Below are 63,293 nucleotides of genomic sequence, written 5' to 3' on the forward strand. Positions count from 1 at the left end.
TAATTAAAGATGCTGACTCTTCACATTGTGCCTTTTGTCATTCCATAATGTGCTTCTAGGGCTTGTCTCTGTCACATTCCTGTGGTTAGCCTCTGCAGCAGCACAGCATGCATCAGCTATCACCTCTCCAGGGGCTTTGACTTAACCCCTCCAACATTTAACTCTTCCATTCCTGTAAGCAAATTTTTATAATTTCATTTTCTTTCTGCCTTCGCTCACCCATGAATGATGAATGCTATTTTCTTTCTTAGGATGAGAGTTAAGATACCTTTAATGTCCAGAGTTATGGCTTTTAACACAGCCGGAAGTTTTGATCTCTTTCCCTCTATGTATTGATTCTTGGTTTTAAGTAAAAAAAGCCTTTGGCTGTTTTTTTTCCTATGTGACTACTTCTTCGTCAACTTCCAGGGGGCATAATATAGGGTGTTTGGCCTTGGCCCTGGCCCATTTTCTTGGACCTTTGTCTATTCTGTGATGGATACAGTTTGCTGGTTCAACAGCTGGGGCATTTATCAATTTGTTCCTAAAGTGAGTTATACAGTTTGATTGAAGTAACACATTGACTACAATCACAAAGATGAAACCTTTATCCCTTCACACAGGGGTTCTCCTGTTCCCGAGGACCAGGCAGCTGCCAAGTGGGGGGCAACTTCAGGACCCAGAGAACTGTCTCCTTTCCTTGCAGCCTGCTGCTTTTTATTCAAACACCTTGGTCAGGTTTAAGCCAGTTTACAAATTGGCCAAGGGCTGAACCCTGACCGTTGTGTGAGGTTTAAACGTAACACTTGTGTTTATGTGCATGCCTGGCACCTGCTGAGGCCCTGCCAGCATGAAGGACCCAAGCATGCAACAGACCTTGCAGTTGTCACCTGGGAGTGTTGCAGCAGCACCCCAAAGCCTTGGTGAAGCCCTGCCAGCATGGTGGACCCCACCACCCAGGAGAGCTGTGTGCTTGCTGCCTGAACCTGTGAGGGTAATGGGTGCACAAGATCTCCAGCCAGCTGGGTAATCACGTGTCTGCTGTCCCAAAGCATAACCTTCACTGGCATTGAAACTGTTCCCCATGCCAGCACATGGGACCAGGCAGGCACACATCCTTTTCCTTGCTATCCTTCTTCCCTTCTCACCAGGATCCTGACAACTACACCAAATGTAATGCACTGGCGTGAGGGCTTGTTATGGATCCCAATAAAAAAGGCACTCAGAGCCCACAACGTAGTAATTAAAATAGCCTTTACTGGACATGATACAAGAAAGGGTATGGCATTAGATAATCCTACACCCCTTCAGATGCTGCAAACACCAAGTTATACATCACTGCACAGCTATCTAGTCAGGCCACAGCACCCTGTACAGATCCCATGCATGCTGAGGTTCACCAGCACCCTAGTCTTCAGGGCTTTTATAGGATTTTCCTAGGAAAATCCTATACTTTACGCATCATTTTGCTGTCAAGCAAAAGGCTGTTAACATGAGAACATGCTGTTTCTAAGACAAAGACACGGTGGTGGCATAACCACCAGGGACCCAGTGGAAGTCACCTATGGGCTCCTCAGTCAGGATTGGCCCAATAAGTTTATCTTGCAGCCAAGTGATACGTGCAGCAGAGCACAGATCTGCTCCCACCTACTCAGATCAGCTGTCAGGTGAACAGTGTTTCTGTGAAGACCTCCTAATTCATAATTGCTCCTTCTATTTCTCTCTTGTTACTTCAGAATAAAAAAGCAGGTCAGCTGTTTAGGCAGTAGGGGTCTGGGTTCTCCCCATCCCTTCCCCCCCATTGCTCCCCCTTCTCTCCTGTTCTGCTGTGACAGAGGGCACATGCTTCAAACACAGCACATGAGGCCAGCTCCAGTGAGAACATTCTGCAGCTGTGTCAATATTTGAGTTTGGATAGGCACCAAAGAGAGAACAGTAGGAAGCACTGCAGCTTCAAATATGAGCCCCCTCACATGCCTGTGCTTCAAGCACTCAGAGAAGACTTAGCTCACGTGCTCCCTAACTATAGAGAAAATAATTAATTAAAAATTAAGACATCCAAAGGTTTATTAACTGAATTCACCTTCCATCTTTACACCACATCAAAGTTTCATGGATCTCACTCTAGCATCTTGTCTTAAAACTGGTCATAAAAGTTTATGGGAAAAAAAAAAAAGTAGAAACCACAAAGAGCAGCTTTTCGGGGTGTCACATAACTGCATTCATAGCACCCCAAAAGGGAACTGTGCTACTTATGATTTCCTGGTGCCTCTATATTTTCCTCTTGTGCAGGGGGCATATGAAACCCAGAGAATTTAAAGCCACTAAGCAAGACTGAACAAAAAAATTTGGGGAATTGCAGATGTTTGAGAGGCATAAGACAGAGAGCAAGAATAGCTAAAACTGAGGATTCAGCAAATGACAGTGGTGTTCCTGTAACACGTGAAAAGAGAGTGCAGAGCATGCAAGTCTGAAAGACCTCTGTTAGGTCTGGTATTGTCAGTCTCTTCCTAGGAGGTCAAGCTCACATAGCATTGGGAAATGTGCCCTTCCTTCCTGCAACAGGACTAATTTACATCAGCATGCCTCAGCTGGCAAACAGGCACTGAAGAAGATGGAGCAGAGGGGATATTGGGGTGTAGTTACGGTGGTGCAGGGGCAGGAAAGAAGTGGAAGAGAGGAAGCAAGAATGTGAGAAGAGAAACAAGGGGAAAAAATTAATGAACCCAACTTGAATGTGGAGAGGAAATGGAAAATCTTCTGAGCAGGGATGAACTATTCAACCTTTATGTGGAGAGGTGAGGAGCCTTTCAGCTGGGGACAGTGAAAATTGCACCGTGAGACACAAAACTATCCTTTTCATGTCCTCACACAAACTGTCCAGTCACTGTAAGTGCAGGCAGCTGACAGCAAGCAAGCCAGGTGACAGCTGAGAAGGAACACTCAGCCCTAGCTCCAAGGCAGGAGTTTGCTTCTGCTAATTGTGAAAAATGCTCTTCATATTACAAGACACCTTGTAAACACTTGGGAAGCTGCTTACCAGGACTGTCTGGCACCAGCACGACCTTCAAATGATCAGAAGTGTTGCTTAGCTCCAAGAGTAAAAGCCCAGGAAAGTGCTTGAATAGTAACAAGTAATTAAAAAACTTGAAAGGAAGGCACTGTTCAAAGTCGCTGCTTTGAGACTTTTCCTGAATCCCTGCAGTGCACTGTCACTGACTGACAATGTAACACAGGCAGAACAGAAGCACTGCTCATTAACGCTGTGTCTTCTCTAAGAAGTTATTCCCATCAGCAGCCAATGCCTTCCCTGCACCAGGCCCAGCATGCAGCATGTGTAGGCTCATAGCTTCAAGGAGCAGCTACTGCAAAGCCCCACGTTTACACAGGCAGCTACCTTCAAGACTGCTAATTCTGCCTGGGGCTGAGCCACAGGGCCTTGTTGGTAACACAGAGATGAGAGAGATAGGTTTTGTTTTGTTTTTTTATCTCATTTAATAAGTATAGAAGAAGATCAGCCAGGGCATGTTGGGACAGCCAGGTATCTGTCTTGACCTCTACCACTTCTGCCACTGCTCCAAAGCCCATCCCCTCCTGGATGATGACCATGTCACTCAGTGAGGCCTCAGCCTACATCATAATCCATTTGTCCTCATGCTCAAAGGATGATTTTGATTATGTCCTTTGCTGATGGACACATGCCCTTTCTCTCATGTGCCCCAGGACCTGGTAAGACTCTTGAGACTGGTAAGCAGCAATGCAGGGCTGCTGGCTGTGATCAGCACCTCAGCCTCACTTGCTGGCCTCAGCACCTACACCATGAGCAGGGTGGGCTCTGTGACAATCCCCTCCTGCTGGCTCTTCCTCTGTGGCGAATTTCTTGCTGCCTGGGGTAGGTCCACAGCAACTGAGGACACCACAATGGCGAGTTCCTCAGAGTCCTTTCCCACCTTGTGGGTGAGCACATGGTGTGCAAGTCTCTGGGGAAGGGTGTAGCCCATGCCACAGAGCTCGCATTTGCAGGGCTTGCCAGCCAGGTGGGATTTCTGATGGCACCACAGCTTAGTGGCCAGGGTGTAGGACTCGCTGCACTGCTCGCAGCTGAAAGTGCACTCCCTCATGTGCAGGCACATGTGGTTGCACAAGGAGCTGGGGTTGGCCAGGTGATACCCACATATCACACTGGCACCCCTTGGGACCAGCTGGGCATGCAGAGAGAGAGCCAGTGCACAAAGGCCTTGCCACACTGCTGGCAGGACAAGGGGTGCCGGCTGGTGTGCAGAACCTGGTGCTCCTGCAAGTCTCATTTGAGGCAGCAAGCCTTGTCACACTGGGTGCACTGGAATGGTCACACAGCCCTGTGGGCCAACACGTGGGCCTTGAAGCTCCCCTCTGAACTATAGCTCTTGCCACACTCTGTGTGCAGGAAGGGCTTGTGGCCAGGGTGGACAAAGAGGTGCTTCTTGGGGTGGCACAGCCACAGGAAGGCTTTATCATACCACCTGTGCTTGATCATCTCCTTTTGGGACGGGGCTTTTAGTGGGGGGCCTGGGCTGCCAGAATAATCCTCCACCAGCTCCGTATACTACTCCTGCCACTCAGGCCCCTCCAGTGAGCCCTTTCCCCCATGCTCTGGGGATGCCAGTCTGAAGTTTTTGAAAGCTTTCCTCTCCTTTTAACAAACCTCTACAGTCTCTCCTTCTGTTGGACTGGGCTTCTGGGGTTCCTGCCCAGTTGCCCTGACACCACAGTCCTGCAGGCACTTCTGGAGTGGGCTGGCCAGAGCACGCACCTTGGCTTGCCAACCAAGGGAGCACTGAATCAAACCCTCCTTGAGGGAGACAACACAACCAGGTTTCCAGGACTTGCTGCCTTCTGTCCCATTTCCACTTTTTCTGCTGCAGATCTGGGATCCACACCCTTATCCAATTTTTCTTTGCACCTGCCACTGGTTGTAATTGTTGAGATGGGCTCAACATGCTGATTCTCAGTCTCCAGCACCCTGGCGTGGCATGGCTTATGTTTGGAAGCTTCTGGCAGCCTGTGGAGATGTTTGGCGGACAGCTTGCTAACAGGGTCATTGAGGACTGTGGTTTCATCAGCTACCACCCTAGAGACCTCGGGATCCCCTGCACAAACACAAAGGCACGATGGGTGAATTAACGCTGGCTGTTATGTGATATGAGTGCTACTGGATAAGAGGAGGATGAACGATGGAGATGGATACTCTGCTATGCAATAATCCTGGGGCCCTGCCATGAGAACCATTACTTTTATTATCTTTTTTCCTTTTAAACTGGGGAAGAGGGACAAATCTCTGATTTCTCACCACAGACAGTACCCGTGCAGCATTCCTAGTGTTTCACGAGCAGTATTTTTAGGAGGTATCGTTATGACTGGCACAAAACAGGGCGACACGCTCTTTTCTCGACTGGTAGCTCCTAAAAGCGACGCAAGGTCCGGACCGCCGTCCCGCAGGGGCTGCAGGGCGCACACATGCCGGGGACGGCCGAAGGCGCAAACCCGACGCTCGGGAAGGCCGGGCCGCTCATCCCACCCACTCTGGACCGCGGCACGCACCTACGAGGGGTTCTGCCTGCGGGGGCGGCCCAGGACCCCCGCGCCTCCGCAGCCGCCCCTCGGCCCCGGGCGCTCCGTACCGCCGGAACGCTGCGAGGGAGCAGCGGACGCGCCCGGACGGCGGCCGGCAGCGGGCGGGGCGGGGCGGGATCTCCCGGCGGCGAGGCCGCGCTTCCGGCGGGCGGCGGTGTTCGGCGGGCGGCGGCGGCAGGTACGTACCGGCACCAGCGGGGCGGCCTGGGGTGCCCGGGGAGCGCGGCCAGGCCCTGCGTGCAGCAGCGGGGCCCGGCGGCCTGTCCTGGTGCTGCCGAGCCGGGGGAGCGGCCCGGCGGCGGGGCTGGGGCTGGGGCTGAGCGGGCCGGGGCTGGGCCCGGAGCCCCGAGCGCTCCGCCGGGGTGTTGCCGGGCTCGCCCTGTGTGGGGGTGCGGCTCGGCTCGCCCGCGGTGCGCGGCTGGTGAAGCACCGTGGGGACCTGGGCGGGGAGAGCCAGGGCCGGCAGCCCACGGGATCCTGGTCCCGCTGATCGGTGCTGGCGGTGCAGGCGCCGCCGGAGCGGGGCCGCCGGGCCGTGCTGCTGGCTGCTCCGGACCTCGGCGGCTGCGGCGGAGCTGGCTGCCATTAACCCAGGTGCCCAGCAGCAGGGGCTGGTTCTTGTCCTGCCTTCAGGCAGTGGGCGGGTACTAGGGGACCTTTGTTTTAACACTGTAAATAGCAAATCTGAGCCTCGTAAGCAATCTTGAGGTTGGCTCAAGGGTCTCGCAGGAGAGGAGTCGAAGGGAACGGGAGAGAACAGATGTGTGATGGAGGGGGTGAACAGGAGAGGTGCAGCCCGCGCAGGGCTGTGTGTGCCCCACTGCCTCCCTCACATGGGAATCCTGGGTGGGTCCTGCACGGCACTGAGAGCAGCCTCTGTACTGCGCAGCAGCTCCGGAGAGAACACTTGGAGAGTTGGGCGCTTTTGCCCTCAGACGCTGCAGAGAACCTGTAAGGGGAGGATTACTGCTCGCTAGGGTGGATTTCCAGCGGGCACGGAGGTGGCCTTCAGCAAACGGATTGAGGTGACTGGGGAAGGAAAGCTGCACAATTAAAAAGCTATTGGAATAATGACGGACCAAAGAACTTCCCTGAGCAATAGTGTTTCTGTCCTGCGTTAACTGCTCATGGTGAGCCATGACAAGATCTGGCCCTTGTCCTCTACGTTCTTTCAGGGTAGTACCAGAGTAGTGATGCTCTCGGTGGTATCATCAGTCTTGATGTGAGGGAATACGGGGGGTGGGCTTTGTGGGTGAGTCTTGCTTCTGGAGTTCATTCATGCACGTGAGTACTCTGAAGGTCTGCTGCTGAGTAACTGCTCCCTTTTCTTGCCATGTGCTTGTTTTTAACACTGTAGCAAAGTGCAAGGACTTGATTGATGTGTACAGAAAAAGAGACAAATGGGCAATTACAAATGTGCAAATAAGCCGAAGCTGGGAGGAGGTGTGGATGGCAACAGAGTTGGAAAAATAATCCCGGAACTGGGACTGCGTTGCATCTGACCATTGCTTGTTCAGCTGGCATGGAAAAAGAGGCCACTTTGCTTTTGTAATTCTTTATTGTATGTTCAGCTCCAGGGTGTGGTGATATATGCATGGACATATTTTGAAGTGTAATTCGCTTCTGAACTAATACTACATCTGGAAGAAAAACAGGAAAAGGAAATTACCAACCAGGTGTATCTTAGAAAGAAGTGGTAGAAAAATAGCGAAACTGAAATTGCAGGAAAAAATAGTTTGCAAAAACAGCAGCTACCAAGATTTCCTAGATTTAAGTGAATGGTCTTCCCTGGCTAAATTCTGGATCTTATATAAGGAATCTTCAGCTCAGAATTTGTGTGAAAATTGTATTTTAATGGGCTGAGTTCTCTCCTTTAGCAGAATGTGCTGTTCTCCATCACGTCTCTCTTATCTAGGAAAGTTAATTTTTATTAAACAGCAAGTGTTCAGGTGCAGTGTAGTTGCAGAAAACATATTTAAATACTTGGGGAAAAAAAGGAAGCTGTTGACTCTTTAGAGCCTGGCAGTAAGTAAGTGGTTCTGCTACCATGTGTGATTCTTTAGTTTTTAAATGTTTGGCTAGAGTTTTTGTTTTTTAAATCCAGGTATGTATTTTTTCTTATCTTATTACTTGCTATATGGAGTTTACCGCTTGCATCTTGTCATGGCATTTATGTAAAACAGGTGCAGTTTTTAAACTGAGTTAAATCTGTTGAAATGCTCTTTTAGTGTTAAAAAGCATGAAATGTTTTTAACAAACACTTCACCCATTTTAACAACCATGTCACCATGATACATATGGACTTTCTGCTTAATGACAGATCCTTATGGATCGTTTTTGAGTACACAGAGAAACATCTCATGCAGCTGCATTGTTGGGAAGTGAAATGTGTATCCTTATACGAAGAGCCTCAATTTCTTACAGTTTCTTCAGTTTTTTACATCCTAACTCCAGTTCTCTCCTTCTCAGAGCCTGCTAGTTCCCAAGCATTTAGAGGATTATATGTCCTAAACTTCTGTATATTCTGTTATCTGATGTGAGACCCCGTGCTTTTGCCTTTTGCATGTTGGGAAAGGGCTGGAGAAAATTCTGCAAAACCTTCTGGGACTCTCTGGGTGCTACAGTCTGGTTCACAAGAAGGACCTGAAATCTAAGAGGTCTTCTGGTCTGGATCCTCTTTCCATTAACACCATGGAGCACTAACCTAGAGCCAAGCAATGGAGCAGGCTGTGAAAACCACATGAAGGTATCTGGAGAGCCTTGTCTGTTTCCAAGGGGTAAGGCAAGGGCACTATCCACTGGGCTCTTTTTCCAGTGTGGCTCCTACTAATAACTTCCTTCTTCCACATGGTGCCACACTAAGATTAATTTTATGCCTCAGGGGAAATCCCCCAGTGCTGTTTAATAACCAGCTCTTCTGTCTCTGGACGAGTGCTGCGAGTTGACTGTGAAGCCAAGTGGTGATCTGTGTAGGAACAAGGTGACTTGCTGGCCCTATGGCAGTACCATCACTGCTCTGTAGGGGGATTTGGATTTGGTCCCCAGACGTTTCATGAGCTGGCTTTGGGGAAATTGTTGCTACCGGGCATGCCCAAGAATCTCCCATGAAAGGCATCTCAGTGGATGGCAGCAGTCGAACGTGGGTCCTCTGTCCCCACCAGGGCTGGAAAGTCCCTGAGAGCTGTGAATGCTGAGAGGCTGCCCTAGGGAGCCATGGATGCTTCCTCAGCATGGAGTACTGGCTTTTGGGGCTGCTGAGCTCCTGTGGGAAATGCTTTAAGCTCGCTGAGTCATAGGAGTCAGTGCCTGCCGTTACCATAGAAATCAGATCAGCTGCTAGGGGTGGGGAGTCCTTGTCCTTTGGCTCCACTGCTTCGTGGTTCCAGCATGAGCTCATGGTGCTAGGGAACCTGATTTCTTGCTCCTTGGCCTGTCAAGATCAGAGGAGGTCAGGCAGCTCTTGCAGCCCTTGCCAGAGGGCAGGGAATAATTTTGCTTGGGTCTTTGCATGGCTGCAGTGGTGGGACCCTGTGTGTCTGATGTGCCTTGCTGCCTGTATATGTCATGCTCTTTCATATTTTGGGAAACATTGCATTTGATTAGTAATAGCTTCCAGTCCTTTGGGGGCCCCAGAGAGGTGAAAACTGGTAAACTGGTGAGTAGCAGATAAGGGAGGACAGGAAGTAAGTGGTAAGCTTGGAATGATCTGGATGGAGAGGAAAAACACTGAATCTCCAATTTCCTGTGCTCTCAAAATGCATCCCCAAGCTTGGTGACAAGTATAGACCTGAACGTGGATGTGACACCTTCCAGAGCTCAGTCTCTCACAGGTTTTGTCCTCTGTGCTCAGTCCCAGTAACTGTTTCATTGTTTTCTCTGGATGAATATACACATTCAAGCTCTAGGGATGGACGATGCAAAACATCATTGCCCCATCTCCATTCTGCTAAAGAAAATAGCTTTACTGTGAATATACTTTTCACACTAAGATGTTGTGCCTCCTCAGATCATCTTTGAACCCTTTGCTTTCCTCATAATGCAAAATAAGCACAAGCATCTCTGTGAAACAGTGTTACAGAGACTCTAGCTGATGCAAGGTGTCACTTTGTTTTTCTACAGTTCCTCTTGGCTTGCTGCCTGCTGACCACTGAATTATTGTCCATGTGGTCTGTGTGAGCAATCCAGATCTACAAAGCTGTCATTTTTAATGTTTCCTTGTTTACTTCCAGGACACCGAATTCAGAGGATAACAGCTGTTTCCCAAGCATTGTCCCTAAGAGTTGGTACTCTTAGGAGATCCTGTATGCTGTGCTAGCTCAGTCCCAGGTTTAATGTATCTTCTGCTTCAGATGAGAGTGAGAAATATTTGCAAACAACAGCAAATGCACTGAGCTGTCTGTTTCTTGGACTCTCTTAATTCTTTGGTCTCCTCAGTATTATGGCGTGCTTGGTGAAAAATATTCAGGCAGTATGGCTTTCAATGAAAGAGATGATTCCTTGCTGCTAGCTGTTATGTAGAAGGAAGGATTTACTGGGTGATGCTGAAAGGAGATGAGGGTTGTATGTGTTTTTCTTCCTGTCTTACTAGCTCAGCCTAAAAAATTCCTGGTTTAGGGAGCTGTTCACTTCTCTGTTCAGATCCCAGCACGCTGAAGCACCCACTTCAGTGTTGTTGAGAGCTCTGGCTCTCCATTATGGGGAGAAGGAGGGGGGGTGATTCTTGGGAAAGCTTCCAGGACTGGGCCAACTGTGGAAACAGCCGGGCTTTGTGCCAGCCGTTCAGAGGGAGGGGGAGCTCAGAGCTGTACAGGGAGTGTATCAGGCAGGGGCTGGTGCAGCCTGTCGCCTTCCGTGGCGTCCTGGTGCTGCTTCTGTTTCAGGAGAGAGAAACTCTTCTGTCCAGAGCTGTGGTGAGCAGAGGCTTGTTGAGAGGGTTGATACAGCTCTTGATGGCCTCTGGTAGCTATTGACATGAAAGAATCTGACATGTCGTCCCTGGGCTTGGAGAAGGAGGAGGAGTTCCTGCTTGCATTAAGGGGGAGGGGAAGCATAATCTCTGGATAAGTAAAGATAAGGGAGTATTGGGGAAAAATCAGTGAGAAGAGGAAGCGCCTCTGTGGGGAGGTAAATTTGTGATCTCTGTGTCTCACCTAACAATCTGTGCAGTCCTAGTTCTAGACACTGCAAAATAAAGTGTGGTACTTGGGAACCATGGCTACAGACCCACTCTCGGAGCTTCAGGATGATCTGAACTTGGATGATACCAACCAGTCCCTCAGCCAGCTCAAACTGGCCTCCATAGATGATAAGAATTGGCCAGCAGATGAAGCCCCTGCTTTTCCCAAACCAGGTAAGTATCCTGCTTGTTTGAGATCTGGGTTTTGGCTGAAGAGCAGTTGTTTGTCCTGCAGCTTTGTGGTCATATCTACATATATAGAGAGCCTCAGTTCCATTTAAAAGCTTTATAGACACATTAAACTTGCACCACGCCCAAGTGAATCAGGCTCAGTATTGAACAGCACTAAAAAGTGCAGAGCCAGCTGGTGTAAACATGCTCTTGTCAGTCCTGTGCCTGGCTACGTTTTGGTGCTGACAGTACAGATGTGCTGTAAATCCTTGAGTGTCCTCCACTATGGCCTCTTGCAGGAGAGTTAGGCCTTCAGCACTGGACTGGTCTCAAACATCCGTCTGGGAGGTGGGGCTGGAAATCTGAGTTGTTGCTCTGAAATCCTGTGCTGGCCAAAGAGGTCAGGAAAATTAGCTCAGGGACATAAAGGATGGCCATCCATCAAGGGACTATGTTAAGATCCTCCTTTTCTGAAAAGCCATGATGGTGTCCTTGGGTTTTGTCTTTGTGAATAATTGTGATGTATCTGAGCAGTTGTTTGAGAGAGTGTGCATTCTGAGGGATGCATATGGACCTCGTAGGACTGATGGGACTCTTTTGAAGTCGTTGCTGCTCTTGTCCCCTCAGAATTTCAAAAGTGCGTTTTCAAGGTGTACAGTTGCGTACATTCGTCCCTCTCATGTAGAAGTGCCATTTTTTCTTATACCTCTATCTCTTTGTACTTGCCAGTGTGCTCCAGATCTCTTCTTCTGATTGCTTGTTTCTTGTACTTTGTGCAGACGACTCCAAAGGCTCCCCTGAGCCTGTCACTCACCTGCAGTGGGACGATCCCTACTATGATATCGCCAGGCACCACATTGTGGAAGTAGCAGGTAGGAGCCTTTCTGTTTTCTCCTTTGATGTCTTTGCAGCTGGGCTGAGGAAGGGCTTTTCTAATAGGGCTCTGGGGACATCTGCTGTTTGCCAGGCCCAAGTGGCAATGACAGGTGCCACTGTGAAGAGAAGGAGCACCAAAATTCTTGAATGTTTGTGATATGTGTAATTTTCCATTGACTTCAGCTAAACTTGAGTTCCTTTTTGGCTCTTGCTGTCTTGATTATTTTATTAGCAGGACTCAGTTGCTTTTGCTGAATTGTTTTAGATATGGCCCTTTACTACATCCTGAGCACAAAAGTGGTTTTTGCATGAAAATGCCAGAGAAATTGCCTACGTAAGCAATACAGCTGTAAGGTCCTCAGCTGACTGAGTAATCCTCAGTAGGTGGCTTCTCTCGTATTTGAATGGCCAGAGCTTGCCATCCTGTCTAGAAATAACATGTACAGAAATCTGAAATAGGGGGAATAGGCCTGTGTTCCACTTCAAGGAAACACCTGTTCATTGAGGGTCACAAGCATTTGCATTTTCTTTGTGTTTTCTTGTCTTACACTAACCCTTGGTGATATACTGCTGGGACGTCCATAAGAAAGAGTTTTGGGGGTATTCTTTAGGTTCCTGTGGTGAGCCTGAGTGAAGGGTAAGGCCAGTTTGTCTTGTGTTCCTTGCTTTTTTTTTTTTTTTTTAAAAAAAAGCAGCTCTTCAACCTGTTGTGACTTGATTCACACTTCCTGCTTGGCTATCTATAGCCACCTCCTACCCCTCCTAGTGCCACCTCCTAGCCTTCCTATTGCCATCTCTGCCCCACGTGTGAATTTTCAAGGAAGCAGAGGCACAAGCTGGAGTCCTCCTGATTCAGGGTTGTTCTGCAGCAGAGTTTGGCCACAAAGGAAAGAGTCTCAGGTACTTACTTTGATAAGAGGTGTCTTGATATCATTCTTATCTGGGCAGTTTTCTCAAATGAGCTTTCTTTTTCCTGATCTCTCACGTTCCATCTTTTGTGGAACAAAATAATAATGGCAGACTCAAAACCTTGTTGTTTTGTCTTCTGCTCAGTTTGACTGACCAGATTTGCCAGAAGTGTTTTCATTTGCGAATGTGTTACTAAGCTTCTTTTCCCTCGGGCTGCAGTTTCAGGGCTGGGGTTTATAGAGGTCTGTACTCTGGTCTCCCTGCTGCTGAAACTGGAAAGGGACAGATGTATGGACTCCACCATTTCAGTGGTAATGACCAGAATATTTGGAATGCAAATGGCAGAGGTAATTGGTGTTTGAGGACTCTGGCACAGGGTGAGTTAAATGATACAGTTGTTGGCTTTAGACTAAGCTTCAGACAAAGTGCTTAGCAAAATTTAGATCAGAGACATTGATAAGAGTGGAATGTCAGCCCCAAGCCAAGGATATACTTTGTCTGCTGCCTGCTGGCATAAACACCACTGTTTCTGCAGGATTTCTTTTCCAAGGTAACGTGGGTTTTTTTTCTTTGACAAACCCTCTGAATGGAGTCTCACTCCAGTGGAGGTGTGTGTCAGCAGCTGTTGGAACGTAGCCATTTGACATGGTCTAGGGTAGCAAATGAAGAATTAGCCAGCTTCCTGAAAAGATTCCGGGGAGAGATGGTGGCTGACTGGGAGCCGTGCCTGCATTCTGAACTCTTCCCCGTTGTGGTTTAAATTTGTATTCCAAATGAGCTCTGTGTCCCTGCAGTGTCTGTATAGTGCAGGAACAGCTCAGAGAAGCTTCTGTTCTTGGCTCTTGCTGGCCAATTTTCCCCGGTAGCTGATGCATCTGAAAGCATGTGATGGTCCCCCACACGGCGTGTGGTGCGGTGCCTTTCTTGGCACTGGGAGAGCCTGGAGCACAGCTCCAGATAAGAGGATTTGCTGCCATATAGGTCTGAAACTTGCTGGTTTCTCATCTCCTGAAAGGAGAATTTATGAAGTTGATCAAAGAGGTGTAATCTGGGCTCTGGGAGGAAGCTGTTAATTTTTTTGGGGTCAATAATTGGTAATTTTAACTGTTGAGAATATCAGACAGGGTACTGTTCTCTGGACTGTTGTTGGAGGCAAACAATCTGGGAAAGTCTGGAAAAATCCTATTAGAAGTAGCCTGGAGAATAAAAATCTTACTGGAGGATTAATATGAAACTGTTAGACCTGGCTCTGCTGACAAACTGTGTTTGTCAGCACCTCCAGGTGCAATGAACACTGGCTATGCTGAGCCTGAAACACAATATACTCTACCCTAGTTCTCGTGTAAGTATTAGCAAGTGGCAGCAGATCAAGGATAGTTTCATCCATTCTATTGATTTATTAGCTTTCTGTCCCATGTTCTTCCCTGTTCTGCACTTCAGAGCAGAAAGCTTATGGCTAACTCTGTTCCTGCCTGCGCTAAAATATATTCTGGGATGATGATGCTATTTTGAGACAAAAGTAGAAGGCTGGTTCCCATCCTCGGGCTGAACTCCATGGTCCCAGTGTTATCCTGTGTGGTCAGAAAAGTAATTGCTTCTTGCTGGCTGTGTGCATGGTGTTAATAACTTAATAAAAGCCTGGTTTTGATGACAAAAAGTTAGCACACTCATTTTCTAGCTGACCTTAATTTCTGATTCAGTTTGAGGCATGCTGGATTTGAAAAATCTGGCTATGTGACCTAAAGAGGGGAAAGTACTAAAAAATATTTTGCAGAATTTCTTAGGAAAAGAAGTTTTTGGGGTTTGTTTTTCACTTAAAAATGGTGCAGCTGTTTCGTGGAGACTCTCCTTTGTGCCCTGTGTTCCTGTCTCTTCTGGGGACTGGGATCTTGCTGGAAGAGGCTGTCCGTGGGAAAGGAGCAGGCATGTCACTGCTGTCCCATGTGGTGGTGTGTTACACACAGATGACAGCAAAAGGCGTCCAGGCCACAGTCCTGAGGGAGTACTCAGAACTGGAGTATTGCTAGGAATCACAATATTTTAGTTTAAGGAAACTTTCTTTTGGTTCTGGGACTCGAAGCTTTTCTGAAGGAAGATGATGGTGCTCTGCTGGTGCTTTCAGAGCTGCCTTAAGGTGTGTGTTTGTGGAGTGTTTTATGCAGGCTCTCAAGAGGTCTCTGTGTGGTTTTATTCTTCCTGACTCTGAGTGCCTCTTTTTGTGAGTACTGTAGCAGTGAAATTCTTCTTTACATGTGGCCAGAAGCTGGAAGAGAGGAAGTTCGATTTCACTGCACAATCCACTTCTGCTAAGTGTGTTTTTTTCCTTGCTCACATCACTCAGCATTCGGAGGAAACACAAGCTCCTGGTTGAGGGCTGTTAAGGAACTATCCCAAGTTTCTGTTATGGTCAGGGTTTCTGTGTTCTCCTGCCAGTTCTTACATAGCAAAGGTGGTGCTTCCATCTTCTTGGGGGTTGAGGCAGACTAGATGTGACATAGTCTTGGTCTTGAATTTTAGCACAAGTTGAATTGCAAAACTAAGGCAGGTAGGTAATAACAATCTGAAGGAGGTCTCTGGAGATGGCAGTTCATACTGTGGCTGTGTGGGAAGAGCAGGGCTCTTGTCAGCTGTGGCAAGGTGTTCCCTCCTCATTCTGTTGCCCAGTCTGAAATACTGATCTCTTCTTTGTGGTCAATATGCAAAACTATGGCTATGAGGTTTGTCAGCATTCCCATTTTACACGATAACTGCCTTGCTTTCTTTTGGGATAAGAAAATGGGGGCTTAACATATATTGGCATATGAATTTCTCACTGCCATGGAGGGTAGAAGATAGTGTATCAGTGGTCAGGAAAGTGACTGTCACTTTATGCTCCAGCTACATAATCCCTGCCCAGTGATTTCAAAACTTTGTTGAAGCTCAGAGCATGTTTCTGCTAGTTTTGTGGGAAATCTGCTGCCTCACGCCATTAATTATCAGACTGTGGGGCTGCCCTTGCAGAACAGCTGTGATGCCAATATGTGTAAGACCTGTTATTGAAGTGGGAAAACAAGGTGGAGAGCTGTGAGTGTACCTTCTTTTGTATTAATGGATTGAAGTTGTAGTTTCAGCAGTAAATCTGTTTTCATTGGTGAATCTGGTACCAAACCTACCCAACAAACATTGTGGCTGCAGGTGCCAAAGCTGTAACTGGTGCTGATGATTTGGTGTTGGTGATTGATTTTACTTCCCCATGTCAATGTTGGAACACCAGTAGCTGTTGTTTCTCTAGGTAGGCAAAGGTAGAAGTGGCAGACAGAACTTGTGTTGAAGGTGTGCTGCAGTGTGGTTTTGGTGGCTAATGGACTCAGCAAAGGCCCATTAGCAAAGGGTAACAAGGGTCCTTTTCCCTTCAGGCGTGGGACGTTATTACTGGCTCCATTAATACAGGCTGCCTGCATTTCTGCTGCTTTTGGATGTAGTTTCTGGCTTTTAACTTTTTTGTTTGTCTGTTTAAGAATATTTTGTATGATAAAAAATGATGAATTGCCTCTGTAAAACTGAGTCCATCCAAAGCAAGCCCAGCTTGTGCACCATATTTTGATATGCGAGGTCAAGGGAAGGGAGAGTATCTAAGGAATTTTAATTTTCTAAGGGAGACCAAGAGAATGGAGAATTTCTTCCTAGAGCCCTGCTCTGCAAGGGCTCCTGTCGTGATAGGCCCATGTGGGTCTATTGAGTATATAGCTGTGAGAGTGATGGAAAGGGGCTGGGTATGATAATAATGCCTTCATAAACAAGAGGAACATTGGGTTTGTTTTTTTTTTTTTTTTTAATTCTAATTGGCAGTTTATTTTTTATTCAGAATCTACTAATCTTGAAAAAAAGGCTATGGGTGTTGGATGTGTTATTCATATGGTATGATGCCATTCTCTGTACACTTCTGAAGTTATTCAGAGGACTTCAGAATTAATTGCAATTAACCTTTTTTAAAAGTGGCAATACAGCAGTTGCCATTTTGGTGGCAGAGGAAGTGTAACAGTAAGGGCCAGAAATTTGTTTATACAGAATTAGCTGCAAATTCAGAAAAGAGATTTGGGAATCAAGGTTGCTGGTTTTGCCTCTAATTGTTAGATAAGGCTGTTTGGAGAGGAGCATGGGGGAAAGATGAAATGGAATGACGTTGAATGCTGCAAGACAGCGGCTAGATGCATCCCAGTGGCAGTCTGGCTAGGCTCTCCAACTTTACCCTCATGATTACTTTCTGGGAAAGGATGCAAAGCTTGGCTTGCTATAACTTTTTTTCTGTTCCTCCAGACCAGGGTGCACTTGATGGGGCCCAACCAGGTAGGTAGATTTTTTGTGGCACTAACGTTTGGTTCTGTAGATCATGGTATTCCTTTAGCATGACCATGGCCTGTAGCGGGACTGTCTCAGGGGAGCCCAAACTTTGCTCAGCCTTAGGCTGCACTGGCAATTTTTCAGGAGTCCAAAGGCTGCACAAAATTGTCGTCTGGGGGCTGCACCTTTGCCTCAGGCACAGCAGAATCATCTGAGCCAAATTTGGCGTGTGGGCTTTACTTTGGGCACTTCGGGGCTCATGGGTCTCAGTGTAAATCCTGGTCCTGTCCTGTCATGGTGGTGGCCTGCTTGGACCAGTTCAGTTTGAACTCCAGTTTATCCTGTTACTATATGTGCTTTGGAAGTTTGTTCTAGGATTGCTTCCTATTCTTTCACATGATCTGGTGCTGCACTCATGTGCTAAGCAGCTGGCACTTAAACTGGATTCTCCATCTGAAAGCAACTTTTATCTATTTCTTCTCCATTTGGCTGCAGAGATGTTGTGTTCTGGTAACTTGTTTGCCCGAGGTCGTGCTTGACTGCCCTGTGCTTGCTGAGCATTTGTTAATACTCTCCGGACTTCAGTCCTAAATCTCAATAATTTGGCTGCTGGTGCTTTCATGCTTCTCGATGTACATGAAAACTTCTATTGGTGTGAAATTCTTTTGCTAAGATCTTCACACAATTTATGGAAATGCTGATTCTCATTTCCTCATTATGTGGAATCTTTTCCCCCTTTTTCTATGCTCTCAGACATCCTCCCATTCTGCACTCCTTAATCTGACCCTCTAGTGTATTTTGTATCAGTTACACAACTATATTCACTTCATAAGGCTTTCTGATTCTGGCAGTGTTTGGATATTGGGAATATCAAGGTGGAAGGTACCATGTATTAAAATACTTCTGCTTTGAGCTCCTTACCTTCTTTTCCTGCAGGGCTAAATCTACTCTGGAATTCAAAGGGCCACTAAAATCTATTATACTTAAACGTTTCCCAGCTGTGCCATAAGCTTAGCAGGAACCTGAAATTACATTTGACAGGTTTTTTACTGACAGTGGCTCTGATTAAACATGCTAAGCTTTGTGAAACTTGCGTAGTAGTGTTCCAGTATTCTGTAGTGGTGCCCTCTCCTTGACCCTGAACTCTGTTAACTCTGCTGTTTTACCAGTAACACTAGCTTTTGGTGGCAAGTTTTATCCATCTGCATTCTCTCCGTATCAAAGTACTTGGATATCCCCATTTGAATCTTTCAACAGGGTGGGCACTTAACTGAGGCTACCTGATGAAGGTAGTAATGAGCAGAGTCTCTAGACTGCAGTTAGGCTGCCTCAAATCATGACATAAATGCTAAAGGATATATTTCAGGATATATAACGGATGTATTTCTATTTACCTAGAAGTAGTAAATAACAGGATTTGCAAGCCAGGCATGTATTCTCCATGTTGGCTGTGCAGATTCATTCAATAGTCCTGTCTCAGGACATTATTGCCATCTTGATTTGAATTTCTGCTGCGATACGGTCGTATTGCTGCAGGTTTCAATCTGAAACATTAGCCTCAGTGTTTAAATTTCAGCCCTTTTAGAAGTTTGGCCTTGCGCTCATGGCTTGGAAACACAGCAGTGATTTTCCTTGCCCTGTGTCTCAGAAGTACCCTGGAAATTCGGGTCAGAGGAAAAACACAGTTTGGGCCTTAAAAGTACCACAACAATGTTCAGAAGGTTATGTCCATCAGTGCTACAAGTTAATATCTCTTTAGATGAGCAGCTGTCTTGGCTGGAGAGGCTTTAGATATTGGTTACTGTCTTGCTCTTTGTTATTAAAAGTAAAATAATCTGAATTACATCCTTCAGGGAGGTAGTTTGATTCCAGTGTACATTGAAAATATTTTTAATGTATGAACTTACAAAGTTGGGGTGCTCTATGAGTACTGATGGTATATAATTGGTTATTGGTTTGTTGTTAGCTATTGAGCATTCCTCATCTGGGAGAGGTAGGAGGCAGCCTGAGAAGCCAAGTGATTACTTCATGGTCTATAGTTGTGTTCAGTGGAAACTTCAGCTGTTTGCAATTGCAAACAAGGGGTGACGACCTAGGTACATAAGATTAATATTGCAAACAGGAAAGCAAATAGTACAAGGGATGGAGCATCTGGGGAAGATCAAACCTGATAAGAATCTGTTCTGTAGGAGGCGAAGGCAGAGGCAGTTTCCTCCAACAAGAATATGTGGAATGGACTTTAGGTTCTTGTTTATAAATTGGAGCAACTGATTGTTCAGCTTTGACGTTGAATTTTTGATTTTGTCATGTCTGGAGCAAGGAGACTGATCAGATGTGTCAGGTAGAAACAAGATTGGGAGTTGATCAGTTTGAAAATTTCTGTGTTGACAGGCTGAGCTCAGTGTGATGAAACTGGAGCAAAACCCGGAACTCAGAAAAAGGCATGCTGATTCCTTTGTAGGTCTCATGCATAAATTCATTCTGATTTGGAAGGCAAAGCAGGCCACTCCTTTTGCAGTCATCCAGGGCACTGTAGATTATATTTGATGTACTTGGCCCTGGACATTGTCCAGGGGATACATGCCATCTCCCCTTTGGCAGAATCATGGATTGTCTGTTTATTCTTTGCCAGTGATCCCAGACATTTTCACCAAGGCTATATAAGGAACAAGATTCTAGACTTTGCATAGGCCCTGCTTTAGGCTTTTATGTCATTTCAGAGAAAGCTATTTAAGCTATGTGGTTCCCAAATTGTGACTTGTCAGGTCTGAGAATCAGTGCCCAGGAGCCTGAGCTGAGTGTATGGCCACCCACAACATGGCACAAACATGGTGCTGTACTGCACACCACAAAGGCCTGCCTTGATCAAGCTTGCAGTCTGCATCTGGCCCTCAGACCATTCACTCTGGTGTGAAATGCAGCCTCTCAGTTAACTGAAGATATCACCTGTTCTGAATTTAGCATAGAGCTAAGTATGATCTGCAAAGATCTGTCATCTTTCTGACCATTCTCTTTCATGACTATAAAACTCAACAGATTCTCAAATGCTATGTCTTCTTGGTGCTCTGTGCAGGCAGGACCCTTTGTCCTTCAGATAGAGACATACGAGTTGCTCAAGACCAATGGGAAGAGTCACAATATGCCATATTCCTTGCCCAGGACTTTGTAACCTGCACTTAGTCTTTTAGACAACTCAATTACATTAGACCTGTCCCTAAAGCTCATGGCAAGCTACTAAGAAACTCTGGGCTAGGCAGAGAGTGGGCTACCATGGGATATACAATGTGATGTTGGTCTTGTGGCCTGGCTGTGACTGTATCCGGTTGTTCCAGATGAGCCTTGCATCACTCTCTCCTAGTCCTGCATTCCGGGTCATTCGTCCTCCCTAATTGCCCTGTATCTCCGCATGTGTATGTCCCTGTGATGGCCTACGCCCCTTTCCTGGTCTGTACCTAGTGCTGCCGCAGTGTCCTTAGCTTTTGTAGAATTTCTGGCTTGTGTGCATCAGTAAATTCTGTGTTGTCTGGTTAGTGACTTGAAAATGGGACTTGCAAGGTGAAAATAAAAGCGAACAAGTAGCAAGAGAATCTGTTCTGGCAAGATGGGGGCAAAAGAGGACTGGTGGCATCTTAATGTCATGGCTGGTGTATATGAGTTCTCTGGCTGCCATTTGCAGCACCAAATGGTCATCTGGTACTAATAGGCAGTGTTCCCAGAAATGTCAGGTTTGCTATTCCGAGCCCTCAGTTGCTGCATGGCAAGTGTAGCCAAGTGGTAGTTGAGGGCCAGAGCCTGTGCAAAGGTGAGAAAATGGCTGCATGATCTGAATATTGTAAATCTATGTGGGGAAAAGGACTTATTTCAAGAGGAGCGATGTATTGCAGGTCTCTCCTGCGTAAGTAGTGATCCTTGCTGCTTTTCTGTGCCGTGGTCTGTACGAGATGGTTTACCATATGGGAGGAAGGAGGGTATTGTTGAGTATAACATCAATAGCCCCATTCACTGTTGCACTCTCTGCTTGACAAGAAAACACAGGTTTCAGAGCAGGGTGAGTAGCTAAAAAGGTGGGAAGACTTTAACCCTTCATGCTAAAGGAACCATTTCATCTCCACTGCTGCTAAAATGAAGTCATCTTTGTGGAAATGGATTGGGTGTTGTGTCTGGGAGAGAATCAGACTTTCCCCTCAAACTCTGTATATCCAGATTTGTGACCTGGTTCTCATCCCAATCTCTCTATTTCCCAGCATGTCTGCTAAGCTTGGCCATGCGCGTCTGCTTGGGCTTTGTTCATGGGGCTGAGATCTCTGCTGGCAGAAGTCCACTGACAGTTGAAGACTGGCTTTGGGGAAAACTTGGCTTGTTGTCTCTGAAGCCTCAAGTGGTGGCTGGGAGTGTCCTCCATGACATGATGGTGCTTTATGGGTTATTTGGTTCCAGTGCAATGGGGACTGTTTTCTGCATGGCTTTTACAAAGAATGCTTTGTTGTGCTGCACTTCGCAGCTCCTTCCATCTCTGGCTGGAAAAATCTCTCTGTGGATGGAAAATCTAGGAAGCAGTGAAGAGCTCGTTCTACAATCCCCCTGGAGAATCCAGCAGCCCTGCTTGACCGATCTGTAGAAGAGACTTAGGATGATGCTTGCTTCTCATCTTTGGGGTGTGACTGGAACTGCTCTTTGTCTAGGAATTTCTTGGTTTCCAGGGTATGAAATGGCCTGTGTTCTGTGTGCAGGACTAAGCTTCAGCTGAAGCAAGAAACAGATGCACCAGACTATAAGCAGTCTGGGACTGTGTGCAGGATGGAAGGAGTTACTGTGCCAGTGAGGGGCAGTTTTCCCTGTGCCTCCCTGGACACGTGTGCATCAGGGGCACTGCCCAGGGACAGCTTTGCAGGATTAATGCTCTGAGCACTCTGCTCTGGACTTGCCTCCATCCCTATGTGCCCTGAGGCATCCTGGCTTCCAGTCCTTCTTCTCCTTTCAGGGCTGGAGCAGGGAATCTGTTCTTCATTCTCTTTTGTTGACTTGCCATGCCCGTGGTGTTCAGGTTTCTGCTTCCACACTAGGCCCAGGGTAACTGCTGAAAATCAGATTTAGCTTTGCTGGCAGCTGTGACAAACCAGACTTCTGCCTTGTTATGGTGGTTTCCCATTCTTTATTTACCCCTTGCTTCCAAGACCACAGTGAAGTCCTTAAACTCCCTGTAATCTCTGGAATTTTATCTGCAGGTGATGACAAATACGGAAGAAAAGTAATTTTGTTCAGTGCCTGCCGGATGCCCCCAAGTCATCAACTGGATCATGTGAAACTGCTGGAGTAAGTAGAGTCTTAGTAGGCTGCTGTTAATTTCTTGAATCTGACCTAATTCTCAGGTGCTGGATTCCTGGGGACAGATGCATCTGCAGTAGCTTCTTCAGTTGGACATGTCTTCCCAAGTGCTTACCTCCATTGCTGGAGATGCAAGTCCTCTATTACGGCACACGAAAGGACTCCCAAAGGGAGGAAGAACCTCTCTGTAGCAGAGCACAAAGTGACTTTGTCAGTTCTTTCTTCTCAGGTACCTGAAATTCACACTAGACCAGTATGTGGAGAGTGATTACACGTTGGTGTATCTGCACCATGGCCTGACCAGTGAGAACAAGCCATCCCTGAGCTGGTTGCGGGATGCCTACAGGGAATTTGATCGCAAGTGAGTAAGGCTGCAGCAAGCAAGGATGTTATGTGCTGTTCTGCAGCCTGACGTAGAAGATCTTCCCCAGGCCCCCTGTGTAGCTTGGTGATCATAATTTACTGTCATTTATTCTCCTGCTTAAGGAGGTGGATTGTTGTTTAATGCAGACTGAATCACAGGATAAACAGCTCCTTCTGTAGTTACATCCTTTAAGCCAACAGGCAAGCAGCAAACCCAGGACCTGGTGCAAGTGTGTCAACCTCATGGTATAATTGTAGGTTCCTAGTGAGGCTGCTCTCTGCTTTTAGATGAATCTTGGAATACAGGGTAGTATGCCCTTAAGGCTGCTGAGTGGCCTGACACAGCTACAGAGCATGGGAGAGGAGAGGCCATGGGTGTTGGGGTGTGGTGATGCCCAGTGTAAAAGGGATGAAGCAACCAGTTAATCTTGCAGAAACATTGGTTCCTCTGCTTAAAGTTCAGTTTGTCGTTACTGGGCTTCTCTTGACAGGTACAAGAAGAACATCAAAGCCTTGTATATTGTGCATCCAACCATGTTCATCAAGACCCTACTGATACTCTTCAAGCCTCTGATCAGGTAGGAGGGAAGCACTATAGGAGGCTCACCCACATGCTCACACTGTGGGGGAACAGTGGGGCATTCTCAGAAGGGCACAAGGTGAGCCCAGGCTGCCAAGCCTATCCTGGAGTCTCTCACCTTATTCTATCTCCTCCTACTTCTGAGCTCAGAAATACTCACACACCAGAAATACCTCTTTAGGAGCCTACAGAGTTTGTAGCTCTGTGCTGCTCCTTTTCTCTCCAGCCAAGTAGAAGTAAAAAGTTGCAGGCTCTGCTAATAGTGAAAAAGGAAGTGAGAGTATCAGTCCAAGTCATATTTGATTTATTGTGATACTGAAATCATAACGCTCTGAAATAACTGGGAATAAAACTTTCTCAAGCCTATTGCTGAACATCGGAAGGAGAAACCCAGCATTTTAGGGAGCCTGCTGCTGCTAGGGCTTCTACTGCATCTTGGAAAGTCTTTGCATCTCCTGGTAAAATAGATGGAGTGGGAGAGCTATGTGGGTGACATCTCTGCTGCTCAGCCATACCTACCGTTTGCCCCACTGATGTTTCTTGCAGCCCCTTGCTCTCCTTTTCTGTAAGAAGTCAGTTCTGTTACTGGATTTCCCCATTCCTCACATATCTACCTTTCTCTTGTTTTTCAGCTTTAAATTTGGACGGAAGATTTTTTACGTGAATTACCTTAGTGAGCTGGAGGAGTATGTGAAGCTGGAACAGTTGGGGATCCCAAACCAAGTGCTGAAGTAGGAATACTGCTTGTCTCCCACTTGCTTAGGGCTCTTTGAGAGGGGACTTTTTTTGAAAGAGTGGCAAGGGAAGGAAGAGTTTGTTCCACTCAGGCAGTGGTTTTGGAGGGTGTGGTGACAAGTTGCCTTAAAGACTATGCTTTCTCTCTATAGTCCTTCCTGTGTATCCTCGGCCCCAGTCCCCAGCTCTGTCTTTGAGTTAAAAATCCTCCTCCAGTGGAGCATCAATCCTGTATCTCCCACTCACCCTTAGGGGACTTTATGCAAGATGCTGACCTTAACACTGACCTGGAGCTGATGGTGTGCATCTGCTGTGTCTGGGCACCTGCTTAGCTCATTTTGCACCACTCAGCTTGTCTTTGGAGCTTCCCAAAATTGCCATAATCTCAGTACTACCAGATTGCTTCCCTGTCCCACAACCACATATGCATCTATCTCATCACAGGCAGTGCTGTCCTGGCCTCCTGCCCACGCTGTTACTCATCTACTCCAACTCTTGATTCCAGATAGATACTCCTTTTCTCCTTGCTTTTCTTCTGGCAACCAGATGTTTGTTCTTGTGTTCCAGAGCTGCTTGTCTTGGTTTTACATAGGTGTAATTGACCACAGGAGTCTGGTGCTGTTACCAGTGGGTGTGCAGTGCTGGGTTCATGCACTTTCTGGGAGGTGGAGTGGCTTTTTACTCGTCTGTGTTTTGCTGCAGATATGATGAATACCTGAGATCCCTGCAGAAACCTCTGCAAGTGCCCCAGAAGCCAACACCCCCACGCCCACCACTGCCAAACCAGCAGTTTGGAGTCTCCCTACAGCAGTGAGTATCTCTGGACTGTGTTGCTTTTGCCCTGACTTGTTTGATATGAGGTCACTGTATTTATAACTGAACAACAGCAAAAATAGCTGCAGAATTTCTTGCAGTTTAGTTTCCTATGAAACTTTAATAATTTTCCTGAGGAACTCTGTGCTCATGGCCAGATCTTGACTAACTCAGTTCAGTTCCACCCTCTTGATCCCTGGGTTAGATTGTTTTTGCAACTTAGGATCACTAAGGGAGGAGCAAAATAAGGGCCATAGGGACAGCTTTATGGCACTAGAAACTTCCTTGTAAGCAAAAGAAGTCCGTAGGAGGATGACAGAGGTCTCTTTAGGACTATGCTACTTTGAGCAGTGCTGTGGGTTTGTTTCTTAGTTGTTTTCCAAATAATAAATTCTATTTTAGAAGCACTTCTATTCACCCTTGTAGTGAATCCCACTCCCTATTCCTGCATAGTGACACAGGCAAACACAGACACTGGCAAGGGGTGGTGATACTGCGTAAGTGTTGAAGGTATTTTTAACTTTGAGTGTGGTTGTGCCTCCCCAGGGAATGAGGAGGAGCCAGTACTGTGTAGCTAGACAGATCCTCTGAGGCAGTCTGGGAACACATTCCCCAGCTTCAGTGCAACATTTCCAGATGGTGTTTGCTGTGGTGCTGTGTGCCTGAGCTTGTTGGGAGCCTGGGAGGGGTGAGCTATCAAGTGGTCTGGACAATCGAACGTGAGGGTGGCAGTGAACACCTTGGCATCACAAGGTTTTCCCTGATGGCCATTGTGTTGATAATTCTTCTGTTATGGGAGTGTGGTGGCTAAAATGTGTCAGCTTCTTTCTGCCCTTGTTCCTATGGAAAAGGAAAAAGGAATCGTAACCCCTTTCACCTGATTCATTCATAACTAGCATCCTTGCCTTCTGGGAAACCCTTTGCCCTGCATGTAAAGGCTGGGATTTTTACAGAAGATGGAAAAATGTTCCTGTGGTCTAGTAATGAGCTCCTAGTTGCTCCAGTGAATGATGTAACATGGGTGAAGAGGATAGAAGGCTGGAATGAATAATGGCTGAACCAGGGATGGCGATAGCAAGATCATATGTAGTACAGGTTGTGCGGGCAACTTCAAGAGTTGGGGGCTGCATACAGGGCAGGACCAGTCATGTGTAACCTGTTGTTTCTTGCTGCAGTCTCAGGGAGAAGAGCCCTGATCAGTCTCCAGTTCCTCTGGTGGTCAGAGACACCATTGCTCATTTGCGGGAGCATGGTAAGTGTTTGGGGAAGCTGCAATCCCTTATCAGTGACCTCTTCTGTCCAAGCTCCCATCAAGACTGTGGTAAGGTAAAGAAGAACAGCGGTCTAGAATAGGCTGTAAAATCCAAACTAGGGGAGTTATCCTTCAAGTGAGATTGTGCAGGGCTTAGGAGACCTCCTTCCTCCAGGAGTCCATACTCCCACTTGTATAAGAGTAGCCAAATGCTCTTTGTATCCTTTGTCTGATACTGGAAGCAGGAAGAATTGTTGTACCCTAAGAAAGGGACTTGTTGACATGTGTCTGAATGCCTCACAGCATGAATTTATAATTGTTAAGGCCAGCATTTTTAGAGACTCTCAGACGGGTGATTTTTTTTCTTGTCCATCTTCTGTCACTTCACAGCTCTTAATACAGAGGGGATTTTCCGGAGATCAGCAAATACACAGGTTGTCAAAGAGGTCCAGCAAAAATACAATATGGGTGAGTGCCCAAACACATCAGAGCCCCTCTCATTCCCTAATTACTACTGTCCAACTCTAACTGTGTTGGAACTAGTCTGTCATGGATCCTCTCCTTCTCTGATAGGTCTGTAGGTGAGGACTCATCTTGGGGTATGACCTGAGTTGCAAGGGAGAAGCATCTGATACTTCTGCTGTGTGGAAAACCTATTCCTTCCCACTCATGTTCCCCTTACTGCCGTTTTTTTTCCTGAAAGTTTCCCTGTTTCTTGGGGTGGGATATACCGTCTTACTCTGGTTATACTGGAGGGACTGAAGATGACCAGGAAGAAACTTAGTCATGTTTCATTTGAGGACTTCTAAAGATGTAGTGCTGGATTCAGCACTGCTTTGTATATGATTTTGGGACATATTTTTCCACTCTGCTAGAAGATGTGGTACTTCAGGATTCTGTGTTCTTTAAAATACTCCTTCCTTAGTTTTGGGCTCTGACCATCATGTCTTGTCCTTTGTCTGGAGGAGGTGCTGCTTTGGCCAGTGAGCACTGAGTCTCTGCTCTGCTTTCTCAGGTGTGCCTGTAGATTTCCAGGAGTATGAAGATGTCCACCTCCCTGCTGTGATTCTCAAGACCTTCTTGAGGGAGCTACCTGAGCCCCTCCTCACTTTTGGCCTCTACAGCCATGTTGTCAGCTTCCAGTGTGAGTTGTAACAAGTGTGCTACTCCCTGAATGTTGCACTGGCTAAGGACAAAGACATCTTAGTGGGGGCATGCATGGGATACCTTGTGACTGCCAACAGGGCTTTCATCAAGATGGGTGCTGAGGATTGTCCCGTCTCCCTTGATTTTTAGGTGTGGAGGAGGTGAAACGTGTGGATGTTGTTCGCAAAACACTCCAGGATTTGCCGGAAGAAAACTACCAAGTGCTCCGTTTACTGACAGCCTTTCTGGTGCAGGTGAGCACTAGCCTAAGCATTTGCTTGTCGTAATGCTGGGAGGGGCAGGCAGGCCTTCAGCCTAAAAGGTGTAGGCATACAGCCTGTGTGGTCTATGCCAAGGAGGCTGAAAGCTCCCCATGGTGGAGGTAGAACTACAAAGTATCTGAGTAGAAGAGTGGTCTCAGATCTACTTTACAGCACTTTCTGCTGCCGAGGAAGCCATTGCAAGGCTATTCAAGCAAGAGGGAAGATCATGAGTGGTGGTCTGGACTTGTAGAGATATTATCTGACAGTGCTCTTGGTCCTGTTGTTATGATATGGCCTGGTTAGCTTTTCTCCTCATTTTCTCTGGGAGTCTGTCAGTTCTGGCTTTGGGGAGGGTAAAGGGCAGCTGCTGTGCTGTTCTGTAGGGTTCACAATGGTCTCTTTCCTTCCCACATAGGTCTCTGCTCACAGCGACAGAAACAAGATGACAAACACCAACCTGGCAGTTGTGTTTGGCCCAAATCTTCTCTGGGCCAAAGATGTGGCCATCACTCTAAAAGCCATCAATCCCATCAATACCTTTACCAAATTCCTGCTGGACCACCAGAAGGAGCTGTTTGAGGCTGCAGAGGCCTGAATCCAGGCCAGCCCACACCTGCACACTGTGCCCACTTTCCCCCTTCTTTGTCTTGGAGCTGTGACCAAGCTGTCTCCAGTACAAAGGGACCATTGATCTTCTGGGTGATGAGCAGAGTGAGGGCTGTGGAGATGATGGTGAAAGTGTACAAGTAAGTGAGCAGGAGACCTGCAGCTCTGGATGGGCAGGGGAGCTGGTCTCCCAGCTGCTGAGACTGGACTCCTAACCCACCTGTGCAGCTCCTCCAGGGCTCATCACCAGTTTTCTGCCCTATCAGATGATCTGCCTTCCTTTCCTCCTTCCCTTATGTGCAGTTTTTCTGCCCTCCTGGTCCCTTCCTCAGCACAGATCTTTTTGTTCAAGCTCCCAATAGCCCCAGCTCACCCCTCCTTGCGTCAGCTGGGCTGTCTGGGCTAGGGTGGGCTTGCTGGGTTTTGTGATGGAGACATTCTTACTGCAAGTGCCATTTCTCAGCTCTGAACATGCATCCTGCCTTTCCCCAGGGGCACCTAAAGCAGGGAAGGGAGCAGCAGCCCTTGTGCTTCAGGTAGCAGCATGTCCTGCACTTGCAAACACCATTCTAGACCCCCTGCTTTTGGCAGGCAGGTGAAGGACAGGCTCACAGCAATGGGCTGTGTTACCTGTCAGACTCCAAAACAATGAAGGTGAGTTTAGCCCAAAGCCCAGCGTCTCTGGGGTCACCCACCCTAGACACTATTCAGTGTTTGCTGGACTGTAGTGGGTGACTTGCCTCCTGTAGTTACCAGCTCAGGTGTGTTTGTCCTTCCAGCAGCACTTCCAGCCTGGCTGGGAAGGTTCATGCCGGGCCTGGCTGTGCATGCGGGCCAGCTGTGACCCTTTGGCAGCTGGTGTGTCTGAAAGGCAGGAGGAAGTGCCCTGGTGGCACGGAGCTGCTGAACACCATAAGGATCACCGTCTGTCCTGGCAGCAGCACAAGGCCTCCTCTTCTGGCACATGTATCTGTGCTGACTGCCACAGACTGCCTTGACTAGTTAGTTGTCTTTTTGAGCACAACTTTCCCCAGCACAGTGTAACAGAGCATGGCCTTGAGGGAAGGTCTGGGGACTGGGGCTAACCCTCACTGTGGAGTGCACCAAGCCTGGATTACAAATTTCTGCCCAGGTGCTGAGCACTTGTGTGCCAAAGCTGTGAGGGAACAGCTATTCCATGCCAAGGGCCTTTGCCGTGTCTCCTCCTGGGTTCATACCTTCCACCATACCGTCTGGTCAGATGCATCCTGTATGCCCTGGGCACAGCTGGAGAGATCTCTCCAGGGCATGCTCAGAGTGGGGTGGTTCTGGCACCTCCCCAGAGCAGCTGCAATACTGTTAGAGCGTTGGGTTTAGGTTGCCTCATTCCCATTACCTGAGCTAAAAGAGATCCTTCTTAGCCTGGGCCTGTCAGGGTTTTAGGAGAGAGCTTATAGCCTTACTTCACTGGTGGGATATATCTTTGTATCTTGTGCCCTGTGTGCCTGGGCCAGACCTCCCTGCTGCATCTGGCCTCAGGGACAAATCTTTTGGACCAAGCAGAACTGTTTTTTTAAAAGCTACTGGATGCTAAATAGAATTTGTTTTTTCATAATATTTTAGCCTGCCTTTAGACACTGACCAAAGGTTGGTGCCCCTAGTGTAATTGAAGTAAGTGGCATCTGCTGCAGGAATTAAGGAGATTGCTCTTTTTGCTAAACTCTGGAATGGGGATGGGTGCAAACATAGGCAGCTCTGCAAGGCAGTGCAGGTGCAGCCAGCTGGCTTGCAGGAGGAACACCAACATGTGGGTGGGAACAGTGAACAAGAAAGTGGGCATTACTAAGACTGGAGCAAGAGATGTTCTAAGATAGGACTGGATCTGATCCATTCTAGATACTGGGAGACTTTGCCCTATGGAGGCTACCAGACTGCTGACTTCAAGTCTCCCTCTTCCAAGAATAGGAGCCTTCCCTGTTTGGCCAGGATATGAATTGTTTCATCCTGAACAATTCACAGCAGTAACCAAGTAAATGTTTTGGAGGTAGAGATAATCTGCTCCTAATTCATCTGTGAACTCTTCTAGAGTGAGTTAGCAGGGCTGATGTACTGTGGAGGAGTAATCTGGGGTGGACTAGTGTGAAGAGAAGTGTACTTGCCCCAGTGTTTAAGGGGCAAGCCTGTGGAGGCTGAGGGAGCCTAGTGCAGCCCCTCTTTCCCAGCAGGCACCCTGCTCTGTGGAGGTTTTGATACGGGAAGAAGGAGACTTCCTGCTCTGACTGTATCTGCAGCTGACACTGGCCTCAACTTCATTTCCCTAGAGGAAAGGCAAGCCCAGCTAACTTCTGGGACAAACAGGCCCAAGCTCGGCAACCTGGAATCCAAGTGCCTGCGTGCATGAGGCCTGGCCCTATGCACTCTCTGGGGAAGGTGGCATGTTCTGGCGTTGCAGAGCAGCAAGGACTGTTCCCTGCCCATTAGCCAGAGGAGCAGTGCTGGAGTAGCTCCTGTCCAGGGGGAAAGTGGAGATTACTGCAAGTGTCTGAGTTCTGGCTGGAGTTGGGTGGTTTATTTTGTGGGGTTTTTTGGGATTTTTTTTTTGAGTGAATTCTTGAAATGACATTTCCTTTTTTAGCAAAATAGAGGCTGATTCATCCCCTGCAGGCAGGGATAAAAGCCTGCTCTGGTTCAGTGCCTGCAGGGAGCAGATTCGGAGAGTGTTCAGGGAACTACTACTGCTCATGGTGGGAAAGTGCTTGCAAATCCTGGAAGGGACCCAACTGTAAATATCCCCGTTTCTCTGCTGCTCCTTGTGCTGGAGCTGCTGAGGGCCCTGGAGCAGGCACAGTAACCAGGGTTGCTTTTGCAGTCTGTTCTCCTGAACACCTTGTATTGAAATACCTGTCCTGTGACCTGAGCCAGGAACTGGCCCGGGCCTGCCTGCAGCCTGTGTCAGGTGGGTGGTCACCAGAGCCTGCACCTGCCGAGGCCAGCGGGTTAAATTCCCTCCTCACAGGGGCAGGGTGCTGGCTGGGCTGGGTTTCTCTGCCTTGTATGGGTCGGGGACAGTATACAGTTAAGGTGCTGGTCTGTGTCAGTTTTCTCCTTGCCGTAGAGCTGCCCAAGGGTCTCTTCCCTGGCTTATCTTTCAGGTTAGCTATTAGCCATTTCTTCCTGTGGGGGTACTTGTTCTGCATCAGCCTCCTGCTTTTAGCACCAGAGCATCTCTGCTAAGCCTCCTGCAGTCTTAATGGCCTCTGATCACCCCCTGGCCCAAGCTGTGAACTGACACCAGAGCTTTTGGGTGGTGCAGGGGGTCTGGGGCCATCCAGATGCCTTGTGGCAATGTGTGCTAACTTGAGAGAGCCGAGGGCCAGTTTGGTCCCAGTTTCCCTTTTCACGTACAGGGGCTCCTGTGCAAAAATTTCGGCTTTGCTTTTGTTGCTGGCGTTCCCTGCCTTCTTCTTTGTTGATGTTCACCAGGTGCAGGCCTGGGTTTTCACGGTTCACACTGTTTGTTTTCTTTTAATCTGCACCAATCTTGTATTTCACAGTTTGCACTTTTTGTATTTCAATAAAAATCAAAATGTAATCTCAGAGCCAGGTATGTCTGTCAAGTGGCAGCAGCAGTGGCACATCTACAAGAAACAGAAGTTAAGACTGTCTATGCCGCCAACCACAACCATGCTGAGAGGGAGGAAAGAAAGTAAGAAATGCCTCCTATGTGAGTAACTCTGAAGAAATACTAGTTTGCAGGAGCCTTGGGCTGGAAACCAAGTTAAAACAAAAATGTAGCATAGATTTTGCTCTGTCCTGAAGAGGGCTGTTCTTCCACGTTACCGTCTTCCTGTCATGATGAGCAGTCTGCCTAGGATTGCCCAGGGTGCCAAGTGGGAGCCACCTCATGAGTAGCTGGCTAAGTTTATCCTGTGGCCAGGTGATGCAATGGAAACCTGCACCATCTCATTTCATCAATGTATGTGGATTGCTAACTTGATGAACAATAGTCTGGATAGGACCACCACACTCCCCTTGATCCATATTCAGTTCACTGCCTTTTCCTAAAGACTGTAATTTGCCTGTTACTTCAGTAAGCTTTTTGGCTAGGATGCAAGAATTAGGAGTAGAATGGAGAGCACTGGAGCTGAAACCATCAGCATTGGGCAGTAGCCTGACTCCTGGGCTGTCAGCAATGATGCGTCAGGATGATGTGTTAATGCTGATGTCAGCACTTGCATGTCTAAACTGTGTGCTGCTTGTCAGTTTTTATTGTTCATAAACTCTCCAGCTAAGGGCTTCCCAGTGTTGCCAGTTCTCCTTCTGCATGTTGACATGGCGCCTGTAATGGGGTTAGCATGGTTAACATGCCAACTATATAGCGAGATCTCAAACCTCCTCTCAGTGTAGCAGTTGGTCCTGGCTCTGGGCTTTGTCACAGTGACCTGGCATTGTGCTCTAGCAACATCATCTCAGAGGAGCTGGAGAGCAGGTGCATCTGTCCCCAACAGGGAGCTGGCATTGGCAGGACCTGCATTATGTGCAGCCATGGGCAGTACTGAACGCAGTGTAAACACCATTGCACCTGGACACATTCTCATGAGTCGCTGCCCCGTGGCTTTAGGGCCATTGTTCTGAGAACATTTTTTTAAATATAAATGCATACAGTAGGCTCACAGTGGGATGGTATTTAATTGTTCATGACCTTGGTGATACCATATTTCTGTGATTGTTTACTTTCTCACTCACTTGCTGATGGTTTTTCCAGTCCCTTGTCTTACTTGTGACATGGTGTAAATGGTGGATCCTGAAAGTCCTGTAGTAAACCCCAGATCCTACAGGATGGGTTCTGTGAGTTTTGACACTGTACAGTGTCTTTTTAAGTTCATGAAATGACACTCTTAGATACACACATATACCTGCATATAATGTAGCTAGATCGGTTATCCGTAAGATTGCAGTGAGATGCTCAGTTTACTGTGTTACCTGCTGAAGATGTGATCAAGAAAAGATTGCTTTTATTAGTTACCCTTGTATCCCAAGCTGGAATATTCCCTTCATACAAGCTTCTAATATACACAGTCATTTTTCTTTTTTTTCCCCCCATTCCTGCCATTTTATCCACTGTGTCTTTTTTATAATAACCAGATACCCTTTACACTGCAGCTTAAATCAGCAGTTGTTTTAAGTACACGGATTTTTATAATCTTGTCTTTCATTTAAAGGGAAGGTGTTGGCACCCTGCCTGGCATTGTGTGTTATACAGGGTTAACTTTTATCAATACTAGAATACAGCTGTTAAGTTTGGTTATTCTTTCCATATCTTATTAGTCTCTGCTAACTCGCCTGTCAACTCAAAACATTCCTATGCTTCTTTAAACGTGAAGTAGCAACCATGTACAATGCAAAGTCTGCGGGTATATTTTTTTCCCCCTTTTCCCATCTGTTTCCTTTGAGGACAAGTTGATATTTCAGTGAGGGTAGGACATCCAGATAATTCAGTTTCCCAATTCACTGGTGAGGGCAGCAGGGTCAAATACTGTATGACTGTTACCCCCACTTCCAGGCACCTGTTCTATCTGTCCCTTGCTGTCCTGCCAGCAGGCTGATCTCAGTAGGATCCCACTGACTGCTCCAACTATAATGCACCAGTCCATTTTGCCCTATCTGATGGAGGCAGCAACTTGCTCTGTCCTGCATTCACTGACAGGCCCCTGATGCTCCTGTTTCCTGGAGGAAAACAAGCATGAGTCTGGGGCTGTCCCAGACCTGCCGGTACACACAGAGAAAAGCAGAGAGTGTTGCTTACATAAAAGTTTTATTGGAAATTCTTTGAAGTACACTGGAGACTTTCCAAAACAATACACTTGAGGAGCCTTCCCCTCCACCCAAAGTATCTGTAAATCAGCAGCTACATACACACTGTCCTTAATATTGAGCTGAGCAGAGAGCTGCTAAAATAAACAGCCTTCATAACACAATCTGTGGCAGGCCACAGCAGCAGCTAGATCTTTACTGAAGCAGAGCATTTGTGCAGTGGTCAGGGAACTCAGAGCCTAGATGTAGCAACTGTGTGTTGAAACCGAGGAATGTCCAGAGAAGAGGCAGGTGACTCAGCCCTGGAGAATCTCTTATTGCTATGGCCATCCAGCTCAACACTAGCAGCTTATATAGGCAATTTTCCAGCCTTTTGAAGTAGAAAAAAACGTGCCACAGTGACATTCTGCCTTATGAGTTGTGAGAGCTGTAGCCACATTAGGAACTCCATCAATAAAAGAGCACACGTCCAAGCACTGACCTGAGTGGGACTAACGAGAATGGCAGTGCTCCCTGCCAGCTGCACAGCTTGTCAGCAGAAGAGCACAGCAGGAGTGCTGGCTAGATGAAGTTTAACCTTGACTGTTCTCCATTCATATGTGTGAACCAGCACTTTGCCTCATCTCTGCTACTCTGCAGCCCAGATTGTATCACTTTAGAGACTAAAGGTGACAACCACCTGGCTATGACCTACTTCCTAGAAGGCAGCAGACCGACTGCCTGAGCACAGGTGAGAGGCAGCTGATCCATTAACTCCTTGTGATCCTGCACCCTTCTGCGACCCTTTCCACCTGTGAAACAAGGTGGCTGTTGGCTGGGGATCAAATATTTGTTACAGCCCATGTAACTAAGGCCCTCTTATAAACTGATTCATCTTGGAAGCTTTCTTAAGTGTTTGTGCATCTTACTTTGCACAGACAAAGCAATTTCCTTGTGAGGTTGCTAAAAAGTTGAATTGGTTGAGTAAAATAAAAAGGTTCTGGTGGGTAACTTTCCTTCAGTAAAGCTCTTACCTAGAGTTCTAGAGTTTACAAGGCCTCCCACCAAACACACTGCTCAAAAAAATCCTGGTCAAGTTCAAAGCACTGCATTGCTCTGACCTTACAGTAAGCTCTGTTCTGAATTTGGCTCCTTGCAGCAGTGGCACAGAAATAGTGTTCCAGAGTAGAGCTGGGGTTCTGCCATCAGCTGCAGGCAATCTCTTTCAACTATGAGTGCAGCTAAGCTGAAGAAGCTGCTACATTGCATTAACTTGGGTGGTTACTCAGCCATTCTGAAGAAATGAAGATGGTTTCTTGGTACTCCAGCAACACAACTCCACTTGAAAGAAAGGGGGAAAAAATGTGGTTTTGGACAGTAAGGGGTCTTGCAGTTGCTCACTCTAGTTACAGATGGGAGGAGGAGAGAGAACCACAAGAAAACCCACTTTATCTAAGTTTCTGTTTAGTGTCACTGTTTGTCTTCCCATCCTTCCATGAGGCAGAAGACATGCAACAGCCAAATCACCCACAGAGCACTGCCAGCCAGTCACACTGTCGATGGCTGGATGATTACAAAAATAAAATTTCAGCTACTCAAAAGCCAGCTGATTAAAAAGTACCATAAGCTTCCCAAAAAAGTGTGCTTCTTTAAAGAAGCTGCCTTCTGAATGGCCAAAGAACGCTACAAATTTATCCATGCCTATCAGAAAACAGCTTTTTACCAAGTCCCTGCCACTCCATTCCACTGATGTGTGCATTTCATTCCATCCATTCCAGTGAGCCCTGACTGGATGTAATAGACACACCGTCCCCACAACAGAGTATAATATTAATCAAGTCTGTCTTAGAAAATAAATATCTTGGATATTTTCCTGCAAAGAGAGACCAGTCTCACTGGCCAGGGTTCCGTGGCACACTTGCTCTCTGCAGTGATCAGGACAGAATGACCCGCAGTACTACATGAAAACAGAACATCTTTTAAATATAGGTTTCTTTAAAAGCAATAAATATTTTTTAATTCTTAAGATCATCTATTAACCATAAAGCAGGAAGGCTTGCAAGGATTAGAGGAAAAAATCTTGGACTAAGACTCCTAGTTACATAACCCTAAAGAAATAGGATTCCTAGTATTTACAGTTGTGTTTCAGAAGCAGAGACTATGAACTCAGCATTGTCACAGCTCCTACGTGCAGGCTTGCCAACAGTCAACACTGCTGAACTCAGCATGGCCGAGTGTCAGTGCACTTGGGAAGGAAATGTGGAAAGCATTGCTATAGTTTCACTCCTGCTTATCAGCCACCTAACAGAGGGCCTTGCACAAAATGACTATGTAGAAACCCAGTTCCTTAAAAGCAGGAAAACAAAGGTAACTTGGATTATGCAGGTCCCAAAGCTGACATCTCTCCCTGGGCTTCAAGCATGCACTCTGAAGTCAGGATGAAATGCCCAGTTCTGTGGAATGGATGTCCTGGACTTCAAACTGTCGAATTTGCTGAACTCACAGACCCTGGAAATAAGCCAAAGCTTTCTATGCTCTAACAGGATCAGAGACTGTAGGAAAAAATCTGCTAGCAAGAAGCTCTACCTAGGGAACTTACACAGTAGGACCCTTGGAGGAAACTATATGGCAACTTTTCACAAAGCCCCTCCATACAGAACACAGACTGAGGAGAAAATAAGTTTCCATACACTGGAGTTTGACTTCCTGCGTCCCTACTGAAGTCTTAAAAGTGACTTGGAGCAGGAAAAGCGGTCCAGAACTATGTGGTGGAAAAGTTGAGGAAAATCAGCAGATGAGCCGTGTCTGTTGTTGAAGAGAGCAAAGAAAGCTCACTTGATGGAAGGAACTAGTCAGTGTGAACAAAAGGCAGAGCAGGGGCAATAGAAATATTTGTTGTCATCTCCGGGATGCCTTGAGGAGGAAGAATTGCTGCAGCAGAACTAGGAAACAGCTTCACTGCAAGGTTTCCACGAAAGCATCAAATTCTTTGACGTTTTTCTCGTGGACTGCCAGCTTCTCCGGTAATGAGTCCTGGAAGGGTAAGGAAAGGTGCAGATCAGGGTTCATTCACAGCAGACAGAAGGAAATTTTAAACACACTAGGAAAAAAATCTGTTTCTGAGTCATGCAATCCCTCTCCAATGCTCTGGGCTCTCCTTTCTACATGCACAAAACCAGAAGCCCTCTGGCAGCATCCAGCAAAGTGACCCTGAGAAGGGCACTCTGCCCAGAGTCTGTTTGTTCTGCAGGAACAGCAGGTGCACTGGGGCCTGGCCTTGTGCAATCTCCACCAGCCGCAGCACAGTAACCCACTCATGTCACTGCCTTCATTAAGTCACTTGCTCTCAGACTGGTTTTCATTTTTCTCCACATATGGCACAATGCCAGAGAGCCTAATAGAGCACTCACACAGGCATGACTTTCACCAGCCACACCAGAACTCCAGCTCTGCTCAGGCTGCAAGGTCAGGCCTGGTTTGCTACCAAGTGTGACACCCCAGAGGTAGGATTAGTTTAGGGGCTTTCAATGACAACTAGAGCAAGCATGCTGCAGCAGCCTTCAGCTTCAGGACAAACACACCGGTTTCAGAGGCTCAGGTGGGCCATGAACAAATCTGCATTTATCTGGAATATATTAGTGATGGGCCCCCTTTGGGCAGAGTCTCTCTTCTGAGAGGTATAGGAAAGACATGGGGCCTGTTACAATGGGTCCAGGGGAGCGCCACAAAAATGATTTGAGGGCTGGAGCACCTCTCCTGTGAAGACAAGGCTGAGAGACTTGGGGTCATTCAACCTGGAGATGAGAAGGCTCTGAGGAGACCTTATAGTGGATTTTCAGTATTAAAAGGAGATCTTTAAGAAAGATGGGAATAGACGTTTTAGCAGAGCCTGTTGTGATAGGACAAGAGGCAACAGTTTTAAATTAAAAGAGGGTAGATTCAGACTAGATAAAACAAAGAATTTTTTTTATGAAGCTGGTGAAAAACTGTAACAGAGAGGTGGTGAATGTCCCATCCACGGAAATATTCAAGGCCAGGTTGGATGGGGCTCTAAGCAACCTGATTTAGTTGAAGATGTCCCTGCTCATTGCAGAGGAGTTGGAGTAGATGACCTTTAAAGGTTCCTTCAAACCCAAACTATTCTAAAATTCTATGAAGATACTTTTTTCAAACTAGGAATAGGGAGAACATTATAAAGTACATATGATTCCCACAAACAGAAATTTCAGGGTTCCATACCAAATCCTCTGCCATGGACTGTGCTCCAATGTCAATCGAGAGGCTGCTGAGTTGAGGGGGATTCTGAAACTCACGGTAAAATGTCCCCAGGTCCATTGGAAGAATGTCATCTTTTGAAAATGCTGGTTTCTGCAATCAAAGATACTGCTGTTAATTCCCAGAGACATTGGCTTCCCTTTTGTTATAATCTCGGGTATAATTTGCTGCTATCAGTAAACATCTTGGCATTACAACTGTTGCTGCAATAATGCATATTAGATAACGAAGAACAGCCAGTATCACTTGATATCACAATATCACTTGAGCAATTGAAAGAGAACATTTCTTTGGAATCTGGCTCCTTTAGGTGTTAAGGGAGAAGATGCCAAGCCCAGATATTGGTAGAGAAGGGAAATGGTATTTAATTTGTAGTTGTTGATTCCCAGTACCAGAGTCTGCAGTTCTGGGACTGTCAAGCCCTAGTGTGGTACTGTGAATGATGTGTCTTTTCCACTCCAACTGAAAACTACTCTGACATCATTCTGCCATCGCACCAGCATGTGAAGCCCACCTAAGGTGCAGGTATTGTGTAAGAGCTCTGATGAGGGCACTTACAAAGTCGATCATAACAAAGTCATCATGGGTGTTCCCTGTGCTGCTGCCACTGGAGCCCTCCGAGTGTAAGCTGCCTTGTAGAGGAGATTCAGTTTCTGGGGATTCAGGAGGATTGACCTGCCCAAGAAATCAAAGACGGTGAGTACTGATCTTACAATCATGTCTGTCTGTGTACTTTGGCAGTGTAGGGGCAGTTAGGAGGTTGGACAATAAACATTAACTAGAGCAGGGGCAGCAAACACATGCTGTTATTTGCATGTCTAGAGAGCTCAAGATTCAACACAGAAGACTTCTTGAAATCAAACAAATCTGAATAACTAGTTATTTTCTCCAAAACTAAAGTGTATTCAAGGCAGAGAACAGCATGGATGTTTGCGTAAGGGATGCTGAGAAGGCACATATACCTCTGGAAGAGTCTTACCATGGGGTCGCTATCTTCCAGCTCAACATTCTTGGGAGCAAACATGGCAAAAGGAATGTCTAAGTTGGCCATGGTCACCTGAGGAGATTTAGCAAACAGAATTTCACTAAGACGCTCTGCTTACCTGGCACAGAAAAGGATATTGAACATCTTTGTCAGGCCAGCTAAAAATGGCCCAAAATCATGTCAGCAGTTAGGCAGGAGGCTGACAACCTCATTTAGAAGGCATGAAATCCAGAGATGATACTCAGTTGACCTAATGCACATACATACCTTGAGGTGGGATTGCTTCTATACGTATCTTGTGTAATATAGCCAAGGATTAATGAACTGCTACAAATTGAAACAATTCTCCTTCCTTCATCCAAAAGGCCTAGAACTGCAGCCCTAGGAACTGGGTAGATCTCTAAGCTGCCCTAGCTGAACTTAAACACTTGCTTCTAGTGATGAACTGGTCTACTGCATGTTCCTTCAAGGAAGGGAGGCTTGCTACCAGCTTTCCTAGTTTATGGACCTGTGGTAGTGGCAGATCATTGTGAGATCCAAGTGGAGTATCAAGTCTTCTAGTCTCAAATAGGGTGTTGGCAAAGTGAACCAAATTCAATGGCTATCACATCCCAAAAGGATTTTATGAAAAACAAGCCTTGGCAAAACCTTGTAGGGAAATGCAGCAGGCAGAAATATGCCCTCTCAGTCTCTGAGGTTGCCCTGGTGTTGGGGTGCTTTTTGCTCCTCTATGTATGAACAGATGGGAAAAGAAAGGTATTATGGTGCCCTCTGAGAAGATTTACTGCTCGTTACCTGGTTAATGGGTTTGTTGACAAAAGCTCCCACCTTCCGGATGAAGATGGTCTCCAAAAGATCATGGGGGGAGCCACACTTTCCTTCGCTGCTGTTGGATACTGTTTCTGTGTCCTCACTGGGGGAGGAAAATACATAATTAGTGCCTCGTGACACAAACAGCGTAGATAAATAACATTCTGTATGAGACTCCTTCATTGTTCTTGGCTTAATCCTAGTACTGGAAGAAGGACAACAAAAATTTGTCCTTGTACCATACCTTCCTCCTCAGACGGGAGCACAAAAGGAGTGGACACTTGTGGAATCAGATTTTTGTTTAAAGCTGGACAAAACCTATTTAGTTGAATGCAAAGTTGCTGCCAACCGAAATAGGCTTTTCTTCTGGGAGGACTTTTAACTTGTGTGTGTTCACAGCAATTCCTGTTCATCACTACTGTTTTTTTCAGTAACAGAGCAGTCACAGATCTCTCAGGAGGTGAGGGCAAGAACCACAATTGTATCTGTCACTCAGTTTATAAAGGCAGCAATCTGGTACATCACGAAAGCCACTCCCAGTATGATTAATTCACTCCATGGCCATTAGGTACTTCCATGACCTGTTTGTTTTGGTTTTTTTCCTACCACAGGTACTCAGAACTTTAAAACAAAAATTGGTTTAGTCTCTTGGAAAGAGGATTACTTAATATAGTATACCCAGGAAAGTGCTAGTGCAAATGAGTTTTGGATTCCCCAGAGCAAGATCTCTACAACTTACAACTATGTGACCCCAAGACAGATTTCTCAAGAAATAAATACAGTGATCAAAAAACCAGAAGGATTTAACTAGCTGAGAGGGAGTTGGTTTAGGACAGTTTGATGTTGCGTTGTTTCCTTTTAAGTAATTTTATGCCTAAAGTTTCTTACTAAAATGGTGAACAGATTTATGATAACTACAACTGGCTTTGGTAACAATGCACATTAAGTCTCTGGAGAATTTAAGACTCATTTGTGAACTTACTTTATCTTGTTTTACAATCAGCAAAACCAGCAGAAAGATTGAAAAAAATTATAAAATTTATAGTGAAGTTGACATAACAGGAGGATATTGCATGGACTAGCAGGTTTAAATAGATGGGCAAGATCACTGTTTGGAGAAAGGCTGAAAAAGCCCCAATCACAGAAAGCTGCAAGTTGCTTTGATGGATGGAAAGACAATAGATAAAAAGGGGAAATAAAAAGTTTTATCTTAATAGGCTTATGAATGGGTTAGCAAAAGTGGTGGATCATCTAAACCCAACCTACCTACTAGAAGGAGTAGCTGCTGAGTAATGGACTCCATCCAGTGGGGTGCACATCCTCTCTTGGTCAGCTTGAGTGCCATGTGCTGGCTGGCTAGGAACTGGGGGAACTCCACCTTCTTTGCCTGGACCAATCAACTGAGATAGAGAGGAACAGCTGAGTTAGAGATCTCAAAATCAAAACAACACCACAGTGCAATACAAAGCAGATTCCATCATACTGGGCATAAATTGTGGGGGTTTTGGCATACGACTGGGCTCTAGGCCCTGTAAGGCTGAGAGAGATGTCATGTGGAAGTGGATAATCACAATACAAACTCATTTTCTGTTCCCTTTCTACTCTATTCCTCTCCAGGCCTGTTTTACACTGCAGAGTTCTCTGGCTGTAGGTCCTCTGCTTCATGGGGAGGAATGGAGGAAAAAACTTTTATCCTCTTGCTACAACCCTCTGGCTCCCTACAGCTTCCTGAGAAGGGGAAGTGGAGATGGGAGGTGCTGATCTCTTCTCCCTGGGATCCAGTGATAGGATGCGTGAAGCTGCACCAGGGGACGCTTAGACTGGACATTTCAAAGCATTTCTTGGCAGAGGGAGCGGTCAAACACCAGCACAAGCTTTCTAGAGAGGTGGCCAATGCCCCAAGCTGTCAGTTTTTAAGAGGCATTTGGACAATGCCTTTAATACCAGCCTTTAACTTGGCCAGCCCTGAACTGGTCAGGCAGTTGAATTAGATGCTCACTGTAGGACCATTCCAACTGAAATTATTATATTCTATTAACATCATGTCAGCAAAACTGGTGTAACACCAACATCACAGGCAGAAAAAGACTTCTGTCAACTTTGCTTATTTGTCTGATGAACCCATATATAACTATGTCAATATGAACTGTCAGTGTATCCTATGTCTAGCCTACAGAACTGTGCTTGGACAGCTACAGGGGCAGCAGCTCTGTAAGACAGGCAAAGTTTGGAATCAGTGACAAGCTGATGCAGGCAAACAGGTGTGGTGCCTGCTCTCTTGGTGTAGTTTTTCCAAATGACCCCCATCCCAATAAAGTCAGGGATGCTGAGGAGCCAATTCCCAGCTCCTGTGGAAGTTGTGCTTTCTCTGTATTTACCTTACATTCTTTCCATTCTGACAGACAAGATACCAATGCATGCACTAGTTTCAATGCCTCTCTCGGGGGTACAAGTGACACAAATGGCTGCAATACCAGCCACGCTGGTTCTACTCTCTACAAGTACCTGGTGAGGGTGTGCAGCATTCAAGCCACCAGCAAAGAGTACAGGACACCCCATGTCAGCTGATCCAACTCCCAGGGCAGCAGGCTGATAGGAAAGACGAGAGCTGGAAAGCTAAGAAAGAAGAGAAAAAAACAAGGGCAAAGGGAGAGGAGAGAGGAAAGGGAAGGGGAATGCCCCACAGCCTGAATAATCACCAGTCACTGAAGAAGGACCAGGAGAAGTCAGAGGCATAGCACTTCAGGCTGGCAGAAGGATGCTAGATTTTCACTGGAATCAGTAATGTAGGTTATTGCTCTAAAACAATCTTACCGCTACAAGGACTACTTGACAGTAGTCCAGGGGACTAAGTCTGAGCCTTGACAGGAAAACAAGATTGGCTTCCTACACAAGGTGGGGGAGGCTGTGCAAGGTGTGACTGACATCCAGTCACAGGGAAGCTCTGCTCTCCAGGCCTGTTTCAAATACTGGTGTAGTGGGTTGACACTGGCCAGATGCATGAATGCCATAATGAACTTACTAAGGAGCTAATATTTAATATTTTTTTATCTGAAAACAACTACATTATCAACTGTTTGAACCTACTCCCACTGCAAATTAAAACAGCTGATCTTCCAGACCTGTTCAAATAGCTTCAGTGAAAGAATACAGGGTCCCATAAATGTGCAAGGTAAAGAGAACTGGGAAGCTAACCCTTGTGACATTGCTTTAGGAATTAAGTGTTGGAATCAGTGAAATCCAGGAGAAATTCCTTACAGATCCCAGGCAGAAATCTACCCAGTCAGGTGAGATAAAACTTTCCTGTTCTGACTTGCCTGACCTCAAGAGGAACACTTCTTCCAGAGCTTAGTGTGAGCTCCAGCAGCACCAAAGCTGACGTCCTTTACAGGGATCAAAATGAGGAACAGCACTTTCATTCACATGAAGTGAGTTAAGCTTAGTGGAGGTCTAATGACTGTACAGGTTCTAGGGATATTGGCTGTTAACAGAAAACACTCAGAATTGTGCCTTACTACTTGTGTCTTTCACTAACAATCCTTGGCAGCTGTTGTGTTTTTAGGGGTGTTTGTCCTGTCTTTAGGAGCCCTTCATCTGCAAAGGCATTTAAGAAGCCAGGCTCAGCAAAGTGCCTGGCTCATTGTGGGTCCACCAGTCTTTCCCATGCACAACAAACACTCCAGACTGTCAAATTTGTACTTTCCTGTATTTGTTTTATCATGCCGGAACTCATACTCTGGCCATGTAGAGCATATTCTGTTGGCAACTCACTTGATGTGAAAAGGCTAGTCCCATCACTGGGACCTTCAAGGTGTCCGTCACCACAGGAGGAGGGGTCTGAAAATGTGCCTTTGTGACAGTAAAAACACACTGTGCACAGACACAGACAAACAGAGGAAACAAGGAAAAGAGAGAGTAAGGGGGGAGAGAGAAAGAAAGAGAGAAGGACTTCAGAGAGGAATTATGAAGAGTTGGATGAACTGAATGCTAGTGAAGAGGTTTTGGCTGCAGCAGCCACACCTACACAGAGAGCAGAAGTCTCAGTATTGCCAGAAGCACATTCATTTTGTAAAGAATTGACTGTTTTCCAATCTGAGCGAACCACTGAGCACAGGTAATATTTTAGAGTCCAGTGAACCCTGACAGAAAGTAACTGCCAGAGACTCTGTTCCACAGTTAATTATAATTGGTACCAGCCAATTAGCAAGGAGAAGGCTGAGCAGTTGCCAGAAGAAGTCAAGTACTTTCTTTTTTAAAATTTACAAATGACTTGTATTTCAACACTCTCCATCCATCCATACTCCTTATCTTCCAGCTTTCTGAGGAATCCTATCTTGGCAGGTCTGTGCTGCACCCTTTGAATAAAGGGGACCCAGACTACGGTGCAATTCAAACACTGATGTGAAGTGAGAACTCCATCAACAGGAGCAAAACTCCAGAAGTAAAAATCACATAAAGGGTGCTAATGCAAAAAGGGCAATCCAAACCTGGTTCAGTCCCATACCTCCTCCCAGTAGTTATCCTACCAATGGTTTTCCTTTGAGGAAAGTTTCAGCTTCATTTCTGGGTACTACTCATGGCCAGACTCTCCTGAATTTTGGGCTGCTTCACAAAATACACACACAGACATGCAAGCTCACAGAGAAGGTAACAACTATTTCCTTGTATCACACAGGTTAGGCCTCACTTTTACTGAGAAGGCAGGTAGATATTCACACAATCTGCCCACAAAAATCACACAATTCCTAGTATTTTCCTAGTCATTAAGCTAGACAGGACATATAGAAAGCTGGAGAAACAAAATTGACTTCTTTTTTTCCTTTTAATTTACTTTAAAGTCCACTCTGCCAAGGCAGCCTTATGATTCTAACTGTGGTAACAAAGACTGGCAGTTGCTTTAGAAATAAGGACACAGCATATGGCAACTATGAGCCACAGAAAAGCAGAAAGCAAGGCTCATACTTAATGTGAATCCTCAAGGTTCAAGTGGTTTCATAAAGCTTTTCCCCCTGAATGACAGTAAATCTTCATGACCCCTAGGGAAATGTCAACTTCAATGTAGTTACATACACTACTACTGTTAAGTAACACTGGCACAAGCAAGCCAGTGGAAATTTCCTTATGAAATCTTCTGTATTTACCCCACTTTAGGAAAACACAGGACACAACTCAGCCACAAACTCATTTCCTGAACTGTGTATTGCAGAATAAGAAAAGCTTTATTCCATCAGACTTACCGTGAGTGCTAGCTAATTAGTTCAACATTGCCTGATGCCTTGTCACCTGAAATCACTTTGGCACAAAAATGCTTCCTAATAGAAGCTCATTCATAAAGCAGAATACATTCTGCTAAACCAGGCATATTAATTCCTCTGAAGCAGCAGAAAGACCCATAGCAAATTCTTTCAGTTTGGAACAGCATTCTTTCATTCTTCAATTATACTTCATTCTATGTTTCACATTGACATTAAAAGAAATTTAGGGTCTTTAGATTGTCTTTAAAGGTCAGTAGAGCCATCTGCTTGGCTGGACAAGGTAGGGCAATCCTGAATATTTAAAGCAATAGGACAACTGCAACTCTGGCCAAGTCTTCAAAATACAGAACTGTGGAGTCAGATATATAAGACAGTAAAAGAACTTGGGAGTTTCTGGGTTTTCATATTCAAAAGGAAACCATTATCTATTTATTTTAAAATTGAAACTTAAGTGAAATTTGCAATTTTTTTGCCAATACTTATTTCTGCTGCCCCAACTAACTTTAGACGCTCCAACAAATACAGCTTTTGTCTTTTTTCTGTCTTCCTCCAGCATTTTCCTGGTATTTCAGTGTTTCTTTCTCAGTGTCAATCTGTTACTCCTACTTAGGCTGCCTGGCATCAATGTCTTGAATTCCTCCTCTTGCAGTATTGGTGTGTAAATGTGTAAGTACCCTGCTATCCTCTTCAAGCACACCTCAGCCAAGTCCAGGAGCAGGCTCTTTTAATCATTCTCAGTAATTCAGTCTTTCTAGTCCCTTGGAATTTTGTTGAAATTAGTATCCAATTTCAATAGATTTTACTCAAGAGTGTAACAACATAAATAACCCACACATTAAATTTTAATTAGCAGCAGGAGGTTTTCGGTTTGCACAATGACTGTTGTAGGAATATGCAAACTGTTCTTACAGCAATTGTTCTGTCTAGAAGTAAAAAGAGCCTGGTTTCTCTTACCTGAGATGGAGGAGAGGTGGAAAAAGATGTGGTACACACTTCTTGGGAATCTTCTACTGAGGGGTATACTACACCATTGTCCTCACCAGCTCTAAAGCAGCAAGAAAAGACAAGTTTTCTAAGTGGAAATATTCCTTAAAACAAACAAATAGTAAAACACACTGGGACAAACACTGCAGGGAGGTTGAGAGTATTTGGGTGTAGTTGAAAGGAGAATTATGAAGGGCTCTCATCTACTTGGCAGAATTGAGGAAAACAATGTGGGAAAATGTCCGTTTTCCTCAGGTGTTTGTCTTCTACCCCACCTAAAATAACAGAGGTGTTTCTAACTAATGCTTTTGTTATACCAGCTACTGCTACTGGCTTTGGTGTTTACACAACCATTGTCAAACAACACCACTGGTCCCAATGTGAATGCCCTCACATTCATTTTAGCAAAGACAAACCTCTCCTCTCCAAAGAGAAATTAAAACTGATCTTCCCCCAGTGGAAATATCCAGGGATCCAGGGATGCATGTATCTGGACACATAGTTCTGCATTAGGATTAACCATTACACTTGCAAATTCCTGAAGGCAACCAGGATTAAACATCCTTTGCGTCCAAGTGCTTCTGTGAAGAATTTGGGAAAATACTGAGGCTTGCTACACTCAGTCTTCTCAATGTGATGAGAAAAACGTCACCCTTCATCACATGCTCAACTATGTCAATGTGACTGATACTAATTCTCCAGTGTCCCTTCCCATGCTGTCAACAAATAGTGGAAAAGGCTCTGTATTTGGGCATAATTGATGCCTTGACCATGGTCCATGACTTCAACTCAGTACTTCCTCACCTGTAATTGCAGGGATGCATGGGTGAAGAGCTGGGATAGGGATGGTCCACAAAATGATCAATTATAATCCCCCTGATAGGAGGGGTCCTCTCAAACTGCCTGCAAGGCAACAAGCAATGGTGTTATTGGCTTTTTCTCTCTACTCTTCCCAATTCATGGTGCCCTCACAGAAAACCCTTGTGACTATTAATGGGACCAGAGCATCTTTACAATTTAGTCCTGTGACTCCAGGCATGCATCAACAGTTTGGAGTTCTAGAGCCTGGCTCAGGGCTACCCAAATACTCCCCTTGCTGCAAGACTGAAGCGTGAGAGAGAGCGTTCTTCATGAAAGAGAATCTCAGCAGGAAAGGATAAGCAGAAGGGAAAGATTTGGGGGCTCAGAATATGAGGGGTTTAACAGTAAATTATTGTAAAACAGCTTCTGGCATGATCACATTTTCTCACCTAGTTGACATGAAAGCAAGATTGATTCTGTAGGCACAAGACAAAGTGATGGTGCCCACTGGGGTACCCACTGTCCCAACACGGACTGTCTGGAAACCTGTAAAGTTAAGGAATAATTATCAGTTTCACTGATTATTTATGTGCCATACTTTTTTATTCTGAGGTTACATTATCTTATTTCTATAGTGTTTCCATTATCTCTTGCAATCTGAACTCCAAAAATGCACATAGAAGGCATAACAAAGCAGCAGCATTGGGTTGCCTTGCTGGTAGGCTTCACCTGCAAGCCTTCTGATGTTGCCTCCTGGCTTCTTGGTCTAAAATATTGTTCTGAAGTGCTTCTTGTTCCTCAGTAGATCATGATTTCCTGGAAATCATAATCTGCAGTCCTGCCCCTTATCAACATCATTCCATATTCTTATTTCAGTTCTGGATCACTAGAGTCAAAATGGCAATCACCCTAGACTTTGTCCAAGTACCACCATTATACTTGTCACCTTGTGACACAAGGCTTCACTGGCAGATCCAGATAAAAAGCCTCAAACTACTTTTCCTTATGGTACTTGGGAATAGTAACAAAACGCTAGTCAGAATGAAACACAGTTCTGCTCTAGTTTGTGTGTTGTCTAACATACCTTCTCCCAAGCCACTCAGTTGCACTTCACCAAAATATATCCTGAAGGAAAAGGAAAAAGAAAAGCTATTAGGTCCAGTTGGGACATAATGCTATATATATCCTTATCCCTTATTTAATTTTGTGACTTGAAAGGTTGGAACTACTTTTCCTCTTCAGGAAAACAAGCCCAAAAGAAATGGCTGGAATGCCCATCTCAAAAATCCTTAGAGCTACTTCAGAGAAAGACACATCATGTAAAAAGAAGGAAGAAGAGAAAATGGTAGTCCAATCAAAAGTTTTTTAAGCCTCTGTGGTTAAGTCTATAGTTCAGAGCAAAAATGTTTAGTGATATAAACTTCACAGACAGGTCTGAGTCTAAAAACTGATGCTCATCACACCACATAAAAGATTAACTGTGCTGTGATGAGACCTGCTCTTAAGTACATGCCAAGTCAGCAGTTGAAGCAAAAATGAGAAAATGGCTGAAATTTCTTTTTGAGTTCTCAGCTGCGCAAATGACAACAAACCTGAGATTTACAATCATATAAATTAGCTATGCAAACATGCTGAAGACTCTTCTCACAGCCAAAAACAGGGTCTGGAAGATAACTGTGAACCACAAGCCAGTCAGACTCACAGGCTAAACAGAGTTGAACACAGTATTTGGATGAGTAAACTGCAAGAACTACAGGAAGTGGAGTTGAGGATGCATGGAGTAACAGGAGAGAGTCTGAATCACTGCTGCAGAAGTACACATTACAGTCATGTGCAATGTAGAGAGGCATTTATCAAATACAGGCCAGACACCAAACAACTGGATGCTAGTAAGCAATTTAACCAGGGATTGCATGTTGGATTTTTTTTTACTCTTCCTAACATGGTAGGCAAACACTTCACAGCCTGTGCTTAGCTTTTCTTTCAGTGGCTCAAGTGAAGGCTATAATGTGATACATAGACCAAAGTTTTCTTCTGTCACTGATCAGCAGTAGTGCTATCCAAATAATTTGATTTTATTATTACTCATCCCTTTTAAACTACATTTGCAGCTACACTGTGCAAGTCTAGAGTCTCTGCTGTTTGCATTTCAAATGGGAAACTTCTGCTTTACCTGTACAATATTACATATTCATGGCCTTGTTTCCTTGAGAGTCTGTAGGCTGGAGTTACTCTGGTTATAGCAAGCAAAGACTTCAGCAGTAGAGACAGCCTGTTGTATACAGTGTATGAAACTTTGATTTCTTTGTCACACCTAGAGAACACAAAGGAAAAAAATTAGTCTTTTGTTCACAACTAAGTTGCCTGGGTTTGGGTTGTTTGTTTTAGTTTGGAGTTGCTTTTGTTTATTTCATTCTGAATAAAAACTATTTTGGATCAGCTGTTTAATTTTATTGCCAGAATGATAAATAAAGCCCCAGCGTGACTACCTGTACTGACTAACCAGCTAAGAGTCCTGCTTCAACCTAGTCACCTGCTGTAGAAGAAGTTGCTGAAAAATGCCATGCAGCCCTCTACTAAACAGAGACATCTTTTCAATACTAAAACCAGTTGTCATTACTGAGAATATGAGTTCTTGTATCTGAGGAAACATCCGAGTTCTAATGGAAGAATGAAGAAGGAATTAAATTACTAGTTTACTTTCTTGACACTGGTGTTAAACAGCTTGACTGCTGCTCTAGACAAAGAGGGGAGTTCCCTCTGAAGTGCCCCTGGCCACACAGCCAGTGTGTGCTCATTGATCACCATGGATTAACCACATGTACCCATTTCATCAGCTAAAAACCACAAACACAAAGAATGTGCGAAGAATGCACTTACTTTTCATTCATTTCTAGACACCAAATTTCCAGCTCCATGGAGTCCCCCTGGATCAGAGAAAACATGACAAACAAAGGCTGGTTTCAGAACACAGACTTTTTCAAATCTCATTAGTGATCAGGAATGGCCACACCTCTCAGTGATTTGTCTCCTGGCTCTCACTTTCTTGTGATGCAATGATAGAAAAAGGTGCACTGGAAGTCTCTCTGCATAGTTATATCACCTGAGGGAATACCTTCCTCAGAACGCCTAAGTTCTTCCATGGTCTAAGAAACTAAATTTTGTTGCTGTGTCATTTGTGTGTTTGGCCTCAGATGTTTGCAGTGAATTGCTTCTGTTAAACAATATATTGCTTTTCATTAGCATATCACCTAACTTAATAAAATTTAGATATTCTCACATTGTCCTGGACTAAAGGGCAGGAGCTCTGGTAGTTGACTTAAGATTCAAGTAAAAACCCACAAATAAAAGAAAAGGGCATCTGTTTTGACTCAGTTCTCACCTCTGAGGTTTTGAGAGAAATCTCCACGCACATAGACCGTCCAACAGCGGGCAGCTGTCCTGCCAGGGCTTTCTTTGCTTCATGAGTAACCTCTGGTATATCTTTGATTGCCAAATTGAACTGCAGATTAAAGAGATGGTTCCATTTTTTAAAATTTCTTTGAAACACTGCCTGATGGTACACTTCAGACAGGCTCACAGACCCACATATAACATACTAGGTCAGTGTCCACTGAAATAGTTATGAAACAAAAAATTCCCAGCTGGGTTCAGGCTTTTCATATTTACAAAGATTCCCTTGGCTGCTAATTCAAATGTTTTTCTTGATCCTGCTATAAAAAATATGCTCCTTTTCCCTCACTTCAGTCCTATCTTCACCCACAGAGTATCTTGAGTCTTTTCAATTTTAATAAAGCCCATTACTAAAAAGTCCTGAATTGCAGAGTAGCAAACTTCTGACAGAAAAGAACTCATCACCCCACCCCCAAGCAGATCTTAGAAATGTGCCTTAGCTGGCAGGAGTTGCTGAGAGGCATCATTTCTCTTTCCCCTCATCAGCCTGTAAGAGTCCTGCGTGATTTGCTGCATGTGAACAACAACCACCAACCCCCTCCCCACATCACCAATGAACATAACTAAATATAGTCGCTATTCTATGAATAATTATTATTGTCTGCACAAGACTGTAACAATCACATGGTGTTCTCAGCACACACACAGAGTTATGGAGTTGCTTTAAAAAATATGACTTTACCCAGTCAGAACCTGTTGGGGAGGATGATGAGCGGGTACAGATTTTCTCTCCAAGTCGGGCCTGGACAATTACTTGTACTGTCTGGAATAGAAAGAAAAGGATACACAATAATGTTTTGGGCTCAGCACAGCCCTCAGTTCAGAGCCTGAGCTACGCAAGCTCCAAGTGAAAAAAATGAAAGGGCTGACCAGAATGTAGAGAAGTAGAGTTTGCTACACTGATTTTCAGGTCTAATAAATTTAAATTATTACATTTAACAGGCAAATGTATTTCAGAGAGAAAATAATTTTAGGCTGACCTTTCTGTGTAACAACACTGAGTGACTAAGTCAATTTTGCAATCAGGATTTGCAGTTTTCAGTAAAAATTTCAGAAAAATTGACAAAAATATCCCAATCCTGGACAACTAAACTAAAGTCAAGTGAATCTGTACATTTATACCAAAGCCATTGTCAGAGTATCTACTTGCACCTATGTACCAAGTAAGGACAAATTTTATAATGACCTATCAACATAATTCAAAAGAACATTCTGGTATTCTTGCTTTTGGATGCAAGATAAAAATTTAGATAGGCTGAAAGAGTGGAGTCCAGCAGAATAAACTACCCAACAGCTGGATGGCTAGACATGCTGCTAGAAACCCAAAGCTGACAGAGGTGTGAAGTGCCTACAACTGATTCTAAAGCAGGATGCTTCTGGAGGATGGAAGAGGATTTGAGGGTAGAAAAAGGGGGAAAAGATGTTTTTCTAGTTGCTCTCAAGAATCTCCTAAATTTGACATCAAATTCAAATCAAAACATCATTTGCTGTTCTTCAGCAAAACAAACAAACAAAACAAACAAACAAACAAAAAACCAAACCCAAACCCCAATCTTGTTACTCTAGCCACACCAAGAGTAACAAACAAAAACATTGTTTGTTTTTTGGGGTATTTTAAACAAGGAAGAAGAGGCATTTGTCTGAAGGAGAAAAATTACCTTTAAAGCAAAAAATTTGATGAACTTGTCCAGGTCCTTCCTGTCCTGGGAACTGAGATCAGTGTCCATTGCATATGGCAATCTGAAATATAGCACAGGTCTGGGAATGAAGTCTTCCTTCAGCTTTCTGAAGATTTTTTTAGATTTCAAAATATTTTTGCCATTAGAGGCCACTTCAAAAGAAATTATAAGCACCAAAGCCCTCTACCTGTCAAAATCCTAACATGTTAAAACCTTTGGGAGGTGAGTGTGAGGTATGAAGGCGCACTGATAGTTTATCTGGTCAGAGCAAAGATAAAAAAAATTAAAACAACAAAGAGGGCTCACAATTAAAACTCAGTACAAGTTCTACAATTTTGCTAGCTTAATTTAAAAAAGCAAAACAAACAACAACAAAGAAAACCAACCCAGAACACCCCAACACCACACCGACTGCATTCTATGCCAAGCTAACCATCAGACATGGAGGTCTCTGCTACAAAAATAATGTATCTTCAGCTAGCAGCACTGGTCAAAACCAAACCAAATTGTTTTCTTGAGCCTGAAATTCTTAGAAAGTATTTCAGCGGTATTTCAGCAGAAATCTGTACAATAAACCCTTACAGGAATAGGCTACACTGCTTCTTTACTTTCAACAAATAGTACTTGCAATAAAACTGTACAGCTACAAATTTACCTACAACCAACTGAAAAGACACATTTTTATCAAGAAAGAGACCAAAATCCTCTGTTCACTTCTCTTGAAAGCTCTGATAATAAATATGTAGCTTTGACATTGACACTGCCTTGTTTTTCAAAATACAATTGTTTCTAGGAACACAATGAACTTGCACAGCGTCTGAAGCAGGGCAGGGCAAGGCACTAATCCTATTTCTGCCACCATGTCACATGGCCTGGGATAAATCACAATTCTTCTGTCTCTCAGCTTCTTCACCTGTAAGTTAATAATCATACAGAGACCATTGGGGAGGAACACCTTAATTAGCAGCATTCATTGTAATTTTTGCTCGTAAGCCTTCAAAGCATTAATTCACTCTTAACTCCTGTTGCAGTTTTGAGACAGCTAATCAGCCTGAAGCAGCTCATCAAACATCCCATATTTATCGAACATGCTGCTCCTCACAGGAACGTCAGCAAGCTGAGGTCAGGGAGCACGAGCAGCTGCTGTGCACAGTGTTATTCAGTGTTCAATCGTTAAGCAAAGACTGAACTTACAGCAAGGTCTGCTAGTTATACAAATTAAAGCTTGGAGGGCAAAAGGGCCGATAGCTCTGCTCACACGGAAAATACAGAATCTTTAATGACCACGCACATGCACAGTAGCTCTAGTTAAAATACTGCACTTGGTGACAGTAAAGGCCTAATGCTTTAGGAGCATCAATCAAAAAGGGCTGCGAGATAAGAGTGCTGCAATTTACAGAGCATTTTATAGAGAACAGTGCTGCTTTCTAAATGACTCTATAAAAAGAAAGCTGGACATATAACATGGTTGAAAATTCCTAGGCTACATTCATACTGCATCTCCTTGAGCTGTACTGCTCTCATTCAAATTGTAATTTATATTGAGAGCTAACAGCACAAGTGATTCAACATCAGATGCATTATCAAATTATCCTTTGGATATTTTAACCTCCTTATTAAAACTGTTATGCCTTCTTTCCCTGCATTTACCTCCACTAGACTGAGATTACAGACCTTTTCCACTGTGGGGGGTGCAAAAGGAAGTCAGCATTTAAAGTGCTAGATGGTTAATTGATGCAGCACTCAAAAAAAAATAACCCTATAGTACAGATATGTACCACTACAAAAAAAACACAACCCCTCCAAACAAACAAAACTCTAGGCAAGAACAACTTGTTTTTATTCTTTTGACTTAATTAAGTGAAGCACTGTAAGGGTTGAGGAGATCTGAGATCTTTGACAAACCTGGCTGATATAGGCAATAAAATACTGCATTAAAAAATACATCTTTCTCAGTGAAGAGAATGCTGACATTTAAATGTTTAAATACTAAAAAAATCATACTGGTTTTTAATGTGAAAAGTGGAATGTGACCCCTGCAGAAAGATGCAAGGAAATACATATGCTGATATGGTGGGAGAGCTGTCAAATGAAGCACCCACATTTGCCTTTTGAGGCTGGAAAAAAATTCTGATATCAACTATTTCAAGACACTTGGGAACTAATGGAAGGTGTTAGGCTCACTGGTCTGTTAAGAGAGGAAGTAAAGATGATCATCAGCATGGTTTTATGTGCAGTACAAGAATTAGTTCTAATGACCAGATACCCAAATATCTCTAGAGGAGAGAAACAGCTACCAGAAGGTTAAAAAAAACGAGAGCCTCATGGTTCTGCCCTGCTGCAGCAGAACTGGGATTCTTCCTGCAAGATCTCAAACTACCTGTAACATTCATGAAACATTTGGAGATTCATGCTGTTACCTCTCAAGCTCCAAATGCCAGCAACAGTTGACCCACCAGAGCCCAAAGTAGAGCAGAAAGTATCAGGCAAGGTTTCCTGGAAAGGAGTAAGTAATTTCATGGGGAAACTGAGACTTTGGAACTCAGCTCCTGAAATGTCTAAGGGCTCTCATCTGACAACGATCATCTCCTCATTTTTGTAGGAGGGCCTCTGGTGATTGCCTGAGACCTTCTAAAGCTTAAAACAGTGTTCACCTTTAGAATCAGTCTTGATAAGAATAAAGATGGAGCTAGAATTACAGCAAACTTTTTATTTACAAAAATTCCTCAGTACTCACAGGTTAGCTGTCACAGCTGACCTGAACAGGAAGAAAATTGTTTAAACTTAGTTCCCCCTAACTCACTCAACTTCTCGTGTCTTGTAGGTTGTGATGCCAGCACGGCTCCTTGTTAAGTGCTACTGCACAGGCCTACGCTTAACTCAAGGAAAACACTGGCTCATTTTACACTGAATAACAACTAGAAGGAAATAATCTTTGGTCTAGGTTAGAAAAATACAGATGACTGATTTCCCCATAACCAGGTAATCCCTTAAGTAAACCAATATATTCACCAGCATGTGATGCAACAAGCATCTTGTCCATGGGGCTTTTTGCTTTGTCTCCCTCTCCCTGCAACACCCATTTTTATACTATTGCTTTTATTTATATGCCTTTGTCTTCACTTTACTGTGAATAGAAACATCAGAAACAGGATGTTCAAAAGAGAACTGCTACGTGTGGCTCTCTTGACTAAATCCTTATTCCTTCTCACAAGGTTGAGGCAGATTTTATCCAACAGTTTAACATCTAAGCATTGTGCCTTATACGCTCTACTGCTATTTATACCCTCCTTCTGCGAGGAGAAGGACACATCAGCATAAGGTGATGGCGCTGTTTGCATGATGCAAGGAGCTGCAAGAGCCCTCCCCTTCATGCCTTAGCAGAGGCCAGAGGAACCACAGCGACCAGCACGCCGTGCTCCAAGCCATGCTCCCGGCCGAGAGCAGCCCTGCTGCTGGCACACACCTGTAACCTGGCACACAACAGGTGCATGGAACACCTGGGATCACCAGCTTTACAGTACGTGTTCCGTCCATGGGAACTGAGCGAGTACATCTGACACCTACATAAACAGGAAAGGAGCAGAAGCACCCAACACATACCAGGCATTATTACTGCTGCTGGGGAAAGCATATACAGGCTGCTTCCACCATCTCCTACATTCTCTCTGAGCCATGGCTACTACAACTTAAAGTCATCTTTCTTTCCTTTCAACAAGACATTCATCAATGCAAAATAATTACTCATGGTTCTTATCCCAGAGTGAAATTGAAAAGACAAGAGGGAAAAAACCAGAGCGGGTATAGCTGTAAGGAGAGGGCTGTGGACATCACTCATCCCAGATGTTTGTTCCCAGTTACCTGATTGTGCCCCCCAGACTGTGCTCCTTGCCCATACCACTCTTCCAGAGCTTGTTCATACAGGACCCAAATCCAGTCCCCAAGGATGTCCTATGAGAAGCTCAAAAAAGCCTCACTGAACCATGCCGTAAACAAGAAGCACATGGAAGTTTTTGAAGCTTTTAAGAGTGCCTAGAACACATCCCCCCTTGAATGACCAAGAAGCTTCACTGCAAGCGGGTATTTTGAGCACACTAATAAGCGACTATAAAAAGATCTTCATAAATATGGAACACTGTTTCAAGACTGGGCCTACAAGTCAAACGCCAGTATCCTACAATTACTTAAAATTAATCTCCATTCTGCCTTCTTAGTAGATTAGTCAGAAACCTGGGGAGAAGTAGCAAACAGTTCTAAGGTGTGACACTCTCATTCTTTGAGGTTTATGGATATTTTTTTTAAAGAGAAGATTAAATTCTAGCAGAAAAACTGTTTTACATAATATAAACATTTTGATGTAATCAAAGGTTCTGTAGTTCACTATAATGCTCAGGTCTTGATTGATAGAGAGGTAATTTTTCATCTGGATCAGGAAACAGATTCACTTTACAACCAATAAATGACTCTGCAACTTAGTAAATACCTTACTAAAGCCAGCACTGCCTGCTCCACTGACTTAGAAACGAAATTAAGTAATTCCTGTTAACCAGCAGTTACATTCTGTCCTTCTCTAAGGTCTAAAACTGGTATCAGTTCAAAGGTCCATCCTCTCTGTTTGTCAAGCCAAAGTATACAGACTAAACCAGAATCTGCTTCTACACACCCTGTACTATAACCACCAACATAATCACCACCTCTCAACTATTGTATGAACACATGTTCAGAAATCTTAAGATTATACAATACCATTCAAGCAAAATAAAATGATCCTGTATGATCCTTCTGGACATCTACATACAGCCTGGCTCACCTGAAAGACTTATTTCTTGCCACGAGAGGGAGGGGTCCTCCAGGTCAGGCCACTCCTGCAATAATTTGGAGATGCTCTAAACTTTATTTGGACAGCCAACTAATTTTCAGCTAAGGCAGTAATGTGCCATGTTTTTCCCCCTTGGTATGCGCCTAGTCACACAGCTTTTGGGATTTGTAAGTAGGCAGTTTGTAGGCTTAGTCCAAGGAGTCTACCTGTTCACTGATATGGAAGCTGTCTCTGCTCCCACCGAATCCACGGGAATGACTCTCTCTGACTGTGCCCTAAGAGCCCCAGCTCCAACAGGAAAGAAAGATACGACCACCTGTAAACCTCTATTTCCCAGTATACCGCAAACTCGCATGTTACAGGAAAACTACACAATGGCGCGTGGGGTCTCACGTTCTACTATTTCCAACAGGCTCTGGAGCATTTTGAGTTTAAAAGGCCACTTGCTGAGATTACAGCGGGCCACATCTTTCCCAGGCTTTACTGACAGCCACCAGTCGTTAGGAAAACGAATCGCAGCCAACGCGCGGCTGTCGGGAAGCGACCCCCGCGAGCAGCGAAGCAAAGTAAAACAGAGACACGAAGCCGCAGCCAAAGGCTTAAGGCCCACGTCGCGGCCCCCTCCCCTCGAAGGGCCTCCCGCAGGCTCGCGGAGCTCCCAGCCCTCCCTGCGGGGCCCGCGGTACCTGCGCGGAGCCGGCAGTGCTGGCGGCGCGGCGGCTCATCCCGCGCGGGGCCCGCTCCGCCGCCGCGCCCCGGCGCCTCCTCCGCGCCCCAACCGGGCACGGGGAGAGCCCGCCGCCTCCAAGCCCCGAAGCCGCACCGGGGCTCCGACCGGCGCCCCTCCTCCTCCTCGTTCCCGGCCCGGGGGTCTCGCCGCGAGTGTCAGCGCCGGCGGGGGTGCGCGGCCGGAGGCGGGGGCCGGGCCGGGGCTGCCGCTGCCCTCAGAACCGCGGGCTGCGCCGCGCCGCCGCCATCGCCGTCGCTGCTGTTTGTTTTCATCCGCTGCGGGCGGGGGGGGAAGGAAGGAAGGAGGAAGGGAGGGAGGGAAGAAGGGAGGTGCCTGAGTGTCCGCAGCGGCAGTTTCCACACGCAGTCGCCGCTCCCCGACCGCCCGCGGCGCGCTGAGCCCGCGATCCGGCGGGGCAGGAGGTCGCCGAGGCCGAGAAAAGCGGGGCAGCGCCCGGCGCTGCTCCCGCCGGTAGCCCCTGCCTGTGGCGAATCTACCGCGGCCGGCGGGGGGCCCGGCCGGCGGGGACCGCCAGGGAGCGGCCGCGGGGTCGGTAAGGGCTGGGACAAGGCCGGCGGGGGTCGAGCGGCCCGTGGGGTCCGGGGCGCCCGGCAAGGGCACCGCCCGCCGGGCTGCCCGCGGCTCGTGTCTGCCGTGCCCCGGCGGCGGTGACTGGGGACGGCTCCAGCTCCCTCTCCGCCACGGGAGGTAAGTTCCTGTCAGCGCCAGGCAGAGTTGTCGGCTCGGCGGTGAGCCCACCTGGCTGCCCGTGTATTTAAAAGCAGATAAAAGGAAGTAGAAAGGTTTGCTGGATGATCAGACTAAAAGGAAAATGGTAACGGAGTCCGAAAAGCTCACCAGTAATAACTGTTCTGAGTATCCTTCTCCTTTCCTTTATGCAGGTGAAGCCTCTAGGAAAGCCCTGTCAGATAGGAGCCCAGGGAACGCCCCGGCCGTCAGCCATGGCCGTACCTATCGCGGTTCTTGACTGCGACCTCTTGCTCTATGGCCGCGGACACAGGACTTTGGATCGCTTCAAGCTGGAGGATGTCACGGATGAGTATCTAGTATCCACGTACGGCTTTCCCCGACAATTCATTTACTACCTGGTGGATCTCCTGGGAGCCACTCTGTCACGCCCTACACAGCGGTCCAGGGCCATCAGTCCAGAGACGCAAATACTTGCTGCGTTGGGTTTCTATACCTCTGGCTCCTTCCAGACTCGCATGGGGGATGCTATTGGCATTAGCCAAGCCTCGATGAGCCGCTGTGTTGCCAATGTAACTGAGGCACTGGTGGAAAGAGCCTCACAGTTCATTCACTTTCCTGAGGATGAAGCTACTGTACAGACCCTGAAGGATGACTTTTATGGGCTAGCAGGAATGCCGGGAGTGCTGGGCGTGGTTGACTGCACCCATGTGGCAATCAAAGCTCCAAATGCTGAGGATCTGTCCTATGTGAACCGAAAGGGTCTTCATTCCCTGAACTGCCTCATGGTGTGTGATTCCAGAGGAGTCCTCCTTAGTGCTGAAACGCACTGGCCAGGCAGCCTGCCTGACTGCACGGTTTTAGAGCAGGCAGCCCTCACAAGCCAGTTTGAAACTGAACTACATAAAGATGGCTGGCTACTTGGTAAGTCAATTTTTCATCCTTGTTTTCAGTAGAAAGTCTATTATATATTGTCTCCTTACTGAATGAGAACCTCTGGGCACAAGTGATATGCTTACTTTCAATTGCTTTCCTGCAAATTGCTTTGAGATTTATGATTCAGTTTGGACAACCCTTATCTTGGAAGCTTAGAACAGTAACTTCCAATATGTGTTTTATACAATCTGATTATTGTATGTATTAATCTCCATTTATTCTGTTAATAGCTTTCTTTCAGTATCCTACACCTTTCCTTGCTGAATTATGCAATTTTAAATTCTCGGTACTGTCCTAGTCCAGCTGTTTTCCCCTGTTTTATGCAGAAGATTAATTCTCTTAAAACTCTTCTGTGGAAAATCTTCCAGAATTTTCTTGTTTAAAACTGAATGACTTTACTTTGTCACATTTGTAAACCAGAGTTACTTCTTTCGTGCCTTCTCTTTTAGCCAGACGGAGAAGTTACTCTGTATCTGCTGTACCAGAAAACCAAGCTGGTACCTGTGGCTAGCTGTAGGTGTGTAACCTGCCCTGCTCCTTTGCACTGCTAACAGGTGACAGCTCCTTCTTGCTCCGGACGTGGTTGATGACCCCTCTGCACATCCCCGAGACGCCTGCAGAGTACCGCTACAACATGGCCCATTCCGCCACTCACAACGTCATTGAGCGGACGTTCAGAACCATTCGGTTGCGGTTCCGCTGCCTCGATGGGTCCAAAGGCACCCTGCAGTATTCTCCAGAGAAGTCCAGCCACATCATTCTGGCCTGCTGCGTGCTTCATAACATTTCCCTGGAACATGGACTGGATGTGTGGTCTTCACCAGCCACAGGACACGTGGAACAACCGGAAGAAGAGTACGAGCAAATGGAATCAGTGGACTCGGAAGCCTGTCGTGTTCGTCAGGAACTTCTACTTACTCATTTTAGCTAATGTTGTGACAGAGAGAAGGCTTCTAACAGTTCATCTGGGAAGTTATCCAGAGCAAATATGCCCCTTCCTCTTCTTTAAGCCTGGAAAGACTTAAGCAGATGTGAGACAAGAAGAAATTTACTCTCTTCCTTTTAGGCAAATTTCTGAACTTCTCTCAATCTCTCCAGAGATTCAGTTTAATTGCTACATTTTTGCTGTCGTGATGCTTAGAGACTCCCCTTTCACATGACTTAGAGAACAATGACTACAGCCACATCAGTGGGAAAATTGGGGAAATTGTCTTTTATAATGATGGAAAATCTGTAAACCTTGCACTGTTTTACAAAGCAACAATTCTATGCCACTGTGTAACTCAAAACCCTTATGATTGATTTTTAAACAGTATTTTGCACAAATTAAACTTCCACATGAGCTCCTGTCTACTATGAATTCATGAGCAGCAGAGCAAACATTTGTCTTTTTGTTTGCAGGTATAAATTCTTGCTCAACACCATTTTGCCATTTTGCACATCTCACAAACCCCAGTGATATCTCTGAAAGGTGGCAGCTGTGTTCTGGGAAGGGTCTGGCATTTTGCTGGGCACACACTAATGCTTGCACATATCTAGAAGGGCTGAATGTTCCTTCTTTCCCAAAAAGCCTGGAGAAGATATTAAGCTATGGTTGACTCTGTCAGGTACTTAACAGATACCAGGAAGTTGGCTAGTGAAGGTGAGTCTGGTTTTCACTGGACACACCTGCTGCTGCAGGAAACTGGTCATCTTGTTGGCTGCTATGAAAGAAACACCAAGGACTGACTGGGTCACAAAAATTGAACTGATTGCAAAAGTTCTCCATTTAGATCAAAGCAGAGGTGTGGAAAGGCTGCTCTAGCACTGCTGGCAATCTACCTCTTCAGTGGAACAAGATGACTGATGCACACAGTTGTTTCTGGCACAAGGCTGGGCAGTTTCCTGGAAATGTTCTCTCTCTGAAAGGCACAAGTGTTTCCAAGGATCTCATGACAGCAGTCTAAGAAAATTTTGTTTCTTAGATTTTATTGTTTACTGGGCAGTAAATGGAACAAAAGTGGTAGAGAATGCAGAAAACTACAAAATTGTAACTACTTAAAGTAGCAGTGCAACCACCTGACTTTATGGGTCTGTCCTTTTAGAGGAAGCGAGCTTGGATCATGCCCCACATTTGAAGAATACAAGTGCAGGATGGATGCAGGGTTAGATACAGTCTGCCAGGTTTGCAGTGGCAGTGAGCACTTACCATCTCACAGAAAACCAAGCCTGCTTGATGACGTGTAAGTGAAACATTTTCAGAAGCCTCGATGGGAGCTGTGAAATGTTATGTACAAAGATCTGAGACGTAATTCAGTTTTCTTTACACATGAGGTATCATATAGGAACTACTATTGGTCACTGCAGCAAAACTCCTGCTCCTTTTACCTCAGAAAAAGCAGACAAGCATTGTTTTCTACAAAAACATTTTTAAGGTAAGAGTTGCTGCCATATATGGTGCCTGATGGCTCATAATCACATCTGATGGTCTGTGCTAAAAATACTGTTCACGAGACCAAAACACCAGCAGACACTGAGAGCTGTGTGGGTGGTGGCAAGGTCAAGTGAGACTTGGACATGTGTAGGTACAAACATCGTCACTTAATGACAAGCTGGAGTTTCTCAATTTACACTATGAATAGCTCTTCCCAGCGTGTGCCGAGGCCAGAGCGAACTCAGAGTGAAGGCACTTCCTGGAACACATCTGCTGCTCAGTTTTGTCTTCTTTCAGCCACTGTCATTTGCAGTAGAGTTTAATTTCAAAACTGATCTCAGTGCTTGTCAGTTTGGGCAAAAACTGCATCAGGCCACACCAGACAAAACCAATCCAAGGAACACTATTCTTGCCTGAGTCAGATGTCAGTACCCTTTTCTTCACTCAGGAAGTGTAGGGAGCAGTTTGCCTCACATACTCCTAAGCAGCTTCCTTCAAAACAATTCACCTAGACTTTTTTCTTTTCCCTCGTGGGGCCGGGTTGCTCAGAGCTCTCTCCATCCAACCTGGCCTTGAGCACTTCAGGGATGGGGCATTCACAGTTTCTCTGGGCAACCTATTCCTGTGCCTCACCACCCTCAGAGTAAAGAATTTTTTCTAATACCTAATCTAAACCTACTCTCTTTCAATTTAAAGACATGCCCCTTTGTCCTGTCACTACATGCTCTTGTACATAGTCTTGCCCCATCTTTCCTCGTAAGTTCCCTTCAGGTACCGGAAGGCAGCAATTAGGTCTTCCAGAAGCCCTCTCTTTTCCAGGCTGAAAAAAACTGTGAAAAAAAATTCTTTTCTGCAAATGACTTCGAGATTTGTGATTTGGTGTATGCAGAAAATCACGATGTGAAAAGCCAGTGTCCACAAAGGAGACAGAGATTCCTGCAACTTTATTTGAATAAAGGCAGAGAGTCCACTGGGGCATACCCCCGTTGGGTCTCTCAAGATTTTGGAGGACTCCTATCCTTGTATTCCGAACTCCCGAGTGCGTGTTGCCCTCTTCCTTTCCCCATTGGCTGAGGTATTAGGAAGGTACACCCTCCGCGATCCGCCTGCTACGTATTTCCCCTAAAGTTCAGGGTTTCAAACTGCCCAGGTTCTGCAACAACCTGGAGACGTCCAGAGCCGTGGTTCAGCACCGGGTCGGTTCTGTCACACCTGGGCGTTTGTGAACACATTAAACCCATCTCTCCCATCAAGCCTGGACGACCCTTTTCTTGGAAGTTTAGAACAGTAACTTCCAATCTGTCTTATACAGTCTGACTATTGTACATATTAGTTCACATTAATTCTGCTAAGAGCATTTTTTCCGTATCCCGCACCTCTCTAAGCTAAATTATGCAGCTTTTAAATTCCGGGCAGGGGTGCTGCCCTGCAGTTCTCGGGGCTCGGCTGCTCTTGCCTGCTCTCCGTCGCCCCCGGGCGGCGGTGGAAGACCTCGTCGCTCGGCTGGCGCTGCCTGGCGGCGTTCTAGCCTCGGCTGCTCGGGCCT

The 63,293-nt window shown here is 45.6% G+C and overlaps 3 protein-coding genes across 18 annotated transcripts; 2 read left to right on the plus strand and 1 right to left on the minus strand.

Annotated features, from left to right (window-relative positions):
• Positions 1-5,717: 5,717 nt before the first annotated feature.
• On the plus strand, positions 5,718-31,703 carry ARHGAP1 (Rho GTPase activating protein 1). 8 transcript variants are annotated; one of them, XM_042038517.1, is made up of 15 exons: positions 5,746-5,770; positions 8,168-8,338; positions 10,765-10,942; positions 11,719-11,811; positions 17,021-17,050; positions 22,270-22,357; positions 22,599-22,730; positions 23,224-23,310; positions 23,945-24,043; positions 24,750-24,857; positions 26,036-26,112; positions 26,503-26,580; positions 27,128-27,256; positions 27,409-27,512; positions 27,937-31,703. In XM_042038517.1, exons 3-15 carry the CDS (start codon positions 10,804-10,806, stop codon positions 28,114-28,116), a joined length of 1,344 nt encoding a protein of 447 aa, XP_041894451.1. In that variant the 5' UTR covers positions 5,746-5,770; positions 8,168-8,338; positions 10,765-10,803; the 3' UTR covers positions 28,117-31,703. The 8 variants fall into 8 exon arrangements, with proteins under 8 accessions (XP_041894450.1, XP_041894454.1, XP_041894458.1 ...); XM_042038516.1 differs by lacking the exon at positions 8,168-8,338 and having other exon boundaries at positions 5,718-5,770; XM_042038520.1 differs by lacking the exon at positions 8,168-8,338 and having other exon boundaries at positions 5,740-5,770; positions 10,759-10,942.
• A 2,199-nt stretch (positions 31,704-33,902) lies between these two features.
• On the minus strand, positions 33,903-58,570 carry ATG13 (autophagy related 13). 9 transcript variants are annotated; one of them, XM_042038513.1, is made up of 19 exons: positions 57,647-57,929; positions 56,952-57,006; positions 52,121-52,202; positions 51,145-51,225; positions 50,392-50,511; positions 49,890-49,936; positions 49,183-49,323; positions 48,094-48,134; positions 47,459-47,555; positions 47,013-47,111; positions 46,179-46,269; positions 43,741-43,839; positions 42,475-42,585; positions 41,236-41,369; positions 39,955-40,072; positions 39,154-39,231; positions 38,733-38,849; positions 38,139-38,267; positions 33,903-36,932 (listed from the first exon to the last, which is right to left on the minus strand). In XM_042038513.1, the coding sequence occupies exons 3-19, from the start codon at positions 52,187-52,189 to the stop codon at positions 36,855-36,857; spliced, it is 1,650 nt and encodes a 549-aa protein (XP_041894447.1). In that variant the 5' UTR covers positions 52,190-52,202; positions 56,952-57,006; positions 57,647-57,929; the 3' UTR covers positions 33,903-36,854. The 9 variants fall into 9 exon arrangements, with proteins under 9 accessions (XP_041894447.1, XP_041894448.1, XP_041894446.1 ...); XM_042038514.1 differs by lacking the exons at positions 56,952-57,006; positions 57,647-57,929 and adding an exon at positions 58,549-58,570; XM_042038512.1 differs by lacking the exon at positions 56,952-57,006.
• HARBI1 (harbinger transposase derived 1) lies at positions 58,033-60,694 on the plus strand. Its single transcript, XM_042038525.1, has 3 exons — positions 58,033-58,398; positions 58,593-59,322; positions 59,889-60,694. The coding sequence occupies exons 2-3, from the start codon at positions 58,653-58,655 to the stop codon at positions 60,263-60,265; spliced, it is 1,047 nt and encodes a 348-aa protein (XP_041894459.1). The 5' UTR covers positions 58,033-58,398; positions 58,593-58,652; the 3' UTR covers positions 60,266-60,694.
• The last annotated feature ends 2,599 nt before the right edge of the window (positions 60,695-63,293 follow it).

Source organism: Corvus kubaryi, unplaced genomic scaffold (assembly GCF_017639235.1).
Source record: "Corvus kubaryi isolate FWS band 111438036 unplaced genomic scaffold, C.kubaryi_AGA036_p1.0 37392, whole genome shotgun sequence".
NCBI classification, from domain to species: Eukaryota; Metazoa; Chordata; class Aves; order Passeriformes; family Corvidae; genus Corvus; species Corvus kubaryi.

Bases quoted from the DNA above. Each gene is read 5' to 3' on its own strand.
- HARBI1 (XM_042038525.1), top strand. From the start codon at position 58,653: ATGGCCGTACCTATCGCGGTTCTTGACTGCGACCTCTTGCTCTATGGC. The intron at 59,323-59,888 runs GTAAGTCAATTT...CACTGCTAACAG, and splicing joins TAAAGATGGCTGGCTACTTG to GTGACAGCTCCTTCTTGCTC.
- ATG13 (XM_042038514.1), bottom strand. From the start codon at position 52,189: ATGGACACTGATCTCAGTTCCCAGGACAGGAAGGACCTGGACAAGTTC. The intron at 41,370-42,474 runs GTACTTGTAGAG...TCTCTATCTCAG, and splicing joins ATGCTGCACACCCTCACCAG to TTGATTGGTCCAGGCAAAGA. The intron at 38,850-39,153 runs GTAAGACTCTTC...TTTCTTGGGCAG, and splicing joins TGGAAGATAGCGACCCCATG to GTCAATCCTCCTGAATCCCC.
- ARHGAP1 (XM_042038516.1), top strand. From the start codon at position 10,804: ATGGCTACAGACCCACTCTCGGAGCTTCAGGATGATCTGAACTTGGAT. The intron at 10,943-11,718 runs GTAAGTATCCTG...TACTTTGTGCAG, and splicing joins CCCTGCTTTTCCCAAACCAG to ACGACTCCAAAGGCTCCCCT. The intron at 23,311-23,944 runs GTAGGAGGGAAG...CTTGTTTTTCAG, and splicing joins CTCTTCAAGCCTCTGATCAG to CTTTAAATTTGGACGGAAGA.